The sequence below is a fragment of the Leucoraja erinacea genome, chromosome 31, assembly GCF_028641065.1.
Source record: "Leucoraja erinacea ecotype New England chromosome 31, Leri_hhj_1, whole genome shotgun sequence".
Classification (NCBI taxonomy): Eukaryota; Metazoa; Chordata; class Chondrichthyes; order Rajiformes; family Rajidae; genus Leucoraja; species Leucoraja erinaceus.
The window spans coordinates 26,343,756-26,404,703 of NC_073407.1; the positions used below are offsets into that span (position 1 = coordinate 26,343,756).

The 60,948-nt window shown below is 47.5% G+C and overlaps 3 protein-coding genes across 4 annotated transcripts in view; 1 reads left to right on the plus strand and 2 right to left on the minus strand.

Moving 5' to 3' along the window:
* Positions 1-3,130, minus strand: part of abca2 (ATP-binding cassette, sub-family A (ABC1), member 2) — a 327,339-nt gene extending 324,209 nt beyond the window's left edge. For both annotated transcript variants that reach the window (XR_008725992.1, XM_055660339.1), the window contains exon 1: positions 3,021-3,130. Coding sequence is in view for 1 of the 2 variants with exons in the window: in XM_055660339.1 (XP_055516314.1) it covers positions 3,021-3,086 (66 nt within the window). In the remaining variant the exon portion in view is untranslated. The remainder of the gene's footprint in view (positions 1-3,020) is intronic.
* Positions 3,131-30,953: 27,823 nt separating this feature from the next.
* Positions 30,954-33,082, plus strand: fut7 (fucosyltransferase 7). Its single transcript, XM_055660345.1, has one exon. It carries the CDS (start codon positions 31,152-31,154, stop codon positions 32,172-32,174), a length of 1,023 nt encoding a protein of 340 aa, XP_055516320.1. The 5' UTR covers positions 30,954-31,151; the 3' UTR covers positions 32,175-33,082.
* A 9,823-nt stretch (positions 33,083-42,905) lies between these two features.
* Positions 42,906-60,648, minus strand: LOC129712131 (POU domain, class 5, transcription factor 3-like). Its single transcript, XM_055660346.1, has 5 exons — positions 60,053-60,648; positions 56,702-56,813; positions 48,877-49,007; positions 46,269-46,433; positions 42,906-44,844 (listed from the first exon to the last, which is right to left on the minus strand). Exons 1-5 carry the CDS (start codon positions 60,632-60,634, stop codon positions 44,611-44,613), a joined length of 1,224 nt encoding a protein of 407 aa, XP_055516321.1. The 5' UTR covers positions 60,635-60,648; the 3' UTR covers positions 42,906-44,610.
* Between the last annotated feature and the right edge of the window lie 300 nt (positions 60,649-60,948).

Genomic DNA, 60,948 nt, shown 5'->3' on the forward strand with positions numbered 1-60,948 from the left:
GAGTTATTCCAACATTTTGCATTTATCTTTTCTGTAAAAGACTTATCTGACTAATGAGTTGATTGATATAACTAGAATGAACAGAAGACTAAACAACTTCCCATCAACATAGACTCCTGGAAATTCCCAGCAGTATTAGATAGTGTTAGCAAAGGCTGACAGATACAGTTTAGTTTATTGTCACGTGTGCCGAGGTACAATGAAACGCTTTGTTGTTGCGTGCTCTCCAGTCAGCGGAATGATTACACATGATCACAATCGAGCCGTCCACAGTGGACAGATACATGATAAGGGAATAATGTTTAGTGCAAGGTAAAGCCAGCAAAAATCCAATCAAGGATAGTCCGAGGGTCACCAATGATGTAGATAGTAGTTCAGGACTGCTCTCTGGTTGTGGTAGGATGGTTCAGTTGCCTGATAACAGCTGGGCAGAAACTGTCCCTGAATCTGGAGGTGGGCGTTTTCACACTTCTGTACCTTTTGCCCGATGGGAGAGGGGAGAAGAGGGGAGTGGCCGGGGGTGCGACTGGTCCTTGATGATGCTGCTGGCCTTGCCGAGGCAGCGTGAGGTGTAGATGGAGTCAGTGGAAGGGAGGTTGGTTTGTGTGATGGTCTGGGCTGCGTCCACAATTCGCTGCAATTTCCTGCGGATTTGGATTAGTGCTGCTCCCCTCGCCTCTATTTAATGTGGATAATTCTGAAAACTGTCAAAAATCAATCTCTCATCCCACTTCCCATTGCCACTACCCTGCGGCAGACTCACTGACATGCAGCTTTCATTATTTTCACATTCGGAAAACAACTCGAAAACAGAGTTTGGTAATAAACAGGGACTTTATTTTTTTTTGGTGGGGTGGATACCATTTGTTCAGTTCAGTTCAGTTTAGTTTAGAGATACACCTTGGCCATTCGGCCCATCGAGTCCGCACCAACCAGCGATCCCCGCACACCAACACCATCCTACACACACACACACTAGGGACAATTTTACATTTGAAACCAAGCCAATTACGTCTTTGGAGTTTGGGAGGAAACCGGAGCACCTGGCGAAAACCCACACAGGTCCCTGGGAGGACATCCAAACTCTGCACCGACAGCGCCGATAGTCAGGATTGAACCCGGGTCTCCGGCGCTGCATTTGCTGTAAGGCAGCAACTCTACCCCTGTGCCACCGTGACACACACACCGGGCTAGCGCACACACACACACACACACACACTGGGCTAGTACACACACACACTGGGCTCCCACACACACACACACACACACACACACACACTGGGCTAGTACACACACACACGCACACGCACACACACCTAACTCAACATCCTCTGGAGCTCGGCTGTTGAAACCTAACTGTGAAATTGAGAATTAATTCATACTCAAGTCCAGGGGCAAAGCTGTAGATTGCTTATAATCACCCGGGGTCGTGTCACTGAGAGGAATAGATCGGGGAGATGCACTGAATCTCTTGCCCAGAGTAGGGGGAATCGAGGACCAGAGGACATAGGTTGAAGGTGTGGGGGGGAGGGAAATATTTAATGTATGGAACGAGCTGCCAAGAAGAGGCAGTGGAGGCTGGGACTAGACAGGTACATGGATAGGACAAGTTTGTAGGGATATGGACCAGGCGCAGGCAGGTGAGACTAGGGTAGATGGGACATGTTGGCCAGTGTGGGTGAGTTGGGCCGAAGGGCCTGTTTCCATGCTGCAGCACTCTATGACTCCACCATCACACGAAAGACAGATATAAAATGCTGGAGTAACGCAGCAGGTTCGGCAGCTTCTCTGGAGAAAAAGGATAGGTGATGTTTTGGGTCGAGACCCTTCGAAACATCACCTGGAGTCATAGAGTCATACAGTGTTGAAACTGGCCCTTCGGCCCAACTTGCCTGTTTCATGACTATGACTCCATGACTGTATCTAATCCAACTCAAGGCTCGTGTGTGCTGAGCACGTCAGCTATCCATGTTCTCCAGAGTTGTGCCTGATCCATTAAGTTACCCCAGCGCTTTCACTCGCCCGTGGTGGACAAAAAGTGCTGGAGAAACTCAGCGGGTGAGGCAGCATCTATGGAGCGAAGGAAATAGGCAACGTTTCGCACGAAACGTTGCCTATTTCCTTCGCTCCATAGATGCTGCCTCACCCGCTGAGTTTCTCCAGCACTTTTTGTCTACCTTCGATTCTCCAGCATCTGCAGTTCCTTCCCAAACACATTCCCCCCCCGGCTCCACGTTGTGTGACGCCGTGACACCTAACTCCGCCGTCCAGTTGCTGTTTGCTAAACAGACGTGCCCTGTGCAACAAAACCCTGTGCAAGGTTCGCCCAGCCCGATCTGACGGCTCAGAATCAGATCCCTTGTTTATTTACCAATTCTGGGGTTGCTCGGCGCTGCCAAACCTGCGCGGAGACATAACTGACAACGACCGTCTTCCCTCCTCCACCACCACCTCCAGTTTAAATTCCATTTGGAATATTTTGGAGGACCAAGAAACTAAGGTGCTCCCGCTCGACATTTCCCCGCTACATTGATTGTATCCAATTGTATCCTGATGGTTGCAGATTCCCCGCTACATTGTATCCTGATTGTATTCCCCGCTACATTGTATCCCGATGGTTGCAGATTCCCCGCTACATTGTATCCTGATGGTTGCAGATTCCCCGCTACATTGTATCTTAATGGTTGTCGATTTCCCCGCTACATTGTATCCCGATGGTTGCAGATTCCCAGGCCCAAAACAAAACAGGCACAACTTCCAACGCACAGACAGACCGTGGATTCATTTTTGGCCACAGATCAAGAGGGGAGGTTTCTCTTAAAGAAGAGTACCCCCATGTTCTCACAGCGACCCCCCCTTCCTCCCCAAACAGCCCAGCGATGCTCACAGTCACAAGTACTGGGAGGTAGCGGTTCTACTGGAGGCAGCAGCAGCAGCAGCAGCAGCAGGCGGGCGGAGTGGACATTCCTGGCCGCTCACACACACACAGTGCAGGGCCGGCGGATCATTCACTCACTTACCGGGCTCCGGCGTTTCAGTGTAATGTTTTTCCACAGCAAGAGGTGAAGCTGGTGCAGGAAGCCCATGGCTGCTGGCTGGCTGGCAGTGGACGGGGAGAGATGGGGGGAGAGGGGGAAGAGGGAGAGGAGAGGGAGGGGGAGAGGGGGGGGGGGGGAAGAGGGAGAGGAAAGGGGAGAGAGATGGGGAGAGGGAGAGGGAGATGGGGGGTGGAGAGGAATGGGGGGGGGGGGATAAGGGGATAGGGAGACGAGGAAAGGGAAGGACGGGAGGGAAAGGGAGAACCAGGAGCAGGAGCTGCCGCCGCGTCTCGGGTGCAGACACACACACGCAGCCCGCCGGCCTGTGGCAGCGAGTGTCGGCTGTGCTGTCCTGTGCTGTCCTGTCCTGTGCTGTGCTGTCCTGTGCCGGCCCCGGGGCAGACGGAGAGAGAGACGAGCGGAATCCCGGCCTGATCGCGGCGGCTGTGCTCGTGCTCGTGCTCGTGCCCGTCCGCGTGCACGCGCGCCCTCTCTGTGCGCGGGCCCCGGCTCTGCAGCGCTGCAACAGCCTCCTCCTCCTGCTCAGCTCAGCTCCAGAGTGGTGTTTGTTTCCCTCCCACCCGCTCCCACTCACCCCCCCTCCCCCCAATCATTCCCCCCCCACCCCCACCCACCACCCCTCCCCCCTCACTCCCCCCCCCCCCCCATCACCCACCCCCCCCCCCCCCCCCCCCCCCCCCCCCCAGTAATGTAATCAACAACACTTGTCCCCCACGCTGCTTCCAGTAAGGACTCCATCCCCTATTCCCAATTCCTCCGTCTACGCCACATCTGCTTCCTGGATGAGGTGTTCCACACCAGGGCATCGGAAGGGGAGGGGGTCCCCTCGTCCATTATAGATGAGGCTCTCACCAGGGTTTCTTCTATACCCCCATAGCTCCACACTCACTCCCCATCCCCCCTACTCATAACAAGGACACAGCCCCCCCCCCCCCCCCCCCCCCCCCCCCCCCCCCCCCCCCCCCCCCCCCCCCCCCCCCCCCCCCCCCCCCCCCCCCCCCCCCCCACCCCCACCCCCCCCCCCCCCCCCCCCCCCCCCCCCCCCACCCGTCCTCACCTTCCACCCCATCAGCCGTCACATACAACATATAATCCTCCTATATTTCGCCACCTCCAATGGGATCCCACCACTGGCCACATAGAAACATGGAAAATAGGTGCAGGAGTAGGCCATTCGGCCCTTCGAGCCTGCACCGCCATTCAATATGATCATGGCTGATCATCCAACTCAGTATCCCGTACCTGCCTTCTCTCCATACCCCCTGATCCCCTTAGCCACAAGGGCCACATCTAACTCCCTCTTCAATATAGCCAATGAACTGGCCTCAACTACCTTCTGTGGCAGAGAATTTAGTTGAGGCCAGTTCATTGGCTATATTTAAGAGGGAGTTAGATCTTCCTATCTCCTCTCCTTTCTGCTTTCCGCAGAGACCGCTCCCTCCATAACTCTCTGGTCAATTCATCCCTTCCCAACAAAACCACTTCTCCCCGGGCACTTCCCCTTGCAACCGCAGGAAATGCTACACTTGTCGCTTTATCTCCCGACTCAACTCCATCCAAGGACCCAAGCAGTCTTTCCAGGTGCGGCAGAGGTTCACCTGCGCCTCCTCCAACCTCATCTATTGCATCTGCTGTTCCAGGTGCCAACTTCTCTACATCGGCGAGACCAAGCACAGGCTCAGCGATCGCTTGGCCCAACACCTCCGCTCAGTTCGCAACAACCTGATCTCCCAGTTGCTCAGCACTTCAACTCCCCCTCCCATTCCGAATCCGACCTTTCTGTCCTGGGCCTCATCCATTGCCAGAGGGAGGCCCAGCGCAAATTGGAGGAGCAGCACCTCATATCTCGCTTAGGCAGTTTCCACATCAGTGGTATGAACATTGACTTCTCTAATTTTAGATAGCCCTTGCTTTCTCCTTCCTTCCCCTCCCCAGCTCTCCCACACACCTACTGTCTCCACCTCTTCCTTTCTTTGTCCAGCCCCACATCAGTCTGAAGAAGGGTCTTGACCCAAAACGTCGCCTATTCCTTCTCTCCATAGATGCTGCCTCACCCGCTGGGTTTCTCTAGTATTTTTTGTCCACCTTAAACTGAGAGTGGAGAGTGATTACAGAAAATTCTCACCACACAGATGCAAGATTACACAGTAACACCACTCTTCCACCAACCAGCATTTGGCAAATGTAAACATTGCAGGTGTGAAATGCTTTTAATATGAATTCAAGAGCATTGGCTGCAGCCAGTTCACCTCTAGCATCTGTCAATGCTGCTGTCAAAAGCATTTCACACTCACTTGAATTTTTAGTTTTATAGTTTAGAGATGCAGCGTGGAAACAGGCCCTTCGGCCCACCGAGTCCATGCCGACCAGCGATCCCCGCACACTAACACTATCCTACACACACTGGGGACAATTTACATTTATACCAAGCCAATTAACCTACAAACCTGCACGTCTTTGGAGTGTGGGAGGAAACCGAAGATCTTGTAGAAAACCCACGCGGTCATGGAGAGAACGTACAAACTCCGTACAGACAGCACCCATAGTCGGGATTGCTGAACAGGGAGCTTAGTTTAACATAATGAAAAAACTGCAGATGCTGGATATCTAAAACAAAAACACAAAATACCAAGGAAGAATCTATAATATGAAATTATGGTTCGCAGACTTAGTGGGCCGAAGGACATTGTTTCCGCACTGGATCTATCAAGTCTAAAGACTACACTTCCAGTACACTTCAGCCATGATCACATTGAATGTCGGTGCTGGCTCGAAGGGCCGAATGGCCTCCTCCTACACCTATTGTCTATAACGGCACAGATATATCAGATGTAGTTAAGTCTTTGGCATGGGGTGCCATTCCCAAAACTCTCTTACGTAGAAATTCTACAAGTTATAGCAGCTGGAAATCTGAAATCAAAACAGAAAACATTCAGGAGGTCAGACTGCACCTGCGGAAAGAGAAACAAAGAGGCGTGTGGGGGGGGGGGGGGGGGGGGGGGGGGTGGGATGCAGTTCAGTCTTCCTCTGTAGACCCTGTGTTGCACAATTGGTGGACCAATTATACTGATGAAAGTGCTTAACAAAGTTGGCATATTTATAGTTTATTCCAAGCTCATGATGACTCAATACACTTCAGAGCCAATTGTGGTTTTAAAGCAGCTGTACCTTTATCACGGTAGAAACGGAGCGATGGCTGTTTTCTGGGCACCTCCAGGTTCAGGGACAGTTTCTTGAGTTGAGTTTATTGTCACGTGTACCGAGGTACAGGGAAAAGCTGTTCTATCCACTCAGCGGAAAGACAACACATGATTACAATCGAGCCATTTACAGTGTACAGATACATGATAAGGGAATATCGTTTAACGCTAGTTAAAGCCAGCAAAGTCCGATCAAAGATGCAGAGTGCTTCCGTCATTTTTCTGTTTTGAGCAATTATAGACACAAAAGTGCCATGATGAATCGAGATTGGCTCGTATTTTTTTTTTTAAATGACGGCAGAATGAATCGCATTTTAATTCTCGGGACAGGAATTAAAACGGGTAGTTTTGTAATTGATAATTCACTTTCTGCGTGATGTTCCCAGCATTTGTAACGCTGAGACGTGCCCTAAAGCAATGCACATAATCAATCAGAATGCAAATTGAGCTAAAATGATGTAGGCGAATATCGTCAGAGATAAGGATTTTCAAAGATGCCTTCATGGAGAATAGGCCAGTGAGCAAGTTTATCAGAAGGTCATAATTGATAGGAGCAGAATTAGGCCATTCGGCCCATCAAGTCTACCGCCACTCAATCATTGCTGGTCTATCTCTCCCTCCCAACCCCATTCTCCTGCCTTCTCCCCATAACCCCTGACACCCGCACTAATCAAGAATCTATCTATCACTGCCTCCACAGCCTTTTTACAGAGAATTCCACAGATTCACCACGCTCTGTCTAAAGAAATTCCTCCTCATCTCCTTCCAAAAGGAACGTCCTTTTATTCTGACTATGACCTCTTGTCCAAGACATCCATTAGAGGAAACATCCTCTCTACATCCACTCTATCCAAGACTTTCACTTATCGGGGGAATTTCAAAGTGCAGGAACATCCTAGCTGAGGACACAAGGGACACTTGGACAGCGTGCAACCCAGCGGTATGAATACTGATTTCTCTAACTTCAAGTAACCCCTTGCATCCCCTCTCTCTCCATCCCTCCCCCACCCAAGTCTTACCATCCTCAAAGTCGTCTCGTTAAGTCTCATTGTCTGTAATTTTTTCTCACCTAGCCCACAGTTTCCTTTATCATCGTAACTTTTTTACATAATAATAATAATAATAGTAATCTTTATTTATATAGCACTTTTCAACAAAACCAGTATTTGAACCAAAGTGCTTTACAGAGATTGATTAAATTAATTGAACAGATCAAATGTCAATAAATCCATACAAAACAAAAAAGAGAAAAAAGAAAAAAGACACAGAACAGTACACTATAGAAATCAACATGAAACGTCCCCCCACAGCACATATCTTTCATTCATTTGTTCTATATCTCTCTACATCACCATCTATATCTCTCGTTTCACTCTCCCCTGACTCTCCGTCTGAAGAAGGGTCTCGACCCGAACATCACCCATTCCTGCTCTCCGGAGATGCTGCCTGTCCCACTGAGTTATTCCAGCTTTTTGTGTCTATCAAAGTATCACTCCCTACCATGCCATTCCTATTCCTTTATTTATCCTAGTCATGATATCCCTCCCATAGAAACATAGAAACATAGAAATTAGGTGCAGGAGTAGGCCATTCGGCCCTTCGAGCCTGCACTGCCATTCAATATGATCATGGCTGATCATCCAACTCAGTATCCCGTACCTGCCTTCTCTCCATACCCTCTGATCCCCTTAGCCACAAGGGCCACATCTAACTTCCTCTTAATTATAGCCAATGAACTGGGTCTCGACTACCCTCTGTGGCAGAGAGTTCCAGAGATTCACCACTCTCTGTGTGAAAAAAGTTCTTCTCATCTCGGTTTTAAAGGATTTCCCTCTTATCCTTAAACTGTGACCCCTTGTCCTGGACTTCCCCAACATCGGGAGCAATCTTCCTGCATCTAGCCTGTCCAACCCCTTAAGAATTTTGTAAGTTTCTATAAGATCCCCTCTCAATCTCCTAAATTCTAGAGAGTATAAACCAAGTCTATCTAGTCTTTCTTCATAAGACAGTCCTGACATCCCAGGAATCAGTCTGGTGAACCTTCTCTGCACTCCCTCTATGGTGAACCTTCTCTGCACTCCCTCTATGGTGAACCTTCTCTGTACTCCCTCCCTTCCTTTAAATTTAAATGCTTAGAAATCAATCAACTTTAATTTCTCCACAATCAGCGGTCATGCTCGTAGCTCCCAGTTTCTAAACTCTGAAATCTCCTCTATAATGTGCTTTGCCCCCTTCTTTTTCTTGCTGTAAATACTTTGACTTTTGTTCCTGAGTCCCCACAATATGTCTTTTAGTGCTGATTATTTTTCATAGAACTCTTGCAAGGTGTTTTGGAACATTTAATGTGATCAGCCAAGATCACCTTGAATGGCGGTGCTGGCTCAAAGGGCCGAATGGCCTACTCCTGCACCCATTGTCTATTGGAACATTTTGTTATATTAGAGTTGCAAGGGTGGCACGGTGGCGCAGCGGTAGAGTTGCTGCCTCACAGCGCCAGGGACCCGGGTTCGATCCCGACCACAGGTGCTGTCTGTACGGAGTTTGTACGTTCTCCCCGTGAACTGCGTGGGTTTTCTCCGGGTGCTCTGGTTTCCTCCCACACTCCAAAGACAAACAGGTTGGTAGGTCATGTTTTTGCAGCCTGCCACTTGACAAACCGACATTGGCTTCTGTACAATTGTCAATTGTCCTTAGTGTGTGTAGGATAGTGTTAAACCCCTGTCCCACGGTACGAGTCCATTCCAAGAGTTCTCCCGAGTTTGCCCTGATTCGAACTCGGAGATTTACGGTAATGGCCGCTCGTCGGTACTCGGGGCTCTCGTGGACATTTTTCAACATGTTGGAAAATCTTCACGAGTCTTCCCGTGCTTACCTGCCGTTAGCGAGTCTTCCCGAGTATCTGCCGTTAGCGTTAGAATCCGCTAAGAGACGTCCCCGAGCTCCGACGTACCCGCTACGTTCATTCTCCGTGCTTACCACGAGTTTGATTTTTTTTAAACTCGGGAGAGCTCTTGGAATGAACTCGAACCGTGGGACAGGGCTATTAATGTGCGGGGATCGCTGGTCGGCGCGGACTCGGTGGGCCGAAGGGCCTGTTTCCGCGCTGTATCTCTAAAACTAAACTAAACTAAACTAAAACATAGAGCACATACAAGTTGTTATAATGTTTGAGGAATGGTCACAGCTATGTACGTTGTTTGTTACTGAAATGGCTTCCTCTGCGAATCTGGTTGGATAATTCTGACATACGTCAAACCATTTGCCAAGTTCAACTCAATTGCAGATCTAATGTGATTTATTTAATCCATAAATGCAATTATTGTTGAAACCACTGACTAATTGAAAGGACACAGTGATTAAATATCGGGTAGAATTACTGCTGTGTTCTCCTGAGCAAAGTCTGTGGAATTAATATTTTATTGCAATGCACTGAATCTAACATTTTAATTCATCTTTGAATTTTCATCCAGTACTCCCTTAATGGCTCCTTATACATCCGATCATTCTTAAAAGTTTCCCAAATGGAAATGTGATACTGTCTCAGTTTTCCGATCTGCAAAGAACTCTAATGCAATTCTATTGTATCTTCATAGGCGTAGTTTAAGGCCATTCGACCCATCAAGTCTACTCCGCCATTCAATCATGGCTGATCTACCTCCTCCCCCCCCCCCCCCCCCCCCATTCTCCTGCTTTCTCCCCATAACCTCGAACACCCGTACTAATCAAGAATCTGTCTATCTCTGCCTTAAAAAATATCCACTGACTTGGCCTCCGCAGCCGTCTGTGGCAAGAATTCCACAGATTCACCGCCCTCTGACTAAAGAAATTCCTCCTCATCTCCTTCTTCACTCAAAGTGTCATACTACCTTTGATCAGACTTTACTGGCTTTATCTTGCACTAAATGTTATTCCCGTTATTCCCTTGATCCTGTATCTGTACACTGTGGACAGCTCGATTGTGATCATGTATTGTCTTTCCGCTGACTGGTTAGCACGCAACAAAAGCTTTTCACTGTACCTCAGTACACGTGACAATAAACACCAAGTGGGTCAGGCAGCATTTACATGGACAGTACATGGATAGGACAAGTTTAGAGTGATATGGGCCAAACGCAGGCAGGTGAGACTAGTGTAGATGGCGTGGACATGTTGGGCATAGGTGATGTTTCAGGTCGAGAACCTTCTTCAGACACTGAAGGTCTGAAGAATTCCCGACCTGAAAAATCACCTATCCATGTTCTCCACAGATGCTGCCTGACCCGCTGAGTTACTCCAGCACTTTGTATCTTCCTTTGTAAACCAGCATCTGCAGCTCCTTGTTTATAACATTGATGATCTGTGGCAGTGATCTGACACAACTATCAATTCAGCTCTGTGCCACACAATCTTATAGAGACACAACTAGGAAAACGTTAGAGGCACAGCATAGAAACAGGCCCTTCGGCCCACCGAGTCCATGCTAACCTGCGATCACCCCGTACACTCGCACGATCCTACACACTAGGGACAATTTACAAGTTACACAAGCCAATGAACCTACAAACCCGAACACCTTTGGAGGGTAGAGAGAACTGGAGCACCTGGAGCTACCCATACAGTCACAGGGAGAACGTACAAACTCCGTACAGACAGCACCCGGGTCTCTTAAATCACTTAGATTTAATATTTTTTGAAATTTGCTAGTTGTACAAAAACTCAGTATCAAAATTTAAAGAATAACGTATACATTGTCCATCCCGTATGGAATGAATCTAGAGATTCACAAATAAGATAGACAGAGAACTCCCCACATGACACGCTGAGGCTGTTAACACAACAGATGGAATACAGTGCAGCAAAGTGTGGAGTCATGCATTTTGGAAGTAGGAATAAAGGTATAGGCTATTTTCTAAATGGGGAGAGAATTCAGAAATCAGAGGTGCAAAGGGACTTGGGAGCTGGTGCAGGAATCACAAATATTAGATTTGCAAGTTGTATCAGTATTATTGAAGGCAAACGCAATGCTGGCATTTATTTCGAGAGGGCTGCATTATAAAAACAGGAATGTAATGTTGAGGCTCGATAAGGCACTGGGCAGTCCGCATTTGGAATATTGAGTCATTTTTGGCCCCATTTCTGAGAAAGGATGTGCTGGCTCTGGAGAGAGTCCAGAGGAAGTTTGCGAGAATTATCCCTGGAATGAGTAGGTTAGCCTATGATGAGCGTTTGTCGGCACTGGGCCTGTACTAGCTGGAGTTTAGCAGGATGAGTGGGGACCTCAGTGAAAGGCTTGGATAGAGTGGATGTGGAGAGGATGTTTCCACTAGTGGGAGAGTCTAGGACCAGAGATCACAGCCTCAGAATAAAAGGACGTTCCTTTAGGAAGGAGATGAGGAGAAATTTCTTTAGTCAGAGGGTGGCGAATCTGTGGAATTCTTTGCCACAGACGGCTGTGGAGACCAAGTCTATGGATATTTTTAAGGTAGAGATAGATAGATTCTTGATTAGTACGGGTGTCAGGGGTTACGGGGAGAAGGCAGGAGAATGGGGTTGAAAGGAGAAGATAGATCAGCCATGATTGAACGGCGGAGTAGACTTGATGGAGGCCATCTTTGGGGCGGCACGGTGGCGCAGCGGTAGAGTTGCTGCCTCACAGCGCCAGAGACCCGGGTTCGATCCTGACCACGGGTGCTGTCTGTACGGAGTTTGTATTTTCTCCCCGTGACCTGCGTGCGTTTCCTCCGGGTGCTCCGGTTTCCTCCCACACTCCAAAGACATGCAGGTTTGTAGGTTAATCGCCTTGGTATAAATGTAAATTGTCCCTAGTGTGTGTAGGGTAGTGTAATGCCCCTGTCCCACTTAGCAAACCTGAACGGAAACCTCTGGAGATTTTGCGCCCCACCCAAGATTTTAGCGACCCGACTCCGGTGGATGGTGACACCGGGAGCTCGCGGTTCCCCGGTGGGAGGGCACCGGCAATGGCGACTTCTCCCGCTCGAATTGCGGGGTTGAGAGTGACCTGGAGCGGGGCCTTTCACCGCCCGGCGCAGCTTTAAATGGCCGCAGACTTGCTAGCGCCCGCCGGGGGCTTTGACTTTGACTTTGACTTCGGGAGAGGAATGGAGAGCAGGGGAGAGACAAGACTTTGCCTTCCATCACAGTGAGGAGAGATTCATTGTGTTGGTGTGTGTCTTGGTTCCTTTCTTCTTCGTTTGAACTTCATGTGAGGTTCAAATGACAAATAAATGGTATCGTATTGTATAGTAAGGTTTCCGTGCGGTTCCCGGAGGTTGCAGGTGGTTGCCAGAGGTTGCAGGTGGTTCCCGGAGGTTGCAGGTGGTTCCCGGAGGTTGCAGGTGGTTCCCGGAGGTTGCAGGTGGTTCCCGGAGGTTGCAGGTGGTTCCCGCAGGTGCAGGTGGTTCCCGGAGGTTGCAGGTGGTTCCCGGAGGTTGCAGATGGTTCCCGGAGGTTGCAGGTGGTTGCCGGAGGTTGCAGGTGGTTGCCGGCGGTTGCAGGTGGTTGCCGGAGGTTGCGGGTAGTGGAAGCAGGTAGGGAGACTGACAAAAACCTCCGGGAACCGCATGGAAACCTTGGGTGGGGCGCAAAGTCTCCAGAGGTTTCCGTTCAGGTTTCCTAAATGAGACAGGGGCATTAGTGTAAATTGTACCTATTGTACGGGGATCGCTGGTCGGCACGGACTCTGTGGGCCGAAGGGCCTGTTTCTGCGCTGTATCTCTAAATCATGAATATATAGTGGACAATGTTAATAGTTTTGATTTCTCCAGACAGTTTTCCCAAGTGCCCAATATAAAGGCCAGATCCTGATGGATCTAGACTTTACCTTCTAGGAGATGAAGCCTTCAATAAATAACAAAAGTACAACATGCATAATAAATATGAGATGTCCCTGCGCTGTCTGGTTGCCTCCGAGAGTCTTCCTGATTAGATTACATTTTTGTATAATCACCAGGTAGTAAACACCAATCATTTTTACTGACGACACACACAAAATGCTGGAGTAACTCAGCAGGTCAGGAGAAAAGGACTAGGTGACGTTTTGGGTCGAGACCCTTCTTCAGACTTCATTTCTGCTGTTTAGTCCAGTTCGGCAGTGTTATGAAGCATATTTCAAACATTCGGACAAATTTTCTTGATATATTACGAAGATATATAAACATGATGTAACGCAGGGATGTTCTTAAAGTTCATAAGTGACAGGACCAGAATTAGACCATTCGGCCCATCAAGTCTACTCCACCATTCATTCATGGCTGATCTATCTCTCCCTCTCAACCCCATTCTCCTGCCTTCTCCCCATAACCCCTGACACCCGTACTAATCAAGAATCTGTCAATCTCCACCTTAAAAATACCATTGACTTGGCCTCCACAGCCGTCTGTGGCAATGAATTCCACAGATTCACCTCCCTCTGACTAAAGAAATTCCTCCTCATCTCCTTCCTAAAGGAACGTCCTTTTATTCTGAGTCTGTGACCTCTGGTCCTAGACTCTCCCACTAGTGGAAACATCCTCTCCACATTCACTCTATCCAAGCCTATTACTTTTCGGTAAGTTTCAATGAGGCACCCCTTCATCCTTCATCCTTCTAAACTCCAGTGAGTGTGGGCCCAGTGTTGACAAACGCTCTTCATAGGATAACTGACTTATTCATTCTTGGGATTAATGCACCTCGATCTAAAAAATACTGAAACTGGAACATTTTATTCTTTTTAATTTAATTTTAATGTATTCCAGACAAGGAACATTCCAGCTGTGAAAACATTTTCCCGGGATAGAAACATAGAAATTAGGTGCAGGAGTAGGCCATTCGGCCCTTCGAGCCTGCACCGCCATTCAATATGATCATGGCTGATCATCCAACTCAGTATCCCGTACCTGCCTTCCCTCCATACCCCCTGATCCCCTTAGCCACAAGGGCCACATCTAACTCCCTCTTAAATGTAGCCAATGAACTGGCCTCAACTACCCTCTGTGGCAGAGAGTTCCAGAGATTCACCACTCTCTGTGTGAAAAAAGTTGTTCTCATCTCGGTTTTAAAGGATTTCCCCCTTATCCTTAAGCTGTGATCCCTTGTCCTGGACTTCCCCAACATTGGGAACAATCTTCCTGCATCTAGCATGTACAACCCCTTAAGAATTTTGTAAGTTTCTATTAGATCCCCTGTCAATCTCCTAAATTCTAGAGAGTATAAACCATGTCTATCCAGTCTTTCTTCATAAGACAGTCCTGACATCCCAGGAATCAGTCTGGTGAACCTTCTCTGCACTCCCTCTATGGCAATAATGTCCTTCCTCAGATTTGGAGACCAAAACTGTACACAATACTCCAGGTGTGGTCTCACCAAGACCCTGTACAACTGCAGGAGAACCTCCCTGCTCCTATACTCAAATCCTTTTGCAATGAAAGCTAACATACCATTCGCTTTCTTTACTGCCTGCTGCACCTGCATGCCTACCTTCAATGACTGGTGTACCATGACACCCAGGTCTCGCTGCATCTCCCCCTTTCCCAATCGGCCACCATCGGATCTTCGGTTTCCTCCCACACTCCAAAGACGTACAGGTTTGTATGTTAATTGGCTCGGTGTAAGTGTAAGTTGTCCCCAGTGTGTGTAGGGCAGCGTTATTGTGCAGGGATCGCTGGTGGGCACAGACACGTTGGGCCGAACGGCCTTTTTCCGCGCTGTGTCTCGAAACTAAACTAAACTAAATGCAAATGGACAGAATGGCTATCAGACAGTTTCTTGTTTCTCTGTAGAGTGTTCTACAGAATCTCTTGAGGATATCTTCCATCTCTTTGTGTTTATGTCTATGCTTTTACTGCACGCCATTGTTCGATAAATCTGGATTCTTTATGCATTTCTGCAGATTTGTCTTTAAAATAAATGTGCTCACAACAGCTGCTATCGTGTTTTTGCAACTCTGGGCCGACTCGGACACACAACTCATGATTTCGCTAACGTCTTTCCACTGATTAATGCTCTTCGCAGTTCCCATTGGGGCCACATCAGGTGGAAAACTCAAATCACCAAATAACAAACATAGAAACATAGAAAATAGGTGCAGGAGTAGGCCCTTCGGCCCTTCGAGCCTGCACCGCCATTCAATATGATCATGGCTGATCATCCAACTCAGTATCCTGTACCTGCCTTCTCTCCATACCCCCTGGTCCCTTTAGCCACAAGGGCCACATCTAACTCCCTCGTAAATATAGTATGAATATTGACTTCTCTAACTTCAAGTAACCCCTGCATTCCCTTTTTCCCCACCCGAGTCCTCCTGCCAGTTCCACTGTTCGTATCCATATAACTCTTCATTATAGACAGAAAACGCTGGAGTAACTCAGCGGGTCAGGCAGCATCTTTGGAGAAAAGGAATAGATACATTTTCAGATCGAGACTCGTATCACCTTTTCCACAGCCAACAATGGACCATTGTGGGCTCCGCCTTTCCTTGGTCATCGGTGCCGGCTCTGATTTGTTCTGAACCTTTTCATATCTCCAATTTCCCCCTCGCCTGACTCTCAGTCTGGAGAAGGGTCTCAACCCAAAACGTCACCTATTCCTTTTCTCCAGAGATGCCCCGCGTCCCTTGAGTTACTCCAGCTTTTTGTGTCTATCTTCAAAAGCCAAGGAGCTTGTTTGGGAAGCTGTTGTTTTTGTTACTGAAACAAATGTTACTGGATAAAGTGAAGGCAATCAGGTGTTTCAAAGTAAACTCTTTATCCACTTTCAATACAACAGTTTTAAACATTCAGGTCACTATGGAAGCTTCAGCTTAAGGTGAGAGGGGGGATGTTTAATCGCATTGTGTGTGCAAGATTTTCTTTCCACATGGCCTGGAACGCATTGCCTGGGGTGGTGCTGGAGGAAGATACGATAGTGGCGTTTAAGAGGCTTCTAGATAAGAACAGAAAAGAGCAGGAAATAGTGGGATGTGGATCATGTATGTTCATAAGACCAATATTAATCGATTGGCCCATCAAGTCTACTCCGCCATTCAATCATGGCTGATCTATCTCTCCCCCCAACCTCATTCTCCTGCCTTCTCCCCATAACCCCTGACACTCGTACTAATCAAACACTGAGGTACAAGAGTCGAGGCCAAGATAGAAGCCATTAGAATTAACCATAATGTGCCAGTGTTGCATAAAATGTGCCTATGTGAAAAATGATGGGCATTTGTAAAAATAAATTGTTTCCTTGCTCTTATTACAACCTCCAGATTCAGGGACAGTTTTTTCCCAGCTGTTATCAGGCAACTGAATCATCCTACCACAACTAGAGAGCGGTCCTGAACTACTATCTACTTTATTGGACTATCTTTGCTTTCAGTGGCGTTATCTTGCACCAGACGCTATTCACATTATTCCCTCCATCATGTATTGTATTGTATAGGCTCGACTGTAATCATCTATTGTCTTTCCGCTGCCAGACACAAAACGCTGGAGTATCTCAGCGGGACAGGCAACATTTCTGGAGATATGAGATGCTGTTCCTCCAATTTGACTTCTAAATATACAAACGCTGAGCTTTTCTCTCTGACACTGTGCTCCCCCTGTTGGCAACTTTTCCTTTTGTTATTTGAAGACTCCCTCTCATCCTAATGCTCATTGCTCTCAGTGAAGCTGTCAACATCTACTACTATAGATGGTCTATTCTTTCAGCACCATATTGACACATTTTAGTTTAGTTTAGTTTAGTTTTATTTCGTTTTGTTTCTTTTGGTTTAGTTTAGTTTAGAGATAGAAACATAGAAATTAGGTGCAGGAGTAGGCCATTCGGCCCTTCGAGCCTGCACCGTCATTCAATATGATCATGGCTGATCATCCAACTCAGTATCCTGTACCTGCCTTCTCTCCATACCCCCTGATCCCTTTAGCCACAAGGGCCACACCAACTCCCTCTTAAATATAGCCAATGAACTGGCCTCAACTACCTTCTGTGGCAGAGAGTTCCACAGATTCACTCACTCTCTGTGTGAAAAATACAGCGTGCAAACAGGCCCTTCGGCCCATGGAGGTCCATGCCGACCAGCGATCCCCGAACATTAGCACAATCCTAAATGGAATAAATAACGTAAAGGATTAGTGTAGATGGGCATTTGATGGGAGGCAAGGACTCAGTAGAAAAAAGGTCTGATTTGTTGAGTTGCTCCAGCGCTGTTTAGTTTAGTTTATTGTCACGTGTAGTGAGGTACAGGGAAAAGCTTTTGTTGCGCGCTAACCAGCCAGCGGAAAGACAATACATGATTACAATCGAGCCATTTACAGTGTACAGATATGTGATAAGGGAATAACGTTTAGTGCAAGGTAAAGCCAACAAAATCCAATCAAAGATAGTCTGGGGGTCATCAATGAGGTAGATAGTAGTTCAGGACTGCACTCTGGTTGTGGTAGGATGATTCAGTTGCCTGATAACAGCTGGGAAGAAACTGTCCCTGAATCTGGAGGTGTGCGTTTTCACACTTCTGTAACTTTTGCCAGAGGGGAGAAGGGGTGGAGGGGAGTGGTCGGGGTGTGACTGGTCCTTGATGATGCTGCTGGCCTTGCCGAGGCAGCGTGAGGTGTAGATGGAGTCAATGGAAGGGAGGTTGGTTTGTGTGATGGTCTGGACTGCATCCACTTCTATGCCTTTCCATTGCTGTTTCTGAAGAAGGGTCCCGACCCGAAACGCCACCCATTCCTTGTCCTCCAGAGATGCTGCCTGACCCGCTGAGTTACTCCAGCACTCTGTGTGTGTTTCTGTGTTGTATATCTCTAACTCCGACTCGACCTTCAATCGCCCAGTTTGATGAAATCCTCCCTTCCTCCAACAGAGGGCAGAAGAAGTCTACACGAGACTTCATCTGAACTCACATAGCAGGAGCATAAATATTATCCGCAGTTTTACGAGTATTTTTTCCAATATTTGCTACATTTAATCAATGTTGTGTGTGGTAAAAGACTAACGCCCTACTTGTTAAATAAGCACACCTACACCTCTACGTCCTTACAAGGCTGAGGAAGTTCAGCATGTCCCCACAACTCTCACCAACTTCTACAGATGCGCCGTAGAAAGCATTTTATCAGGACGCATCACAGGGCGGTTTGGGAACAGCTCCATCCAGGACCGCAAGAAATTACACCAAATTGTGGACGCAGCCCAGACCATCACACAAACCAACCTCCCTTCCACTGACTCCATCTACACCTCACGCTGCCTCGGCAAGGCCAGCAGCATCATCAAGGACCAGTCACACCCCGGCCATTCCCTCTTCTCCCCTCTCCCATCAGGCAAAAGGTACAGAAGTGTGAAAACGCACACCTCCAGATTCAGTGACAGTTTCTTCCCAGCTGTTATCAGGCAACTGAACCATCCTACCACAACTAGAGAGCAGTCCTGAGCTACTATCTACCCCATTGGGGACCCTCCAACTGCCTATGATCAAATTTACTGGCTTGATCTTGCACTAAACGTTATTGACAATATTTAGAAGAATATTCTGAATAAGGGTCTTGATCCGAAACATCACCTATTCCTTCTCTCCAGAGATGCTGCCTGACCCGTTGAATTACTCCAGCTTTTTGTGTCTACCTTCAGCCCAACTTGTCCACACTGGCCACCATGTCCCAGCTACACTAGTCCTAGCCCGCCTGCGTTTGGCCCATATCCCTCTAAACCTGTCCTAGCCATGCGTGTCGCTGGTCGACATGGACTCTGTGGGCCAAAGGGCCTGTTTCCGTTCTGTATCTCTAAATTAAACTCTCCAAAGCATGCGATTCCGATATCACTAGCTGTTTATAAGTGTTTCCCTTCCAGGATACAATTGGCTGTGTCAGTACTTTAAGTGCAACAGCCAATAAATGGAATCCCATTGTAATTTGATTATTAATATTACAGAACTTGGTTTCCTTCTTTTAATAAATGAGGGACTTTCTGTGTGTTTAGTTTAGTTTAATTTAGACATACAGCATGGAAACAGGCCCATCAAGTCCACACCAGCCAGCGATCCCCGTACAGCAGCACTGCCCTACACACACTAGGGACAATTTACAATTTACAATTTAAGCCAATTAATATATAAACCTGTGCGTCTTTGGAGTGTTGGAGGGAAACTCAAGCACCTGGAAACAACCCAGGCGGTCACAGAGAGAGCGTGCAAACTCCACACAGACAGCACCTGGAGTCAGGATCTTGCTCTGTATCTATTTTTGTTTCAACTGGCCTGTGGCTTCCCTTAGTTTCCGATGTTCCAATGTGTTCTTTCGACTGTGGATCAGTTCCTGTGGACTGGAGGGTTGCTAATGTAACTCCACTTTTTAAACAGAAGGAAGAGAGAAACAAACGGGGAATTATAGACCAGTTAACCTCACATCGGTAGCGGGGAAGATGCTGGAGTCAATTGTTACAGATGTTATAGCAGCACATTTGGAAAACAGTGACAGGATCGGTCAAAGTCAGCATGGATTTATGAAGGGGAAATCATGCTCGACTAATCTTCTGGAACTTTTTGAGGATGTAACAAGTAGAATGGATAAGGGAGAGCCAGTGGATGTGGTGCATCTGAACTTTCAAAAAGCCTTTGACAAGGTCCCACACAAGAGATCAGTGTGCAGAATTAGAGCACATGGTATTGTGGATAGGGTATTAACATGGGGAGAGAATAAGTGATGTTTTGGGTCAAGACCCTTCTTCAGACTGAGAGTCGGGGGGGAGAGGGGAACATGATAAATGTGAGGTTATCCATTTTGTTGGCAAAAAAAACGGGAAAGCAGACTATTATCTAAATGGTGGCCGATTGGGAAAGGGGGAGATGCAGCGAGACCTGGGTGTCATGGTACACCAGTCATTGAAGGTAGGCATGCAGGTGCAGCAGGCAGTAAAGAAAGTGAATGGTATGTTAGTTTTCATTGCAAAAGGATTTGAGTATAGGAGCAGGGAGGTTCTACTGCAGTTGTACAGGGTCTTGGTGAGACCACACCTGGAGTATTGCGTACAGTTTTGGTCTCCAAATCTGAGGAAGGACATTTTTGCCATAGAGGGAGTGCAGAGACGGTTCACCAGACTGATTCCTGGGATGTCAGGACTGTCTTATGAAGAAAGACTGGATAGACTTGGGTTATACTCTCTAGAATTTAGACGATTGAGAGGGGATCTTATAGAAACTTACAAAATTCTTAAGGGGGTGGACAGGATAGATGCTTTGTTCCCGATGTTGGGGAAGTCCAGGACAAGGGGTCACAGCTTAAGGATAAGGGGGAAATCCTTTAAAACTGAGATGAGAAGAACTTTTTTCACAGAGAGAGTGGTGAATCTCTAGAACTCTCTGCCGCAGAGGGTAGTTGAGGCCAGTTCATTGGCTATATTTAAGAGGGAGTTAGATGTGGCCCTTGTGGCTAAGGGGATCAGGGGGTATGGAGAGAAGGCAGGTACGGGATACTGAGTTGAATGATCAGCCATGATCATATTGAATGGCGGTGCAGGCTCGAAGGGCTGAATGGCCTACTCCTGCACCTATTTTCTATGTTTCTATGAGATGTGAAAAAGTACTGAACAAATCAGAGCCTGCGCCAATAGCCAAGAGCCCACAAAGCTCCATTGCACCCCTGGTTCTGGACTCCCCCAACTGCAGGAACATTTTTACTGCATTCAGCTTGTCCAATCCCCTCAAGGATTTTATGTTTCTATGAGATTCCCTCTCATCCTGCTAAATCCCGGTGAATACAAGCCCAGTCGACCCATTCTTTTCTCCTCCTCACCTCTACCTTCATGTGGCCAACAGCTAGAGAGCAGACCTAAGCCACTGTCTAAGGTAGACAAAAATGCTGGAGAAACTCAGCGGGTGCGGCAGCATCTATGGAGCGAAGGAAATAGGAGTGAAGGAAATAGGCAAAGCTTCCGGAAAAGCAGCGAAGGAAATAGGCAACGTTTCGGGCCGAAACCCTTTGGGTTTCGGCCCAAAACGTTGCCTATTTCCACCGCTCCATAGAAGCTGCCTCACCCGCTGAGTTTCTCCAGCATTTTTGTCTACCTTCGATTTTTCCAGCATCTGCAGTTCTTTCTTAAACATTTGAGCTACTCTCTACCTCACTGGTGACCCTCGGACTATCTTTGATCGGACTTTACCTTGCACTAAATGTTATTCCCTTATCGTGTATCTGTACACTGTGAATGGCTGGATTGTGATCTTGTGTTGTCTTTCCGCTGACTGGTTAGCACGCAACAAAAGCTTTTCACTGTACCAATAAACTAAACTGAACTCAACAAAACTGGCATAACATGAAACAGAGAATAATGTAACATTGGCCAGGTGGGACGCAGGGACAAGTGGAGAAAATGTCTGGAGTTTGTAATAATGTTTAGTTAAACTTTTAAGAAACTAAACTCAAACTAATAAGAAATTAATTTACACTTTGAACATGTGACAATTAGAGCACCATTGAAACTTTCAAACTTCCATCTTGGAATCCTCTCACCTTTCCTACTTATCTCATCCAGCCTCTGCACTGTCATAGAAACAGACAATAGGTGCAGGAGTAGGCCATTCGGCCCTTCTGAGTCTGTGACCTCTGGTCCTAGACTCTCCCACTAGTGGAAACATCCTCTCCACATCCTCCACAAAACCAGCAGGATGCTCCTCAGCTTCTTCCCACAGGCTATAAGACTGCTAAATGGACTTTGCCCCCTGCCAAGTATCGCGCACAAACCCCCACACTGCAGCAGAGCCACTGTTGTGCCGCTGCCGGTCGGAACGCCTGTTGAATGTTTAGTAGAGTGTTAAATTTGTTCATGATACATGTATTTTTTTTTATTTCTATTTATTTTTCATGCACACTGAATGGACACTGGTTGAGCAACGTTTTTTTGTTTCCTCTGGGTATGCGAATACTCAGGAAATGACAATAAAGATATACAATACAATACAATACAATACATCCACTCTATCCAAGCCTATTACTTTTCGGTAAGTTTCAATGAGGCCTCCCCTTCATCCTTCATCCTTCTAAACTCCAGTGAGTGTGGGCCCAGTGTTGACAAACGCTCTTCATAGGATAACTGACTTACTCATTCTTGGGATTAATGCCCCTCGATCTAAAAAATACTGAAACTGGAACATTTTATTCTTTTTAATTTAATTTTAATGCGTTCCAGACAAGGAACATTCCAGCTGTGAAAACAACACTGCGTTTTGTTCTCAGAAGTATTTCATGATTTTTGAACGGCACTGTGGCACAGCGGTAGAGTTGCTGCCTCACAGCGCCAGAGACCCGGGTTCGATCCCGACCACGGGTGCGGCCTGTACGGAGTTTGTACGTCCTCCCCGTGACCTGCGTGGGTTTTTCCCCGGGATCTTCGGTTTCCTCCCACACTCCAAAGACGTACAGGTTTGTAAGTTAATTGGCTTGGTGTAAGTGTAAGTTGTCCCCAGTGTGTGTAGGGCAGCGTTATTGTGCAGGGATCGCTGGTGGGCACAGACACGTTGGGCCGAACGGCCTTTTTCCGCGCTGTGTCTCGAAACTAAACTAAACTAAATGCAAATGGACAGAATGGCTATCAGACAGTTTCTTGTTTCTCTGAAGAGTCTGTTCTACAGAATCTCTTGAGGTTATCTTCCATCTCTTTGTGTTTATGTCTATGCTTTTACTGCACGCCATTGTTCGATAAATCTGGATTCTTTATGCATTTCTGCAGATTTGTCTTTAAAATAAATGTGCTCACAACAGCTGCTATCGTGTTTTTGCAACTCTGGGCCGACTCGGACACACAACTCATGATTTCGCTAACGTCTTTCCACTGATTAATGCTCTTCGCAGTTCCCATTGGGGCCACATCAGGTGGCAAACTCAAATCACCAAATAACAAACATAGAAACATAGAAAATAGGTGCAGGAGTAGGCCATTCGGCCCTTCGAGCCTGCACCGCCATTCAATATGATCATGGCTGATCATCCAACTCAGTATCCTGTACCTGCCTTCTCCCCATACCCCCCTGATCCCTTTAGCCACAAGGGCCACATCTCACTCCCTCTTAAATATAGCCAATGAACTGGCCTCAACTACCTTCTGCGGCAGAGAATTCCAGAGATTCACCACTCTCTGTGTGAAAAATGTTTTCCTCATCTCGGTCCCAAAGGATTTCCCCCTTATCTTTAAACTGTGACCCCTTGTCCTGGACTTCCCCAACATCGGGAACAATCTTCCTGCATCTAGCCTGTCCAACCCCTTAAGAATTTTGTAAGTTTCTATAAGATCCCCTCTCAATCTGTCCATTCACCTCTGCATGCCCTTCCTAGGCTACTCTCCAGGAGATATTTTGGGATATATATATATATATTTGGCCAGGGTGGTGCAGCAGTAGAGTTGTTGCCTTCCAGCGAAAGCAGCGCCGGAGACCCGGGTTCGATCCCGACCACGGGTGCTGTCTGTACGGAGTTTGTACGTTCTACCCGTGACCTGCATGGGTTTTCTCCAAAATCTTCGGTTTCCTCCCACACTCCAAAGACGTGCAGGTTTGTGAGCTAATTGGCTTGGTGTATGGATAAATTGTCCCTGGTGTGTGTAGGATAGTGTTAGCGTGCGGGGATCGCTGGTCGGTGTAGGCCAAAGGGCCTGTTTCCGTGCTGTATCTCCAAACTAAAAACTAAATCTACCAAATCTGTTATTCTTCACTTTATTCTCTTCTGGGAATTGGACGGGCACTTCATTTGCCGTGTCCACTGTGAAGTATAGTGAGATTTATTGTTGTATACAGTTCAGTATCGCTAAATGTAAGCATTTCTTACGCTGACTTCCTTTACTGAATCCAAGCACAGCAAAAAAAAATTGTAGATGCACAAAAAATCCTTCTGGGAAATATTACTGGCATTAAACTGCAATATATGAAGAATGTTTCCAAGTACAAGTCCTGATCAAAAGTCTCCACAGATATCCTTCCTCCTATTATTAGAATATTGATCAATGTCGCGATTAGTGTGCAGCGCTGATTAATTGCTTTTGATCACCTCTGGGTCTCCCTTTATATACATGGTTGACTGGGAAAACATTGCTTCCCGTAGATCCACATTTCCAGGAACATAGAACATGGGAAGCTGAGGGTTTTCCGACATCAATCTGAAGAAGGGTCTCGACCCGAAACGTCACCCATTCCTTCTCACCATCAACACTGCCTCACCCGCTGAGTTACTCCAGCATTTTGTGTATGTCTTCGATTTAATCATCTTAAATCAGTACCCCGTTCCTGCTTCCCCCCCTCCCCTCCCCATATCCCTTGATTGCGTTAGACCTAGGAGCTGCATCTAACTCTCTCTTGAGAACATCCAGTGAATTGGCTTTCTCTACTGTGGCAGAGAATTCCACAGATTCTGGGTGAAAAAGATTTCTCCTCATCTCAGTCCTAAATGGTCTACCCCTTATTGTTACACTGTGGCATCTGGTTCTGGACTCCCCCAACATCGGGAACATTTTTCCTGCATCTAGCCTGTCCAATCCTTTCAGAATTGTATTTGTTTCTATAAGATTTCCTCTCATCCTATAGAAAGGTATAAGAATCTAAAGGGATGGGCTGTATGATGTGTGACTCTAACCACTTGTTACTCATCGCTGTTTATCTGACCTATGAGTTAACGGTTTTAAAAGTGTCTGGTACACCGTTTCATATCTCATTCAGCGCCTGAAAAATATAACACCTTTCGACATAAAGTCCCTAGTGTGTTGACGCCCAGAGAGATGGCTTGTTGATAAATTCACCAGCTGGGTTTCAGATTCCCACCTGTAACATGGTGCCCAGAATGGAACACAATACTCAATATAGGCCTTCACCAATGTCTTGTACAACAGGAACATGACCTCCCAACTTCTATACTCAAACGCGAAGGACCCGTTTCCATGTTGTATCCACAAAACTAAACTAAAATAAACTCAACTAAAAGTATCTCCTATCACTGTTCAGGAACAGTTTCTTCCCAGCTGTTATCAGGCAACTGAACCATCCTACCACAATCAGAGAGCAGTCCTGAACTACTATCTACTTCAATGGAGACCCTCGGACTATCCTTGATCAGACATTACTGGTTTTACCTTGCACTAAACGTTATTCCCTTATCATGTATGTGTACATTGTAAACGGCTCGATTGTAATCATGTGTTGTCTTTCCGCTGACTGGATAGCACGCAACAAAAGCTTTTCACTGTACCTCAGTACACGTGACAATAAACTAAACCAAATTAATACAACTCAAGATGAGTCTTTCCTTCAGGTCCTAATCAACAATCATTTCTCAAATGGCAGCTTAAAGACGCAGCCGATGTGTTTACTTAGCTGATATCTGCAGAATCTGTCTGCGGGAATGTTACATTGGTTATTAAACATTTTTGGGAAGTAGTGACATTGTGTAACGGCACACAGAGCTGCCAGCTGAAACCTTTCCAACTCGGTAAGCTGCATGAATGGCCTTCTTCTGAAACACCTCTCCTTCACTGTCATTGGCTGGGTGGCAGTGACACTTTTTGGGCTCGATATTTTCTATTGCCAGTAAATCCTCAGAGGATTCCCCCCCCCCCCCCCCCCCTCCCCTCCCCTTGCCAGTTTCCCATTCGGCAACGAGGTGAGTTCATTGCTCCATAGTGAAAGGAGGAAGGGGTCAAGGCTATATATGAAACCCAGTCACTGGGACATTACAAAACTGTCGATTCAACCAGGACCACAGGCGGTGAAGGTTTCGATGTTCTTCCCGATGCTGCAGTAGCAGGTATGTTTAGTGAGGCAGGCAGCATCTCTGGAGAGAAGGAGTAGGTGACGTTTGTTGGTCAAGACCCTTCTTCAGACTGAAAACACCCTTTCTGAAGAAGGGTCTCGACCCGAAACATCACCCATTCCTTCTCCCCAGAGATGCTGCCTGTCCTGCTGAGTTCCTCCAGCTTTTTGTGTCTATCTTCAGTTTAAACCAGTATCTGCAGTTCCTTTTTACACAGAAGGTACGTTTAACTTAGTTTAGTTTAGTTTAGAGATACAGCTTTGAGTTACAGAGTTAAAGAGATACAGATATAGAACGTTGGCCGACCAGCGATCCCCGCACACTAACACTAACCTACACACACTAGGAACAATTTACACACACACCAAGACAATTAACCTGCATACCTGCCCGTCTTTGGATTGTGGGCGGAAACCGAAGATCTCGGAGAAAACCCGCGCAGGTCACGGGGAGAACGTGCAAACTCCGTGCAGACAGCACCCGTAGTTGGAATCGAACCCTGGACTCTGGCAGTGTAGCACTGTAAGGCAGCAACTCTACCGCTGTGCCACCATGCTGACGGAGGTAGGGTACTTTATTTGTCAATGAAATTAATTTTTGTAGACAGTTCAGTGCAAGTATCACTACACACTGATGCACCTTAGATGAGCATCTCAGATACAGTACAAGTGTGTACCAGTAGTACACAGAGGCAGAATGCAGAGCCACCAGTTCTGAGGGAGTCTAGGACCAGAGGTCACAGCCTCAGAATTAAAGGGCACTCTTTTAGAAAGGAGGTGAGGAGGAACTTCTTTAGTCAGAGGGTGGTGAATCAGTGGAATTCATTGCCGCAGAGGGCTGTGGAGGCCAAGTCTGGGTATTTTTAAAGCAGAGATTGACAGGTTCTTGATTAGTGCGGGTGTCAGGGGTTTTCATTGCAAAAGGATTTGAGTCTAGGAGCAGGGAGGTTCTACTGCAGTTGTACAGGGTCTTGGTGAGACCACACCTGGAGTATTGCGTACAGTTTTGGTCTCCAAATCTGAGGAAGGACATTATTGCCATAGAGGGAGTGCAGAGACGGTTCACCAGACTGATTCCTGGGATGTCAGGACTGTCTTATGAAGAAAGACTGGCTAGACTTGGTTTATACTCTCTAGAATTTAGAAGATTGAGAGGGGATCTTATAGAAACTTACAAAATTCTTAAGGGGTTGGACAGGCTAGATGCAGGAAGATTGTTCCCGATGTTAGGGAATTCCAGGACAAGGGGTCACAGCTTAAGGATAAGGGGGAAATCCTTTAAAACTGAGATGAGAAGAACTTTTTTCACACAGAGAGTGGTGAATCTCTGGAACTCTCTGCCACAGAGGGTAGTTGAGGCCAGTTCATTGGCTATATTTAAGAGAGGAGTTAGATGTGGCCCTTGTGGCTAAGGGGATCAGAGGGTATGGAGAGAAGGCAGGTACGGGATACTGAGTTGGATGATCAGCCATGATCATATTGAATGGCGGTGCAGGCTCGAATTGGGGCCGAATGGCCTACTCCTGCACCTAATTTCTATGTTTCTATGTTTCTATGTTTTGGGGAGAAGGCAGGAGAATGGAAGGATCGACCAGCCATGATTGAATGGCGGGGTAGACTCAATGGGCTGAATGGCCTAATTCTGCTCCTATCACATGAACTTATTTCAGGCCTTCGGTCTGGACTTGAAATACCATCTATCCATGTTCCCCTGAGATGCTGCCTGACCCGCAGGTTTGTAGGTTCATTGGTTTGGAATGAAATGCAGATTGTCCCTAGTGTGTGTAGGATAGCGTTAGTGTGTGGAGGGGTCGCTGGTCGGTGCGGGCTTGGTGGGCTGCACCACTAAGCTAAAATAATCTGTCCTTCCTTGTGTCTGTCCATTCCCTCCGCAAATGTGCGGATTTGTAGATAAATTGCCTTCTGTAAATTGTTCCCAATATGCAGGATACAAACTGGGGTTATCATCAAAGCAGTGTACAGGTGATTGCAGGTCGGGTAGACTCGATGGACTGAAGACCCTGTTTCCATGCTGCTACTGTGTTTCCAAGCCTGGCCCCTACAGGTGTAATCATAACAGGCCCTTCCACCAACATGCCCACACCGCCCAACATATCCCAGCTACACTAGTCCCACCTGCCTGCATTTGGCCCATATCCCTCCAAACCCAACCTATCCATGCACCTGTTTAACTGTTTCTTAAACGTTGGGATAGTCCCAGCCTCAACTACCTCCTCCGGCAGCTCGTTCCATACACCCACCACCCTCTGTGTGAAAAAGTTACCCCTCAGATTCCCATTAAGCCTTTTTCCCCTTCACCTTAAACCTATGTCCTCTGGTCCTCGATTCCCCTACTCTGGGCAAGAGACTCTGTGCGTCTATCCGATCTATTCCTCTCATGATTTTACACAAGTCTATAAGATTCCCCCTCATCCTCCTGCGCTCCATGGAATAGTGAGCAGTATGTTTGTAGCTGGGTGGTGAAGGGTTTCCTAAACAATGACAATGAGTAGTCATTGGTCTAACTCCCTTTCTGCAGCTTGGCATGATTTCAACATCTTGCTGAGTCAGCGTTGAGAAATTCTGCAAGATGTTTCTTCATTTCACAGTCAGCATTTCAGTCTTGGTCAACAGGAATAGAGGCCCTGCTCCTATAGAAGTGTGTAAAACCATGAGAGGAATAGATCGGGTAGACGCAAGGTCAGTACAGAACCAGGGGCCACAGTTTAAGAATAAGGGGTCGGCCATTTGGAACGGAGATGAGGAAAACCTTTTTCACCCAGAGAGTTGTGAATCTGTGGAACTCCCCTGCTTCAGAAGGCAGTGGAGGCCAATTCTCTGGATGCTTTCAAGAGAGAGTTAGATAGATCTCTTAAAGAAAGTGGAGTCAGGGGATACGGGGAGAAGGCAGGAACGGGGTACTGAATGTGGATGATCAGCCATGATCACAGTGGATGGCAGTGCTGGTTCGATGGGCCGAATGGCCTACTCCTGCACCTATTGTCTATTGTCAGTTCGGCATAGATGAGTTGGGCTGAAAGACTTTGTGGCGGCACGGTGGCGCAGCGGTAGAGTTGCTGCCTCACAGCACCAGAGACCCGGGTTCGATCCTGACCACGGGTGCTGTCTGTACGGAGTCTGTACGTTCTCCCCGTGACCTGCGTGGGTCTGGTTGGTGTAGACTCGGTGAGCCAAGTGGCCCTGTTTCCGTGCTGTATCTCTAAAGTCTAAAGGCTTATTTCCATGCTGTGTAGTTTTATAGAACGCTAAGAAGCTCTCCCATAGGAGATAAAGTTATCCCTGTTGAAAAAACCTTCAGCATTTAAATTTATTTAAATTTCTGCATTTAAAGATTCTGACAATCTACCCTACATCTGAGACTCACATCAGTTTAATATATTTCTATCAAGTTTCCCCTCAACCTCTGACGTGCCAGAGAAAATAATCCAAGACTGTCCAACCTCTCCCTGTTAGTGAAACCTCTAATCTGGGGCATTCTCAATCAGGGTTGGATTGGATAGTGGAGCAACAATATACACACACACACACACACGTACACACACACACACACACACACACACACACACATGCACACGCACACGCACACGCACACGCACACACATGCACACGCACACACACGCACACACACTCACACTCTCACACACACACACACACACACACACACACACACACACACACACACACACACACACACAATGAGTAAATCACTATACCACATATCCATCTCGTTAATACTAAATGTTATCAAAGGGAACCGCACATTTAAATCCAGATGGTTTATTGAAACGTTTCTGCAGCAGGGTATACTGCACTGTTGTATACTCTATGTGAAGCTTTTCATTCATGTGATGTGTGGGTGTGAGGAGACACAACCTGCCTGCAGCTTGTAACTCGACAGAAAACGATGACTATTTATCTTCCAGGATGTAAGTTCTTCAAAGGCGATGGAAAACAAATCTCACGCAAATAAGATTTGAACTGTGATCTTTGCGGCACCTTGCCCCACCTCTGGTCTCTGGATGACCCCAGCCCCCTCCCCCTCCCCCTCTCTGCAGTAGTGCAGATCTTATTCAACCCAACCGCGCCAATGAGTAAAACATGAGACTTACAATCGATGGATGTCAGCTCGACATCAGATAAACCATCGTATCTTGATCAAAACAGGAAAACGTCCCAAGTCTGTGATCTGCCCATCTTCCATTGAAGTGCCAAACGCTGCAAGTTCTCAATGTTCTCTGCGCAAGAGTTGCACGGTGGCGCAGTGGTAGAATCGCCGCCTCACAGCGCCAGAGACCTGGGCTCAATCCCGACTATGGGTGCTGCCATAAGATCATAAGGTCATAAGTGATAGTTTGAGAAGGAACTGCAGATGCTGGAAAATCGAAGGTAGACAAAAATGCTGGAGAAACTCAGCGGGTGCAGCAGCATCTATGGAGCGAAGGAAATAGGCAACGTTTCGGGTCTCGACTCTTCTTCAGACTGATGTGGAGATGGGGGTGGGGGGGGTCTGAAGAAGGGTCTCAACCTGAAACGTCGCCTTTTCCCTTCGCTCCATAGATGCTGCCTCACCCGCTGAGTTTCTCCAGTAAATGAGTAGAATTAGGCCATTCAGCCCATCAAGTCTACTCTGCCAAAACTGAGTTTGTGTCACAAATGAGCCATGATTTCCATGAAGCAGGCTTCAAGGGGATGAGTAATTTCAGCTCATAATTCAGCTATCCCTCTCTTCAAAGTTGATGTAAGATCCAGTGTTGCTATTTATTACTTAAAGCCGTGTTTCAGTGCAAAACTGTACAGTCATTCTCAACTGGTTTTGAAACTGTCTCACCCCCCCCACACAATTTGTTTGTGTCTGACATTATGAAGAATACCTTCAAACAAATAAAGCAAATTTTTTTTTGGCTAGGAAGTGATTTGTTCATCTTGTTGCCACCTTGCATAGTGGGTGAACTGTGTGCACCCACACCCACAGAGCTGTTTCCTCTCTCGAGCTCAGATGTTGAGAGAGGCATTGGCACCTTCAAAGGCTGTGTGGCGCGCAGCAAGGTGACTAACCACTGTCTCCTTGTGTTCCTGCAGACACAGCTCACAAGTGGCTCCACTTCATCGTTGGTTACCCAGCCGTTGATTGCCCAGCCGATGCAAACAAACAGGAGGAGGGTGGCGATGCTGGCCCTTGCCTTGGTGGTAGCGGTCTTCGTTGTCTACCCCGGCAACTACGCTGGGCCCACGGGACAACAAGCCAGGTCGGGCAGGGACCCGCTGGTGGTGTTGGTCTGGAATTGGCCATTCTTCATGAACTCCACCGCGGAGGCCAACGTGTGCCAGGATCTGTACGTCATGGACAACTGTGTCCTCACCTGCAACAAGGCTGCGTTCAGCCGGGCAGGTGTGGTCGTGTTCCACCACCATGAGCTCCAGAGCAACATTTCCAGCCTGCCGCATGGAGCTAGACCTCCCCACCAGAAGTGGATCTGGGTGTCCCTGGAATCCCCGTCCAACACGAGAAACCTTCGCCAACTCAACGGCCTCTTCAACTGGACAATGACCTACCGGGAAGATTCGGACATCTTCATCCCTTACGGCAGCCTGGTTAGTAGACGCCAACACGACAACTTTACCATCCCAGAGAAATCTCGCCTCGCAACCTGGATTATTAGCAATTACCACAAAAAGAGCCGCAGGGCAGAAGTGTATTTCAACCTGAGCAAGCATATGCAAATCGACATCTTTGGGAAATCAGTCAAAAAGTCCCTGAACAAGACACTTCTGCTGCCAACAATCTCGAAATACGCCTTTTACCTGGCATTCGAGAACTCCATCCACAAAGACTACATCACCGAGAAGTTGTGGAGAAATTCTTTCATGGCCGGGTCGGTCCCTGTGGTCCTTGGTCCTCCCAGGGCCAACTATGAAAGGTTTGTCCCTGCAGATTCCTTCATTCACGTCGACGACTTCACTTCTGAGAAGAAACTGGCCGAGTTCCTCAAGGAGCTGTGGCGGGACAGGACTCGCTACGAGCAATACTTCAACTGGAGGAAGCAATACACAGTTCAGATGCACACAAATTGGACAGAGAGGTTTCGTACAATTTGTTCCAAGTGGAACAGCCTTCCTCAAACTAAAACCTACGATAATTTGTACAACTGGTTTCATGAATAAGGATTATTTTTAATATACCTCAATTTAGTTTGTTTGTTTAAATGTGTGTTTTATTAATGATAAATGTGAAATAAAATGGGATTAGAATCATAGAATATTACTCTTCTGAAATGTCTTGTTGGTTTTGATATTTTATTACCCACTGTAGTTTTTGTTTTGCATTAGGTAGACTTTGGTAGAGTTACTAATAAAGGGTAGAAAATATATATAACCATATAATATAACTATTACAGCACAGAAACAGGCCATCTCGACCCTTCTAGTCCGTGCCGAACACGTATTCTCCCCTAGTCCCATCTACCTGCGCTCAGACCATAACCCTCCATTCCTTTCCCGTCCATATAACTATCCAATTTATTTTTAAATGACAAAAACGAACCTGTCTCCACCACCTTCACTGGAAGATCATTCCACACAGCCACCACTCTCTGAAATATACCTGAAAAGAAGATAGTAGTTGTGTAAATTGGTGTAAGTAGTTAACTCTTTCGAAGATATAGATAGGACAGGTTTGTAGAGATATGGCAGGTGGGACTAGTGTAGCTGGGGCATGTTGGCCGGTGTGGGCAAGTTGGGCCAAAGGGCCTGTTTCCATGCAATATCACTCTATGACTATCCCAGTCTACATGTCTCTCAGTGATGATATCCAACAGCCTCCACCACCTCTGGCAGCTCATCCCATCCATTAATAATTCTCGGTGTAAAATAAAAATTCCCTTCAAATCCACTTCAATACTTACCTTAAACCCACACTCTCGTTTTTGATGCTCCTACCATGCACAGAAGCTTTGACTCACTGCCCTTGCTGTGTCACAGAAAATCTAGTGTGAAAACAGGCCCTTCGGCCCAATTAGCCCATGCTGTCCATGATCCCACACTAGTCCCACCTGGCATGAATTGAATACATTTTATTCATATTATGTACACATACAAGGAATTTGCCTTGGTGCTTTGCTCGCAAGGATTAAAACATGATATACAGTAGACAATTAAAAATAAAACATTATAATTTAAACAAATAAAAATAAAATACCAGAGCACAAGGAGGCTTTTGGTTATTGAGTAGAGCTACTACTCGTGGAAAAAAGCTGTTTTTATATCTGGCTGTGGCAGCTTTGACAGTCCGGAGTCGCCTTCCAGAGGGAAGTGATTCAAAGAGTTTGTGGCCAGGGTGAGAGGGGACAGAGATGATCTTGCCCGCTCGCTTCCTGGCCCCTGCAGTGTACAGTTCATCAATTGGGGGAAGGTTGCAGCCAATAACCTTTCTCAGCTGATCGAACGATTCGCTGCAGCCTCCGGGTGTCGTGCTTGGTGGCTGAGCCAAACCAGACCATGATGGAGAAGGTGAGAACAGACTCTACGATGGCCGTGTAGAATTGGACCATCATTGCCTGTGGCAGATTGTGCTTCCTCAGCTGCCGTAGGAAGTACATCCTCTGTTGGGCCTTTTTGACTGTGGAGTCGAGGGTGGCCCCCCATTTAATGTCCCTGGAGATGATGGTTCCAAGGAACTTAAATGACTCCACAGTTGTGAGTGGGGGGGATGGGAGGGGGATCTCTCCTAAAGTCTACAATCAATTCCACTGTCTTAAGAGCATTGAGCAAGTTAAATATTTAATAAACCACTGAAAGCTAAAAATATGGCCCAGCGTTGACCCGTATTTTGTCCATTGTTTGCCATTATATAACAGTGATTGCAGCTGCAACAACGATATGGTTGTAACTAAAATAAGTCAAGTACTTCCCCTTTCACTGAAACATGCCCGCATCACCTTCTGCCCTGCCAGTGCGATGGTAAAAGACAATGACTACACTTTTATTTGGAAGAAGGGTCTTGACCCGAAACATCACCCATTCCTTCTCTCCAGAGATGCTGCCTGTCCCACTGAGTTACTCCAGCATTTTGTGCCTATCTTTGGTTTAAACCAGCATCTGCAGTTCCTTCCTACACAAACCTTTTTTTTAAGTGTTGTTCAGTTTAGTTTATTGTCACGTGTACCGAGGTACAGTGAAAAGCTTTTTGCTGCGTGCTAACCAGTCAGTGAAAGACAATACATGATTACAATCCAGCCGTCCACAGTGTACAGATACATGATGAGGGAATAACGTTTAATGCAAGGTAAAGCCAGCAAAGTCCGAGGGTCACCAATGAGGTAGATAGTAGTTCAGGACTGCTCTCTGGTTGTGGTACTCCAAAGATGTGCAGGTTTGTTGGTTAATGGGCTTGGTATAAACGTGAACCTTTGTGTATGGGGATTGGTGCTGGTTGGTACATACTCAGTGGGCCCAAGGGCATATTTCCATGCTGTATCTCGAAACTAAATTAAACTACCCACACTAGCGACAATTTCACATTTTGCGATGCCTATTAACCGACAAATCTGAACGTCTTTGGAGTGTGGGAGGAAACTGGAGGAGATTTACTAGAATGATTCCTGGATTAGGTACAGGGAGAGATTGAAAAGACTTGAATTATTTCCCCTGGAATGCCATGTTGTGTGGAGAAACAGTACATTATGAGGAGCATAGATAGGGTAGACAGTCAGAACACTTTTCTCAGGATAGAAAAATCAAATCCGAGAGGGCATAGTTTGTAGGTGAGAGCGGCAGAGTATAAAGGAGATGTGCCGGGAAGTTTATACCGAGGGCATCGAATACCTGCTGCGGTTGATGGATGATTGGTTTAGCTTAGTTTAGTTTGGAGATACAGCGTGGAAACAGGCCCTTCGGCCCACTGAGTCCGTGCCGACCAGCGATCCCCGCACACTAACACTAGGGACAATTTACATTTACACCAAGTCAATTAACCTGCAAACCTGCACGCCCTTGGAGTGAGGGAGGAAATCCCAGGAAAAACCCACGCAGGTCACGGGGAGAACGTACAAAGGATCGAACCCGGGTCTCCGGCGCTGTAAGGCAGCAACTCTACCGCTGCGCCACCGTGCAGTTTAGCTTATTAATGTCACCACTATCGAGGTACAGTGTAAAGGGTTTTTGCTGCGTGCTATCCAGTCGGCAAAAAGAATGTATGTGATTACAATCAATCCGTCCACAGTGTAACGATACTGTGTAATGTCTCTCATGCAGCAGCGAATGAAGCAGATACGATACACAGACCATTTAAGAGACACGTGGATATATGTAGGGAATGAAGGGATATGGATTACAGTGTATTCAGAAAGTATTCTGACTCCTGAAGTTACTATTTTCCACGTTTTATGAGAAATAACACAAATACATGCGGGCAAGCTTGTAGCGTGATACCCAAGAAGACTTGAGGCTGTAATCGCTGCCAAAGGTGCCTCAACAAAGTACTGAGTAAAGGGTCTGAATACTTATGTAAATGTGATATTTATTTTTAATTACTTTGTAAAAATTGCAAACCACCAGTTTTCGCTTCTTCATTCCGGGGTATTGTGTGTGGATTGATGATGAAAAAAACCTGAATTTAATCAATTTTAAAATAAAACTGTAACATAACAAAATGTGGGAAAAGTGAATACTTTCTGAATGCACTGTATGTGCTGGTAGATAGGAGGGGAAAAGGACCCGGCCTGAAGGTCCGTGGGTCACCAGTAACGGGATGGAGCCACTGGAGGGATCAGCCGCGAGGAGCAAGGGTGGGGTGGGGGTGTGGGGGTGAATCGGGGTAACGCCTCCAACTGCAGGCTTCAAGGTCGACAGCAGGGGGCCACAAAGATGGCCGGGCGAGGAGAGGGGACGTTGGTTGGCGGGAACAGCACCAGTACATCGAGCCCGCGGGCCGACCCGACTTTGGACTTTGAATAATGGCGTCAAAAACAGCGGCGCCCGCATGTGCAACGCGTGTGGAAAGAATCTCACTCTTCAGTTGCGTGTGTGACAACTAAAACTCCATTCAACCATTGGACAATTGATGGTTATGGCATTGTGTTTGGCGCACACAAATGGCGGGCGGCACGGTGGCGCAGCGGTAGAGTTGCTGCTTCACAGCGCCAGAGACCCGGGTTCAATCCCGACAACGGGTGCAGTCTGTACGGAGTTTGCACGTTCTCCCCGGGACCTGTGTGCTCTGGTTTTCTCAGAGATCTTTAGTTTCCTCCCACACTCCAAAATCACAAGGAATACGAGCAGAGCACCAGGACAAATTCCTTGTATGTGAATACTTGGCCAATAAACGTATTCATTCATTCATATCTCTAAACTAAACTGGCGGTTGTGGGCCGAAGAGCCTGTTCTTGTGCTGTACTGTTCTACGGTCTATGTTCTGCTCTGAGCTGTACAGGGTGCTGCCGCCCTCTCACTGGCACGAGGAAGCCACACTTGCGGTTTGCTCAAATGTTTCATTACCTTATTCTTTTCAAAATAACAGGATACAAGTAGAAAATTGACCACTTCCTGAAGCAAGTGGAAAATAACAAAGAAGCAAGACTCAACCGTCTACGAGCCTGACCTCTCCGCGCAAGAGGGCACGCCGCCCAACAGAAGGGCACTGTGGCATCAGTCTCACCCTAGAAGCATAGAAACATTAGAAAACACAGGTGCAGGAGTAGGACATTCGGCCCTTCGACCCAGCACCGCCATTCAATACGATCATGGCTGATCATCCACAATCAGTACCCCGTTCCTGCCTTCTCCCCATATCCCTTGATTTCGTTAGCCCCAACAGCTAAATCTAATGCCCCTGTCCCACTTAGGAAACCTGAACGGAAACCTCTGGAGACTTTGAGCCCCACCCAAGGTTTCCGTGCGGTTGCCGGAGGTTGCGGGTGGTTGCCGGAGGTTGCAGGTAGTGGAAGCAGGTAGGGAGACTGACAAAAACCTCCGGGGATCGCACGGAAACCTTGGGTGGGGCGCAAAGTCTCCAGAGGTTTCCGTTCAGGTTTCCTAAGTGGGACAGGGACTTTAACTCTCTCTTGAAAACATCCAGTGAATTGGCCTCCACTGCCCTCTGTGACAGAGAATTCCACAGATTCACAACTCTCTGGGTGAAAACGTTATCTTCTTCTCAGTCCTAAATGGCCTTATGATTAAACTGTGACCCCTGGTTCTGGACTCCCCCAACATCAGGAACATTTTTCCTGCATCTAGCCTGCCCAATTCGTTAAGAATTTTAGATGTTTCTATAAGATCCCCTTTCATCCTTCTAAATTCCAGTGAATACAAGCCCAGTCTACCCATTCTTCCATCATATGTCAGTCCCGCCATCCCAGGAATTAACCTGGTGAACCTACGCTGCACTGCCTCAATAGCAAGAATGTCCTTTCTCAAATTAGGAGACCAAAATTGCACACAATACTCCAGGTGTGGTCTCACCAGGGCCCTGTACAACTGCAGTAGGACCTCCTTGCTCCTAAACTCAAATCCTCTCGCAATGAAGGCCAACATGCCATCAGCTTTCTTCACTGCCTGCTGTACGTGCATGCTAACTTTCAGTGACTGATGAACAATGTCACCCAGGTCTCGTTGCACCTCCCTTTCTCCTAATCTGACACCATTCAGATAATAATCTGCCTTCCTGTTCTTGCCACCAAAGTGGATAACCTCACATTTATCCACATTGTACTGCATCTGCCCACAAACCCAAACTATACAAGTCACCCTGCATCCTCATAGCATCCTCCCCGCAGCTCACACTGCCACCCAGCTTTGTGTCATCCGCAAACTTGGAGATGTCACATTTAATTCCCTCGTCTAAATCATTAATATATTGTAAATAACTGGGGTCCCAGCACCGAGCCTTGCAGCACCCCACTAGGCACTGCCTGCCGTTCTGAAAAGGACACATTAATTCCTACTCTTTGCTTCCTGTCTGCCAACCAGTTCTCTATCCATGTCAATACCCTACCCCCAATACCATGTGCTCTAATTCTGCACACTCATCTCTTGTGTGGGGCCTTGTCAAAGGCTTTTTGAAAGTCCAGATGCACCACATCCACTGGCTCTCCCTTATCAAATTCCACTTGTAACATCCTCAAACAATTGCAGAAGATTCGTCAAGCATGATTTCCACTAAGTTGATCCCTTTGAAATACAAAGAGAAGTGAAAAGATTAGGCTATTACCCTTGGTTTTGGTCCAATGAATGAGAGGGGATCCCTGTGAAACATACAATCTTTCATTGAAGATAGACACAACGTGCTGGAGTAACACAGTGGGTCGGGCAGCATCTCTGGAGAGAAGGGATAGGTGACGTTTCAGGTCAGAAACCTTCTTCAGACTGAGGAAGGGGTTCTGGACCGAAACGTCACCTATTCCTTTTCTCCAGAGATGCTGCCCGACTCGCTGAGTTACTCCAGCACTTTGTATCTAATACAAGATATGAATGTGATAGGAGCAGAATTAGACCATTCGGCCCATCAAGTCTACTCCACCATTCAATCATGGTTGACCTATCTCTCCCTCCTAACCCCATTCTCCTGCCTTCTCCCCATAACCCCTGACACCCGCACTAATCAAGAATCTATCTATCTGTCTTAAAAATATCCACTGATTTGGTCTCCACAGCATTCGGTGGCAAAGAATTCCACAGATTCACCACCCTCTCTGGCTAAAGAAATTCCCCCTCATCTCCTTCCTAAAGGAACGTCCTTCAATTCCGAGGCGATGACCTCTAGTCCTAGACTCTCCCACTAATGGAAATACACTATCTGAAGAAGGGTCTCTACCCGAAACGTCACCTATTCCTTCGCTCCATAGATGCTGCCTCACCCGCTGAGTTTCCCTACCAATGGAAATACACTATATTAAACTGAAGAGGTTAGCTAAATAAGAGGACATTTCATTACCGTTTACAAAAAATACAATTGACAATGAATGAACTGAACCAGAACCAGAATTATGTAGAAGGATTATCCACTGACTCTTTAAACCTTAGACTGGGTTATTAAAGCCCTTCTTCAAGACTTGAATGCCACTGATATCACTAATGTAGATGAAGCTCACCTCTACACTCTAGGTACATTGACCAAAGGTTAAGCTGTTTTGGGTGTTGAGCAACCAAGGACATTGGCTGTGACCTCTTGCTGATGCAAACACACCCTGAACAGAAAACACAAGGGTTTACTGCACAGCTAGTCATGACCCAATGGCTTTTACTTCATGACTCCACCAAGATGATTACTGCATGCAGTTCCAACTCAGCACAAACCCTTTGTGTAGGAAGGAACTGCAAAAGCTGCCTTCACCACTGGCATATTGTTCTCTGTGTTCTCTGTGGAGGCCAATTCACTGGATGTTTTGAAGAGAGTTAGATATACGTAGCTCTTGGGGCTAAGGGACTCAAGGGATATGGGGAGAAAGCAGGAACGGGGTACTGATTGTGGATGATCAGCCATGATCATATTGAATGGTGGTGCTGGCTCAAAGGGCTGAATGGCCTCCTCCTGCACCTAATGTCTATGTTTCTATGACAGCACCCGTAGTCAGGATCGAACCTGGGTCTCTGGCACTGTAAGGCAGCAACTCTACCGCTGCGCCACCGTGCCGCCCACATATATCCTATTCGCTACAATGAAACATACCATTGTGGAATGACATTGGCAAAACAAAGTATCTGAACAGCTTAACAATAACTCCCAGGATGTCCCACACACTCAGGATCTTCTTCATTCAATGTTCTATGTTTCTATGTTTCAATCTCTAAACGTCTATGAAGATGCCACGCAACTACACCAGTCACGCTGAACTAACAGCATAGGGCAGCACCTCCTTCCACTAAGACAAGGTGATACACCAGCTTCTCGTTCTCACCCAACAAACGACTAACGGAAACCTCTGGAGACTTTGTGCCCCACCCAAGGTTTCCGTGCGGTTCCCGGAGGTTTTTGTCAGTCCCCCTACCTGCTTCCAGTACCTGCAACCTCCTGCAACCTCCGGGAACTGCATGGAAACCTTGGGTCTGAAGAAGGGTTTCGGCCCGAAACGTTACCTATTTCCTTCGCTCCATAGATGCTGCTGCACCCGCTGAGTTTCTCCAGCATTATTGTGTATAAACGGCTAACAAAGACCTGTTTCCTTTATCATCATAACTTTTTTCTATATCTATCTTTCATTCATTGCTCTTTATATCTCCACATCATAGTCCATATCTCGCATTCCCCTCTCCCCCGACTCTCTGTCTGAAGAAAGGTCTCGACCCGAAACGTCACCCATTCCTTCTCTCCAGAGATGCTGCCTGTCCCGCTGAGTTACTATGCCCCTGTCCCACTTAGGAAACCTGAACGGAAACCTCTGGAGACTTTGCGCCCCACCCAAGGTTTCCGTGCGGTTCCCGGAGGTTGCAGGTGGTTGCAGGAAGTTGCAGGTAGTGGAAGCAGGTAGGGAGACTGACAAAAACCTCCGGGAACCACACGGAAACCTTGGGTGGGGCACAAAGTCTACAGAGGTTTCCGTTCAGGTTTCCTAAGTGGGACACGGGGCATTCAGCATTTTGTGTCTGTCTACACCAGAGCTTAAAACTGTGCAAGTGGCTCCACCCAGTGTGCAACCTGAGTAATTACAAAAGATACATGGACATCAAGCCTCCTCCATTTAACTGGCCAATCTGTGTGGGAAGGAACTGCAGATGCTGGTTTACAGTAAACACAAAAAGCTGCAGTAACACAGCGGTCCAGGCAGCATCTCTGGAGAAGGAATGGGCGATGTTTCAGGTCGAGACCACCCAGGTTTGAAGAAGGGTCTCGACCTGAAACGTAACCCATCCTTTTTCTCCAGAGATGCTGCCTGTCCCACTGAGCTACTCCAGTGTGTCTACCTTGTATGTTTCATTGTTTCATTGTTCCATTTTGGGACATATGCCAATAAAACACTCACGACTCTTGAATGAGTCAGAATGCATTAATTGGAGCCCACAGCCACTACTTCCATTGATAGCGGTACAGTTGCTGCCTCACAGGGCCAGAGACCCGGGTTCGATCCTGACTACGGGTGCTGTCTGTACGGAGTTTGTACGTTCTCCACACGACCACGTGGGTTTACTCTGGGTGCTCCGGTTTCCTCCCACACTCCAAAGACCTACGGGTTTGTAAATTAATTGGCCTTGGTGAAATTGTAAACTATTCCTAGTGTGTGTAGGATAGTGGTTGTGATCGCTGGTTGGCACGGATCTGGTGGGCCAAAGGGCATGTTTCCGTACTGTTTTCTCTAAACTAAGGAATGTCTTTAATCAGAGGATGGTGAATCTGTGGAATTCTTTGCCACAGACAGCTGTGGAGGCCAAGACAATGGATATATTTAAGGCAGAGATAGATGGATTCTTGAATAGTACGGGTGTCGGGGTTTATGGGGTGAGGGCAGGAGAATGGGGTAAAGAGGGCGAGATAGATCAGCCGTGATTGGATGGTGGGGTAGACTCGATGGGCCAAATGGCCTAAATCCTAGAACTGAAGAACATGAACATTTGAAGTAACAAAAGGCAGAGAGTTTAATCAGTTGAAACTTAGTGGATAAACGCTGCTTCCATTTCAGATTTCATCTATATAAATACAATAGTATTCGCTTGATCATGTATCTGTACAATGACTGGCTCGATTCCAATAGAAACATAGAAAAGTAGGTGCAGGAGGAGGCCATTCGGCCCTTCGAGTCAGCACCGCCATTCAATGTGATCATGGCTGATCATCCACAATCAGTACCCCGTTCCTGCCTCCTCCCCATATCCCTCGATTCCCTTAGCTCTAATCATCTTTCCGCTGACTGGCTATCACAAAACAAAAGCTTTTCACTGTACCTCGGTTCACGTGACGATAAACTAGACTAAACTAGTAGCAAACACAGTCATGTACTTCCACATTTGAGGCTTTATCCACCATGTTCCCATTGCTAATACCAGCCAGAGGTCTGGCCCCACTGACTCCTGTACATCGGCGAGACCAAGCGCAGAAAACCTCCGCCCAGTCCGCAGAAACCTACCTGATCTCTGCCGAGTTTGCCCTTGACTCGTACTCGCAGCATGGTTGTCATGGGGGAAGTGATGCTAGGCGTAGGCACTCGTGGCATCAAGCAGGTCGGGGAGTTTTTTCGAGCATGGTGAAAAATGTCCACGAGTAAAAAAAGGGCGTGAATTAAGTTGTGAAAGTGGGACAGGCCCTTTACTCCCCCTCACATTCCCACGCTGACCTTTCTGTCCTGGGCCTCCTCCACTGCCAGTGAGGTCCAGCACAGATTGGAAGAACAGCACCTCACATTTCGCTTGGGCAACTTACACCCCAGCGGTAAGAACATCGACTTCTCTAACTTCAGGTAGCACGTGCCGTTCCTCTCTCCATCCCTCCCACCTTCACAGTTCTCCCACCCTTCTTCAGACTCCACATACATGTTATGTGTGTTTTGTTGTCACCTGCTTCTTGCCAACGGTGATCTGTTCAACATTTTCCTTGATCTCCATCCACTTTGATGTCTCGTTTTCACACCTTACACTTCCTTATCTCTGTACCTCCTCCACCCCTGACTCTGTCTGAAGAAGGGTCTCGACCCGAAACGTCACCTATTCCTTCTCTCCACAGATGCTGCCTGTCCCGCTGAGTTACTCCAGCATTTTGTGTCTGTCTGCTATTAGACTGTTGGCCAGCAGAGGACGCACTTGAGTTGCTGCGGTGGCCGTGAATGACACATTGAACTCAAGAACAATTGAAATGATCCTTCGGACTGAAATTGGGTCCTAAATTGGGTGCATTTCCCTCCACGGATGCTGCCTGACCCACTGCGTTCCTCCAGCCTTCAGTTTTAGGCTTTCGATAAAATAAAGAAACTGCAGAGACTGGTGCTGGAGTAACTCAGCAGGTCCGGTAGCATCTGGCAGAAGATTCATGAGGATGTTGCCAGGACTAGAGGGTGTGAGCTATAGAGAGAGGCTGAGCAGGCTGGGACTCTATTCATTGGAGCGCAGGAGGATGAGGGGCTATCTCATAGAGGTGAATAAAATCATGAGAGGAATAGATCGGGTAGATGCACAGAGTCTCTTGCCCAGAGTAGGGGAATCGAGGACCAGAGGATATGGGTTCAAGGTGAAAGGAAAAAGATTTTGTGGGAGTCTGAGGGGTAACTTGTTCACACAGAGGGTGGTGGGTGTATTGAACGAGCCGCCAGAGGAGGTAGTTCAGGCTGGGACTATCGCAACGTTTAAGAAGCAATTAGACAGGTACATGGATAGGACGGGTTTGGAGGGATATGGACTAAGCACAGGCAGGTGGGACTAGTGTCGTTGGGACATGTTGGCAAGTTGGGATGAAGGGCCTATTTTCACACTGTATCACTACGATTCTACCCTACAAACCTGCACGTCTTTGGAGTGTGGGAGGAAACCGGAGCACCCGGAGAAAACCCACGGGGTCACAGGGAGAACGTACAAACTCCATACAGACAGCACCCGTAGTCAGGATCGAACCCGGGTCTCTGGCGCTGTGAGGAAGCAACTCTACCGCTGTGCCACCGGGCCGCCCTATTTGTGGAATGCATTGCCACAAACATCTGTGGCGGCCAAGTCAATGGGTATTTTTAAAGCGGAGATTGACAGGTTCTTGACTAGAGAGGTTATGGAGAGAAGGCAGGAGAATGAGAGGGAGAGGTAGATCAGTCGTGATTGAATGGCGGAGCAGACTTGATGGGCCGAATGGCCTAATTCTGCTGCCATGTCTTATGGAACTGGTCCAAAGGCAACCCTGTAGGAGGGGTGTACAGTCAAGGCAACAGATGGACAGCATTTCTTCAGCAACTCTGATCATTTCCAATGGATCTTGTCTCTACAGTCACACCGCTACTGTAGATTTTCGTTGGGAGATATTTTCATGGCCTGAGTGGCTGAACTTCATGAAGCAAAAAATATTACATGCAACATTAAAATATACAGATACATTTTCACAAACAATTTAGATGGAGAAACTGAAGGCAAAATATTCAATGCAAATATTTAGACAATTGCCATTAAATAATATTTTTATATAAAATGAAGCATGCTAACATCCAGAACTGAGACAGGGAGAGGGATGATTGTACAACAAATTTAAAAAGTGGCCAGTATGGAACTTTAGCAGCAGATAAAACCCCCTCATTAACTTTTATTGGATACAAGAGAGTTTAGGGACAACATTCAGGCAACAGAGATCAGCCATGATGGGATGGCAGACTAGACGATGGGCAGAATGGCCAAATTCTGCTCTTAGAAGGTGAGAACGTTCTACCACCAGGTAGCATTAGTCAATGTCCTTGTACAGTTGATCCTCTATCTGTGCAGGAAGGAACTGCACATGCTGGTTTAAGCCAAAGGTAGACACAAAGTGCTGGAGTAACTCAGCGGGACAGGCAGTATCTCTAGAAAAAGGAATGGGGATTTTTCGGGTCGAGACAACTTCTTCAGACTGAGGGTCTCCACGCTGAAGAAGGTTCTTGACCCGAAACGTCGCCCATTCCTTCTCTCCAGGGATGTTGCCCGTCCCACCGAGTTACTCCATCTTGCTCCTCTAACTGCTGTGGTTCCCCATGGTCACGGCAGGGTGCAGAGGCTGAGGGAAGGGGGACATGTACATGTGTGGTGGCATCACGTACCCCTGGGGTACACAGGGGTCTGGCATGAGAGAGCCAGGAGACAGGCGGATTGGGCTCTCCTCGTTGATCTGCAGCTCATTCTCCTCCATACACGGGAGGGTCATCCTCTTCCCCTTCTGCCTTCGGTTGCAAAACCAAACTCTGATCACCTGTGGAGAAATATGGAGACACGTTTAGTTCTAATCAGGCCACTCATCATTGATTTGGCCTTAGATAGACAGGTAATAGCAGGACAGGCAGCATCTCTGGAGAGAAGGGCATATGGTTATAAGTGATAGAAGCAGAATTAGGCCATTCGGCCCATCAAGTCTACTCCGTCTTTCAATCGTGGCTGATCTATCTTTCCCTCCTAACCCCATTCACCTGCCTTTTCCCCGTAACCGCTGACATGCATTGGATGATATTTCGGGTCAAGACCCTTCTTCAGACTGATGTCAGGGGGGGGGGGGGGGGGGGGGGGGGGGGGGGGGGGGGGAGAGGCTGCTCAAAGAAACTCCACAATTATTGGTGCAGAACTTGTTGCAAGGACCGGCATAGCATGTTGTTCTATATCTCTTCACATCTTTGCTTTCCCTTTCCCCTGACTCTCAGTCTGATGAAGGGCCTCGACCCAAAACGTCACCCGTTCCTTCTCTCCAGAGATGCTGCCTGTTTTACGCTGAGTTACTCCAGTTTTTTTTTTACTTGTATCCGTTTAAACCAGCACCTGCAGTTCCTTCGTACTCAAGAGGATCAACTCCCATTTCTTGAAGGGCCGAATGGCCTACTCCTGCACCTATTTTCTATATTTCTGTTTCTTTTTAGGGACTTCCTTGATCCGTGAGGGGGCCACGGGTTATAGGGAGAAGGTGGAGAGGGAGAGATAGATGAGCCATGATTGAATAGCGAAGTAGACTTGATGGGCCGAATGGCCTAATTCTGCTCCTAGAACTTATGAACTTATTCGGTTCACATTGAAAAGCAACAAATAAATTTGTAGAGGTTCGCAATATAACTTTTTCTAAAATAAGCACCAAAGTATGTTTTCTGCTAATATCCAAATATCAAGATACGTTTCTGATCAGTTTTAGTACCAGCTCATAAGCTCATGTCATAGGACAGAATTAGGCCATTCGGCCCATCAAGTCTATTCCGCCATTCAATCATGGCAGATCTACCTCTCCCTCTCAACCCCATTCTCCTGCCTTCTCCCCATAACCTCTGACACCGGCACTAATCAAGAATCCATCAATCTCTTGCTTTAAAAAACACCCTTGATACGGGACGATCAACCATGATCACAATGAATGGCGATGCTGGCTCGAAGGGCCGAATGGCCTCCTCCTGCACCTATTTTCTATGTTTCTATGTTTTAATAGTGGAAACATCCTCTTCTCATCCACTCTATCCGGGCCTTTCACTATTCGGTAAGTTTCAATGAGATTCTCGCCCCTCATCCTTTTAAACTCCAGCGAGTACAGGCCCAGTAGCATCACACACTCATCATACATGAAGCCAATCATTGCTGGGACCGCTCTAGTGATTTGCAACCTGACAAAGCCAACATTGGCTGTGTTAAAACAAAGCCATTCACCTCTTTGTCCAATCGGAGGTCTTCTGCGATCTGGGAGATTTCTTCACTGGTTGGCTTTGGGCACTTCATGAAGTAGGTCTCCAGGTTATTCTTCACTCCATTCTCAATGCTGGTTCTCCTCTTCCTCTTCCTGGACTGGTCTAGAACCTGCTCCACGTTACAGATCTAGGAGGGTGGGAGGGAGAGAGGCTTCAGAACTCAAACACCAGTGGCTTCACGAGTCACAAGAGTTAGCGATTTTTGTTTTAATCCCTTCCCCCACCCCCAGGAATTTAGACAGGCTAATCAAGAATCTGTCAGATATACCCATTGACTTGGCCTCCACAGCCTTCTGTGGCAACGAGTTCCACAGATTCACCATCTTTGGCCCACCGAGTCCGCGCTGACCAGCGACCACCCCGTACACTGGCACTATCCTACACACTAGGGACAATTTGAAATTTATTTTAACTGATGCCAATGAACCTACAGACTTGTACGTCTTTGGAGTGTGGGAGGAAACCGGAGCACCCGGAGAAAACCCACGCGGTCACGAGGAGAACGTACAAACTCCGGCTTCCTCCCACACTCCGGAGACGTGCAGGTTTGTAGGTTAATCGGCTTGGTATAAATGTAAATTGTCCCTAGTGTGTGTAGGATAGTGTAAGTGTGTGGGGATCGCTGGTTGGCACGGACCCGGTGGGCCGAAGGGCCTGTTTTCGTGCTGTATCTCTAAACTAAATCACAATTTCCATTCAGTTTACATTTTATATTTGTTGTATTTAAGTTTTTGGAATTCCATGGTGCTTTAGGGTTAGGGTCAGGGTTAAGGTTAGGGTCAGGGTTAGGGTCAGGGTGTCATTAGCCGGCCTGGGGAGATTTGTAGTTTCATTATCATATGTCATCTGTTGGACCGGAGGAACGGATAATCCAGGAAGGCTCTGAATCCGAAGTTGGCGGAAAATCAGGTGCTCAAGGTGTATACCATCATGAGAGGAGTAGATTGGGTCGATGCACAGTCTCTTGGCCAGGGTAGGGGAATCAAAGCCCAGATGACATGGGTTTATGGTGAAGGGGAAAAGATTTAATAGGAATCTGAGGGGTAACTTTCTCACACAGAGGGTGGTGGGTGTGTGGAACGAGCTGCCAGAGGAGGTAGTTGAGGCTGGGACTATCCCAACGTTTAAGAAACAGTTGGACAGGTACATGGATAGGACAGATTTGGATGGACCAAAGGCAGGCAGGTGGGACTAGAGTAGCTGGGACATGTTGACCGGTGTGGGCAAGTTGGGCCGAAGGGCCTGTTTCCATGCTCTATGACTGTCTCTGTGACTCTGTGTCCCTGTGTCCCTGTGACTCTGTGACTTTGTGTCTCTGTGTCTCTGTGTCTCTGTGTCCCTGTGACTCTGTGTCTCTGTGTCTCTGTGTCTCTGTGACTCTGTGTCTCTGTGTGTCTGTGACTGTGTCTCTGTGTCTCTGTGTCTCTGTGACTCTGTGTCTCTGTGACCCTGTGTCTCTGTGACTCTGTGACTCTGTGTCTCTGTGACTCTGTGACTCTGTGTCTCTGTGTCTCTGTGACTCTGTGTCTCTGTGACTCTGTGTCTCTGTGTCTCTGTGTCTCTGTGACTCTGTGACTCTGTGTCTCTGTGTCTCTGTGTCTCTGTGACTCTGTGTCTCTGTGACTCTGTGTCTCTGTGTCTCTGTGACCCTGTGTCTCTGTGACTCTGTGTCTCTGTGTCTCTGTGACTCTGTGTCTCTGTGTCTCTGTGACTCTGTGTCTCTGTGTCTCTCTGTGTCTCTGTGACTCTGTGTCTCTGTGTCTCTGTGTCTCTGTGACTCTGTGTCTCTGTGACTCTGTGTCTCTGTGTCTCTGTGTCTCTGTGTCTCTGTGTCTCTGTGACTCTGTGTCTCTGTGTCTCTGTGACTCTGTGTCTCTGTGTCTCTGTGACTCTGTGTCTCTGTGTCTCTGTGTCTCTGTGTGTCTGTGTCTCTGTGTCTCTGTGTCTCTGTGTCTCTGTGTCTCTGTGTCTCTGTCTCTCTGTCTCTGTGTCTCTGTGTCTCTGTGTCTCTGTGTCTCTGTGTCTCTGTGTCTCTGTGTCTCTGTGTCTCTGTGTCTCTGTCTCTGTGACTCTGTGTCTCTGTGTCTCTGTGACTCTGTGTCTCTGTGTCTCTGTGTCTCGGTGACTCTGTGTCTCTGTGTCTCTGTGTCTCTGTGTCTCTGTGACTCTGTCTCTGTGTCTCTGTGTCTCTGTGTCTCTGTGACTCTGTGTCTCTGTGTCTCTGTGTCTCTGTGTCTCTGTGTCTCTGTGACTCTGTGTCTCTGTGTCTCTGTGTCTCTGTGTCTCTGTGACTCTGTGACTCTGTGTCTCTGTGACTCTGTGTCTCTGTGTCTCTGTGTCTCTGTGTCTCTGTGTCTCTGTGTCTCTGTGTCTCTGTGTCTCTGTGTCTCTGTGACTCTGTGTCTCTGTGACTCTGTGTATCTGTGTCTCGGTGACTCTGTGTCTCTGTGTGTCTGTGTGTCTGTGTCTCTGTGTCTCTGTGTCTCTGTGTCTCTGTGACTCTGTGACTCTGTGACTCTGTGTCTCTGTGTCTCTGTTACTCTGTGACTATGAGCTGTTTCATTGAATACCTCATGGATACCACCATCACTCTCAGCATCATTGAGCCAGCGCTGTAGAATGGGCTTCAGTTTGCACATGTTTTTGAAACTCAGCTGCAAGGCTTCGAACCGGCAGATGGTGGTCTGGCTGAACATCTTGCCTGGGACAGAGGAGGGAAGAGAATCTCAATCAGCAATGCACAAAACGAGACCATCCAGTAACAAGCCCATCCACCCTCACCCCCTCACGAGTGAGGGCCTCGTCTATGGTGGGAGAGGAGACCCCCCCCGTTCCATAAAGAATGAGGACATCTCGGATGTTCTAGTATGGAACACCTCATTTTGGGAGCAGATGCGGCGTAGACGGAGGAATTGGGAGTAGGGGACATCTCAATGAAATTCCTTTCATATTTGTCTTTCCTTAAATCCAACTTACCACGCTTTTGTGGATCCTGTGACCTTTCATTGAACCTAAAACAGTACAAACAGGAGTAGCTCAGCGGGTCAGGCAGCATCTCTGGAGAAAAGGAATGGGTGACGTTTCAGGTCGAGACCCTTCTTCAGACATCTCGATCCAAAACGAGACCCATTCCTATTCTCCAGAGATGCTGCCTGTCCCGCTGAGTTACTCCAGCACTTTATAGACAATAGACAATAGGTGCAGGAGTAGGCCATTTGGCCCTTCGAACCAGCACCGCCATTCAATGGTATCATGGCTGATCATCCCCAATCAGTACCCCGTTCCTGCCTTCTTCCCATATCCCCTGACTCCGCTATTTTTAACCCTATCTAGCTCTCTCTTGAAAGCATCCAGAAAACTGGCCTCCACCGCCCTCTGAGGCAGAGAATTCCACAGACTCGCCACTCTCTGCGAGAAAAAGTGTTTCCTCGTCTCCATTCTAAATGGCTTACTCCTTATTCTTAAAGTGTGGCCCCTGGTTCTGGACTCGCCCAACATCGGGAACATGTTTCCTGCCTCTAGCGTGTCCAAGCCCTTAACAATCTTATATGTTTCAATGAGATGCCCTCTCATCCTTCTAAACTCCAGAGTGTACAAGCCCAGCTGCTTCATTCTCTAAACATATGACAGTCCCGCCATCCCGGGAATTAACCTTGTAAACCTACGCTGCACTCCCTCAATAGCAAGAATGGCCTTCCTCAAATTAGGTTTCGGCTCGAAACGTTGCCTATTTCCTTCGCTCAATAGATGCTGCTGCACCCGCTGAGTTTCTCCGGCATTTTTGTCTACCTTCGATTTTCCAGCATCTGCAGTTCCTTCTTCTACAATTTACCTTGTCCTTCAAATCTTTCGAACAATAATTCACCCGCCATCAATTTACCCCGGAGTCAGTCAGTCAGCTCCTCTGGACAATGGCACATTAGCAGTCTTTGTCCAGGGGTAACACACACACAGGGACCAGAGATTAGGAGCATGATAAGGAAATGTTGGTAGACAAAAATGCTGGATGTTGGACTTGATTTTCTTTTGTGAAAAACGCCTGACTACAATCTAGGATCTAACACGTTAGAACCACATCTTTCACAAGGTGTTAGACCATTTACTATTCCTCCCTTGAGTTTATCGTCTCCGACACCTCGCCGCCCTCAATGGTAAATGTCCGTATCATTTTGTCACCAACAGGCTCCAATTTAGTTTAGAGATACAGCGCGGAAACAGGCCCTTCAGCCCACCGAGTCTGCACCGACCAGCGATCCCCACACACTAACACTATCCTACACACACTCGGGACAATTTTCAACTGAAGCCAATTAACCCACAAACCTGCATGTCTCTGGAGTGTGGGAGGAAATCGGAGCACCTGGAGAAAACCCACGCAGGTCACGGGGAGAACGTACAAACTCCATACAGACAGCACCCGTAGTCAGGATGGAACCCGGGTCTCTGGCGCTGTGAGGCAGCAACTCTACCGCTGCGCCACTGTGCCACTCTATTTTAACTGTATACATTCCCCTTGCATTCAACCTGCCAGAATACATGTTTTACTCCCACCCCCCACCTTAAGCTACTCCACCTTAAGCTCATCCACGTGTGGGTTTTTGTGCAGCCCTCTTCTCTAGACTCGTGAGCCATGTCAGAACTCACCAGAATTGAGACTGCACAAGCCGCCACCGTCGATACCAACGGGCCGCCACCATCATATATATATATCTCTATGTATCGCCAGCACAGATCCCCATGGAACTCCACTGGTTACAGGCCTCCAGCCTGAATATCTCCCGCCCTCCACAACCCTTCTGTGAATAAACCAGTTCTGAATCCGTATGACCACATCATTGTGAATCCCATCTATATCTTCACATGCTGGATCAGCTTAACATGAGGGACCTTATCTAAAACCTCACTAAAATCCACGCATACAACATCCACTAACAAACCTTCAGCAATCGCCTTCATAGAAATCTCCTCGAAAAACTCAAATCGAATTAGTGAGACACAACGCACCATGTACAAAGCCGTGTACACACACAAAATGCTGGAGTAACTCAGTGAGACAGGCAGCATCTCTGGAGAGAAGAATGGGTGAAGGTTCGGGGTTGAGGCCCTTATTCAGACCAAAAACGTCACCCATTCCTTCTCTCCCGAGATGCTGCCTGTCCTGTCCCGCTGGGTTACTCCAGCTTGTTGTGTCTGTTTTCGGTTTAAACCAGCATCTGTTGCAGTTCCGTTCCTCCACATGTACAGAGCCATGCTGGATATCCCTAATTAGCTCAATCTCTACGGACATGTACATCTGCACATCTCGTATGTGTATGTGACAAATAAACTTGACTTGACTTGACTTGACTTGACTTGATCTCTGCAAGAGTCAAGAGCATTTTATTGTTATGAATGGAACATTGAAATTCTTACTTTGGGCAGCACAACAGGTACACCATGTAAACACACTGCTCCAGAAAACCCAATAAGGAACTAGCATAAAAATTTCAGCCAACATTCAATCTATTTTTCCCTCGTAACCCCATTCTCCTGCCTTCTCCCCGTAACCCCCGACACCGGCACTAATCCAGAATCTGTCAATACGTTCTCCCCGTGACTGCGTGGGTTTTCTCCGGGCGCTCCGGTTTCCTCCCACCCTCTAAAGGCGTGCGGGTTTGTAGGTTAATGGGCCCTCTGTAAGTTGCCCTCTAGTGTGTAGGGAGTGGATGAGAAAGTGCTAACGGGTGATCAATGGTCAGGTCGGACTCGGTGGGCCGAATGGCCTTTTCCCACGCAGTATCTCTAAACCAATACTAAAATCAATGGACCACTGAAGATAGACACAAAGTGCTGGAGTAACTCAGTGGGACAGGCAGCATCTCTGGTGAAAAGGAATGGGTGAGGCTTTGGGTCGAGACCCTTCTTCAAATCTGCAGGAAGGAACTGCAGATGCAGGTTTAAACCAAAGATAGACACGCTGGTAAAGCTGGAGTAACTCGGCAGGTCAGGCAGCAGCATCTGGCAGAATGAATGGTTTTGGCTTTGTTAATCTTACCGTCTTCAAGCTCCCCATTAACCCTGGAGACAAGAGGATCTATAATGGGAACAGTTGGTGTGAATGGCCATGTAATCACACCCTGCCTGCCTGCCTATGGTGCCGACATCATAGATCCACCACTGTTTGTGGAGGGGGGGGGTGATTAGCATGACAAGAGGCACACATTGGAGACTGAATGTGCGCATGCATCTCACCACAAACTCAAAACCTGCCACCAAGTTTACTTGACCTACCAGGCAGGTCAGCGCGGAGTCGGTCTGAGGAAGGGTTTTGGCCCGAAACGTTGCCTATCTCCTTCGCTCCATAGATGCCGCTGCACCCGCTGAGTTTCTCCAGCATTTTTGTCTACCTACCAAGTTTACTCCAGCAACCAACGTACCTGCAGAAAACACCTCGACAAGAGCTGGGTATAAAGGTGTTTAAGAAGGAACTGCAGATGCTGGAAAATCGAAGGTAGACAAAAATGCTGGAGAAACTCAGCGGGTGCAGCAGCATCTATGGAGCGAAGGAAATAGGCAAAGTTTTGGCCCGAAACGTCACCCATTCCTTCGCTCCATAGATGCTGCCTCACCCGCTGAGTTTCTCCAGCACTTTTGTCTACCCTGGGTATAAAGGTGTGAAGCGGATTAAACAGGTTTTACAATAGGCAGGAGATTGGAGAGAGACTGCTGAATCTTAAGCAAAATAAAAGTGCTGGGCGGCATGGTGGCGCAGCGGGTAGAGCTGCTGCCTCACAGCGCCAGAGACCCGGGTTCCATCCCGACTACGGGTGCTGTCTGTACCGAATTTGTACCTTCTCCCCGTGACCTGCGTGGGTTTTCTCTGGGTGCTCCGGTTTCCTCCCACACTCCAAAGACGTGCAAGTTTGTAGATTAATTGGCTTGGTATCATTGTAAATTGTCTCTAGTGTGTGTAGGATAGTTTTAGCTTAGTTTAGAGATACAGCACGGAATGTGTCAATGTACGGGGATTGTGGGTCAGCACGGAGTCGGCGGGCCGAAGGGCCAGTTTCCACACTGTATCTCTAACTAGATCAAACTAAACTAAACTCAAGCAGTCAGGCAGCATCTGTTGAGGGAAAAGCAACACCTGTTTCTGCACAGGTAGACAAAAGTACTGGAGAAACTCAGTGGGTGCAGCAGCATCTATGGAGCAGAGGAAATAGGCAACAATAGGCAATTTCCTTCACTCCATAGATGCTGCTGCACCCACTGAGTTTCTCCAGCACTTTTGTCTACCATCTGTTTCTGCACCTCCTCCCTGACTTCCATCCAGGGTCCCAGATAGCCATCGACGTGAGACAGAGGAAACAACCAACTGCAGATGATGCTTACGTTTACTTTAGTGATACAACATGGAAACAGGTCCTTCGGCCCACCGAGTCCCCACCAACCAGCAGACCCCACCAACTAGCACTATTCTACACACACTAGGGGCAATTTTTTGTTTACAATATTACTGAAGTTATTTAACCTCCAAACCTGTATTGTTTTTGTGGTCTGTAGGGTGTGGTTCCATGCTGTATCTCAAAACTAAACCAGTTCACAAAGGGGACAAAAATAGAGTCAGGGGCACAATGAAACGGTGGCGCAGCGGTAGAGTTGCTGCCTTACAGCACTGGCAGCTCTGAAGACCCAGGTTCGATCCCGACTACGGGTGCTGTCTGTAAGGAGTTTGTACGTTCTCCCCGTGACCTGCGTGGGTTTTCTCTGAGATCTTCAGTTTCCTCCCACACTCCCAATACGTACAGGGTTTGTAGGTTAATTGGCTTGGTGTAAATGTAAAAATGTGTGTAGGATAGTGTTAGTGTGCAGGGATCGCTGGTCGGAACGGACTCGGTGGGCTGAAGAGTCTGTTTCCATGCTGCATCTCTGAACTAAACCTAAACTAAACTAAAAGCAAGTGTGTAGTTCGCAAAAAGCTTGACGCAAGAGTTAGCAATGGAGCAAAACAAAGGGTCGCATCAGTGGGGGAGGATGTAGGGCAGATGTCTAAACAGTGGTGACAATAGACCAGGTCCTCATCGTGTAGTCAGTGAATGCCACAACTATCAATTAGACACACGTTAGCATGGCCTCACAACTCACTGCTCTGCCTGAACAGAAATGTCCCCTGCGCCGTTCCATCTCTCCAGAGATGCTGCCTGTCCCGTTGAGTTACTCTAGCATTTTGTGTAGACATTATACAATGTTTATGACAAGTGTCGCACCCTGGCCACTCCCTCTTCTCCCCTCTCCCATCGGGCAAAAGGTACAGAAGTGTGAAAACGCACACCTCCAGATTCAGGGACAGTTTCTTCCCAGCTGTTATCAGGCAACTGAACCATCCTATCACAAACCAGAGAGCAGTGCTGAACTACTATCTACCTCATTGGTGACTATCTTTGACCCGAATTTGTTGGCTCTACCTTGCACTAAACGTTATTCCCTTATCATGTATCTGTACACTGTGGACGGCTCGATTGTAATCATGTATTGTCTTTCCACTGACTGGTTAGCACGCAACAAAAGCTTTTCACTGTACCTCGGTACACGTGACAATAAACTAAAATGACTATATTGCGGTGAATAGCAGAACAGGTCAGTGTGAGATGGTCCACATCAATGCAAGTGGAATATTTGCCTTCATACAATATCTGAAGGGAAAATAACCCAGAACATTTCATTTCTGGAAATCTGAACAGTCAAAGTGGTCAACACAAAAATAAGGGTGTAAGGATTGAAGTGGGTTCTCAGGTGGGTACAAAGTGAAGGGGACTGTGTCGTTAAACCACATGGTGGTCTTGTGAACAAGGGAGCAGGAGACAACAGGGTGAGTTGTTCTTCTGCGGTTGTACAGGGCTCTGGTGAGACCACATCTTGAGTATTGTGTACAGTTTTGGTCTCCTAATTTGAGGAAGGACATCCTTGTGATTGAGGCAGTGCAACGTAGGTTCACGAGATTGATCCCTGGGATGGGGCGGGACTGTCATATGAGGAAAGATTGAAAAGACTAGGCTGGAGTTTAGAAGGATGAGGGGGGGGGTCTTATAGAAATATATAAAATTATAAAAGGACTGGACAAGCTAGATGCAGGAAAAATGTTCCCAATGTTGGGCGAGTCCAGAACAAGGGGCCACAGTCTTAGGATAAAGGGGAGGTCATTTAAGACTGAGGTGAGTTGTGAATTTATGGAATTCCCTGCCACAGAGGGCAGTGGAGGCCAAGTCACTGGATGGATTTAAGAGAGTTAGATAGAGCTCTAGGGGCTAATGGAGTCAAGGGATATGGGGAGAAGGCAGGCACGGGTTATTGATAGGGGACGATCAGCCATGAACACAATGAATTGCGGTGCTGGCTCGAAGGGCCGAAGGGCCTCCTCCTACACCTATTTTCTATGTTTCTATGAGACTGAGTTATATATGGAGAGGGGCAGATGGTGAAGACAGCACTGGAATGGCAACTCGGAAGAATTGTCCAGGGTTGAGTCCAGCCAGCCAGTCCAAAGTACATTGAAATGAAAAAAACACAAGGAAAGGGAAGTGACTGCAAGATATGGAGTTAGATATCTTTGCATAGATAGCGAAAGGCTGTTAGATTAGGACTGAGATGAGGAAAAACTGTTTAACCCAGAGAGTTGTGAATCTGTGGAATTCTCTGCCACAGAAGGCAGTGGAGGCCAATTCACTGGATGTCTTCACGAGAGTTAGATTTAGGGCTAACGGAATCAAGGGATATGGTTAGAAGGCAGGAATGGGGTACTGATTTGATTAAATCAGCCATGATCATGTTGAATGGTGGTGCTGGCTCGAAGGGCCGAATGGCCTACTTCTGCACCTATTTTCTACGTTTCTATGTTTATATGAAAGCATGTAACGAGTTCTAAAACAGACACATCTCATAAGACATGGGAGCAGAATGAAGCAGAGTCCTAGCCTGCTCAACCTCTCCCATAAACCTAACTCTCCACATTAACTCTAGTTTCAACCAATCAAGCTCCCAAATAAAATCTGGGGGGTACAAGAATATAGGGGACATTTCAAGATCAGCTTCGGACTTTGCTTAACTGCTGTTCCATGATACATTTTAATGGTGAAGTACGCAGTTCATTCTTAGATAGACACAAAAAGCTGGGCTAACTCAGCGGGACAGGCGGCATCTCTGGAGAAAAAGAATAGGTGATGTTTCGGGTCGAGACCCTTCTTCAGACTCACCCTTTTCCTTCTCTCCAGAGATGCTGCCTGTCCCGCTGAGTTACTCCAGCATCTGCAGTTCCTTCCCACACAGTACACTCTTAAGTGGATTACAGAATTAAATGGCTTAAAGGTCGATTAAACGCAATCCTTTCAAAACAAAAGGGAAATCATTAAACTTTCCTACCATAGAGGTTCCCCAAAGCCAATCCCACATCAGCCTGTGTGAAGCCAAGTGTAATCCTCTTGTGTTTCAGCTCTTTGGCAAATTGTTCCATTTTCTCCTTGGTCGGATATTCCTTAACGCGGGGAGAGAGAAAAGGGTGAAAAAATCAACAGGGCAAATGCTGGAAATCGGAAATAAATTCAGAAAAACGCTGAAACTATCAGGTTTTTGCGGAATTTCTGACAAAAACAACATTTAAAAATAAGAGGGAACTGCAGATGCTGGTTTACACCGAAGATAGACACAAAATGCTGGAGTAACTCAGCGGGACAAAGGCAGCATCTCTGGAGAGAAGGAACAGGTGATGTTTCTGATTGAGACCCCTCTTCAGAAATTAGTTTCACCACAATTTCTTCCCAAACCATTTATATATATATATATATATAATTATTTTTTTTAACTCTTTAAAAACAATTTGAAAGGTGTCCTGCGCAAACATGCAACCAACAAGACTTTGTTATCTAAAATAAAACATGACTGGTGTCTGGGAACACCAAAGAGCTCCAGAACAAATTAGTTTAAAACATGACATTAATTGGTTTAAAACATCAACAATAGCCAATGTCAGACATCTAACACCATCAGAATAATGATTACACTAATCTTTAACCAGAAATTGCAAAGTCTACATTCAATTGGATACATTAAGGTAGCCAATGCAGAAACCAATAGCCCTTTTTTTTTACAGTGAAGTACTCACTGGAGTTTAGAAGAATGAGGGGGGGAGACCTCATTGAAACTTACCGAATAGTGAAAGACTTGGACAGAGTGAATGTGGAGAGGATGTTCCCACTAGTGGGAGAGTCTAGGACCAGAGGGCACGGCCTCAGAATTAAAGGACGTTCCTTTAGGAAGGAAATGAGAAGGGATTTCTTTAGTCAGAAGGGGGTGAATCTGTGGAATTCATTGCAACAGACGGCTGTGGAGGCCAAGTCAATGGATATTTTTTAAGGCAGAGATAGATAGATTCTTGATTAGTACGGGCGTCAGGGGTTATGGGGAGAAAGCAGGAGAATGGGTGGAATAGGAGGGAGAGGTAGATCAGCCATGATTAAATGGAGGAGTAAACCTGATGGGCCGAATGGCCCAATTCTGTTCCTATCACATATGACCTTACGAAATGCCGCATATATATTAGATACAGTCCCTTGTGCCCTGGTTCAGATTGAGGCTGACACCATTATGCTGGCCCTTCATCCCTCCAGTATCTAAAGCCCATCATACCAGTTCTGAATACAATCAATGACCAACTCTCCCCACCTCCCTGGGATAGATGATTCCAAAGATTCACCAGAGACTCATTCAAGTCTGAAACATAGAAACGTAAAAACATAGAAAATAGGTGCAGGAGTAGACCATTCAGCCCTTTGAGCCTGCACCGCCATTCAATATGATCATGGCTGATCATCCAACTCAGTATCCTGTACCTGCCTTCTCTCCATACCCTCTGATCCCTTTAGCCACAAGGGCCACATCTAACTTCCTCTTAAATATAGCCAATGAACTGGCCTCAACTACCTTCTGTGGCAGAGAATTCCACAGATTCACCACTCTCTGTGTAAAAAGTTATTTTCTCATCTCGGTCCTAAAAGACTTCCCTCTTATCCTTTAACTGTGACCCCTAGTTCTGGACTTCCCCAACATCGGGAACAATCTTCCTGCATCTAGCGTGTCCAACCCCTTAAGAATTTTGTACGTTTCTGTAAGATCCTCCCTCAATCTTCTAAATTCTAGCGAGTACAAGCCGAGTCTATCCAGTCTTTCTTCATATGAAAGTCCTGCCATCCCAGGAATCAGTCTGGTGAACCTTCTCTGTACTCCCTCTATGGCAAGAATGCCTATCCTCAGATTAGGAGACCAAAACTGTACTCAATACTCCAGGTGTGGTCTCACCAAGACCCTGTACAACTGCAGTAGAACCTCCCTGCTCTTATACTCAAATCCTTTTGCTGAAGAGTCTCGACCCAAAACGCACCTATTCCATCTCTCCAGTGATACTGCCTGACCTGCTGAGTTACTCCAGCATTTTCTTTTTCTAGAGAGTAGGGGGTGCATTATTGTCACGTGTCCCAAAACGCAACAATGAAATTCCTACTTGCAGCAGCACAACCAATACCTAAACATATGGAGTTTGCTCTTCTTTTCATCTCCGGAACACTACACAGGGGAATGCAGGTGCTGGTGTACAACAAAAAATGACACAAAGTGCTGGAGTAACTAGGCAGGTCTGAATAAGAGTCCTGGCCCAACAAGTCACCTCTGTATGTTCTCCAGAGATGTGGATTGGGTGTAGGGCCAAATGCAGGCAGGTGGGACTCTAGTGTAGATGGGACATGCTGGTCAGTGTGGGCATGTTGGGCTGAAGGGCCTGTTTCCACGCTGTATCACTCTAAACGAGGAATTGCAGATGCTGGTTAATATGCAAAAGGACACAAACCGCTAGAATAATAACTCAAAAATAGACACAAAAAGCTGGAGTAGCTCAGCGGGACAGGCAGCATCTCTGGAGAGAAGGAATGGGTGACGTTTCACTCTGAACAAGGGTCTCGAACCAAAACGTCACCTATTCCTTCTCTCCAGAGATGCTGCCTGTCCCGCTGAGTTACTCTAGCACGCCAGTCATAGAGTGATACAGCGTGAAAACAGGCCCTTTGGCCCAACATGCCCACACTGGCCAACATGTCCCATCTACACTAGTCCCACCTGCCCGCGTTTGGTCCCTCCAAACCTGTCCTATCCAGGTACCAGGTCTGAAGAAGGGTTTCGGCCCGAAACGTTGCCTATTTCCTTCGCTCCATAGATGCTGCTGCACCCGCTGAGTTTCTCCAGCTTTTCTGTGTAACCTTCGATTCTCCAGCATCTGCAGTTCCCTCTTTAACACTATCCAGGTACCAGTCTGTTTCTTAAGGCAGACAAAAGTGCTGGAGAAACTCAGCGGGTGCAGCAGCACCTGTTGAGCGAAGGAAATAGGCAACGTTTCGGGCCGAAACCCTTCTTCAGACTTGCCCAACTGTTTCTTAAACCTTGGGACAGTCCCAGCCTCAACGACCTCCTCTGGCAGCTTGTTCCATACACCCACCACCCACTGTGTGGAAAAAAGTTACCCCTCAGATTCCCATTAAATCTTTTCCCCTTCACCTTGAACCTATGCCCTCTGGTCTTCAATGCCCCTACTCTGGGCAAGAGACTCTGTTGATTTTCCACCCACCCACCTACCAGCCTTGTGTACTCTACAAGGGAGGAGAAGGTCTGTACGACACGATACAGTATTGATCCCAGGAGGGATATTGATCAAGGCTAGGGGCCACCTACCTCCTCGCTGTCGCTGGACTGTCCCTCCTCGCTGGTGTTGCCAGTGGAGCCGGCGATGGATTGCGTTGCCGGGTTGGAGTCGCTGAGCTGCGAGGGGCTGGGGAACATGTGTGGCGGCGAGGGGAAGCTGCTGTAGCCGGGGCACGGCTGTCCGGAGCCGCTGGCCGGAGAGCTGGAGCCGGGGACGGGCGGCCAGAAGCCGGGGCCGCACCAACGGTGGGGGTAGGAGGGATGGGGAGGTGAGCTGAAGCCATCCTTCTCCACCTTGATGTGGGCCGAATGGCCGGAGTGGGGGTGACCCTGCGGCCAGTGGGCAGCCGAGGGGGGTTCGGCCACGGGGGGCTGGTGCCAGTAGCCGGGGTGCGGCAGTGCCGCCGTATCACACCCGCCGTACTCGCTCTTCCGTGGGCCCAGGGGGAACAGGTACTGGCCCCCCATGCTGCTGTAGCCCGGCTTGTACATCTGGCTGCCCATGTCCTGCACTACACCGCTGGAGAAAGCAGGCAGCGCCGCGCTCTCTGGAGAATGGTTCACCCTGTGTGTCACTGGGGGCCCGTGGCTTGGACTTAGTGTCCCCGACATCCCAGCCTGGCCCTGATCTCACCCACTCACTCACTCAGTCTCCCACTCACTCTCCCCCTCCCTCACTCTCTCACTCAGTCTCCCACTCACTCTCCCCCTCCTTCACTCTCCCCCTCCCTCACTCACTCCCACTCTCACTCTCTCACTCACTCTCCCTCCCTCACTCTCTCTCCCTCCCCCCTCACTCACTCACTCACTCCCACTCTCACTCTCCCCCTCCCTCACTCTCTCACTCAGTCTCCCACTCTCACCCTCACTCTCTCCCTCCCTCCCTCTCACTCACTCTATCACCCAAGCCCTCTCCCTATCTATCT

Coding starts and splice junctions, on each gene's coding strand:
- LOC129712131 (XM_055660346.1), bottom strand. CDS start 60,634: ATGTCGGGGACACTAAGTCCAAGCCACGGGCCCCCAGTGACACACAGG. Junction 49,008..56,701: donor GGCTTTGGGGAACCTCTATG/GTAGGAAAGTTT, acceptor CCTCTGTCCCAG/GCAAGATGTTCAGCCAGACC. Junction 46,434..48,876: donor GTGATGGTGGTATCCATGAG/GTATTCAATGAA, acceptor CCACCCTCCTAG/ATCTGTAACGTGGAGCAGGT.
- fut7 (XM_055660345.1), top strand. CDS start 31,152: ATGCAAACAAACAGGAGGAGGGTGGCGATGCTGGCCCTTGCCTTGGTG.